The sequence below is a fragment of the Carcharodon carcharias genome (assembly GCF_017639515.1).
Source record: "Carcharodon carcharias isolate sCarCar2 chromosome 18 unlocalized genomic scaffold, sCarCar2.pri SUPER_18_unloc_1, whole genome shotgun sequence".
Classification (NCBI taxonomy): Eukaryota; Metazoa; Chordata; class Chondrichthyes; order Lamniformes; family Lamnidae; genus Carcharodon; species Carcharodon carcharias.
In genome coordinates this window covers 734,877-805,284 of record NW_024470559.1, presented here as the reverse complement: position 1 = coordinate 805,284, position 70,408 = coordinate 734,877, and positions in this window count along the sequence as shown.

The window sequence follows — 70,408 nt, the reverse complement described above, 5'->3', positions numbered from 1 at the left end:
CCTGAGGTTTTACGGGGAAAATTTATTCTGTTGCCAAACGTGATGACGCGAGTTTCAGTTCACCTGAAGCAGGAGCGTTCGGAACTCATTGCAGCTTTATTCCCAAACATGGAGCGAGTCACCCCAGAGAGAAGGACCGGGAAAGCACTCCGAATGTTGATGCTCAAACGGTGAATTGTTGATGTGTGATATCGAACTGTTATTTAACGATTATAAAAGTTCTGATGAAACGTCAAAAGCTTGAATGATTAATATATTTTCCTCCCCTCTGTTCATACCTGGTGGGTTCAGATTTACATGTTTTTTTTTTTAAATTACGATGGATCAACTGAGTCCGTGCTGGATAATTCTTGAATGATATTTCACAAATCCTGCAACGTTATTTTTTTTTTCTGACTGTCCACTAAGTTTCAGTTTATGAATTTGGGTCCCTGCTCCTTCTCAGTTTGCACAATCTCGCCAATTAAAACCAGAAGGAAACAAAACTCCAACATTTGTGGCCTCCATCACATTAAAACTCATTGTGAATCCAGCTGCCAAAGTGTTTCTCACTCACTGAAACTATTTTTAAAATTTGAAAATGAATTTCTCACTCGGGGTTATGTTATGGGTCAGCTCTCTCATTTTTTGCTTTTACCTCTTTCTCTTCCAGGTGATGCAATTCCACAGAAAGTAAAGCAGGCAACAAGGACGGGACACAGTATGATGTCCATTTTCATGGTCCCAGTTCGATTTGTAATTCACTGAATATAATCAACGTCTAAGGAGGTTTATGAGAGCGCACTGCTTAGTTGGGTTTGTGGCACAATAGTAGCGCATCTGGCTCTAGATTGGGAGGTAGCATTTTCAAATCACTTTGGGCTCAAGGCGTTTGCTACAGCTGAAATTCCTGGATTGTATGTCCAGACAAAACTAGTTCTGTGGGGAAATCCTCGAAATGTTAAAATTTTAAAAATTGCATATTTCGGACCTATTTGCAATGCCGGCCCTGTATTCATGTTTTCCGAGTTTTACTTCGGAGCAATGTTTCAGTGATCTGGTCTTTTCACTGATTCTGCAATTGTTCACCTTCCCAGCATGAGAAATAAACACACAAAGTGCTATTCATGGAGTTTAAACCCACTGCCGCCTGAGTCAATACAGCTTCTTAGTTCCTTTGGTTAACTGTGGTAATGTAAACTTTATACACTCAACTTTATTTTAGCAACACATCAGAAGATTCAGATTCATCCTGTTATAGCAGATTGACAGCGTACTCGTTGAAAAAAAATAACAGCAACAGTGAATTATTTCTGCTCACTGTCTACATTGATAACATTATTCAGTGAATGACAGAGCGGAAACAGCGACACCCAATCTCCACGTTGACTGTCTGGGTGAATGCCAGTTTTGGATTTGGGCAGAACAGATGGTATTTTGGAAATCTAATCACTGTTGCTGTGAAAGGAGCCGGTAAAATAGCCCGGGACTGCTTGAGAGCCGGTGGAAGCCAGGAGATATGACTGTTCCAGGGGAAGGGAATGAGACTGGAGAAAGGGAAAGTATTTGAGGGGAGTGGGGGTGGCAGGATGGTGGGTGGCTTTGGGGTGGTGGTGGATGGTGGGTAGGGAGTGAGGTGGGGGAGCGATGCAGCTGGGAGCCTGCGTGAGGATGAGGGAGAGAGCGACATTGAAGGAGATGGAAGGAGCTGGAGTGAGGATGGAAGGGGGAGGAAATTCTAATACGCCAGCACATTTTGAAACCACAGGGAGATCCAAAGCGTCACAACTAATAGAGAGTGTTTTGGGCAGGCGTTTGAGAAAGCTGTGGGCAGAGCTGCGTGGATGGTGCGGGCAGGGCTGTGTGGGTGTTGTGGGCAGGAGTTGATGGATGGTGTGGGAAGGGCTAGCTGTTTGGTACGGGCAGAGCTGGGAGGATGGTCTGTGTAGAGCTGGCTGGATTGTGTGGGCAGAGGTGGCTGGATTGTTGGTCAGGCATGGGGTGATGGTGTCTGCAGTACAGTGTCTATGGTGTATGCCGGGCTTGGGGGATGGTGTGGGCATGGCTGGTTTGGATGGTGTAGGCAGGACTGGGTGGATGGTGTGGACAGGATTGCGTGCGTGTTGTGGGCAGTGTTGTTTGGATGGTGTGGACATGGCAGCGTGGGTAATGTCTGCAAGGCTGTTTTGGAAGCATTTGCAGTGCTGAGTGGGTGCTTTGGGGCGGGCTGTCTCGGTGATTGGGGCAGGGCTGGGTGGATCGTGTGAGTAGGGTGGGTGGATGTTGTGTGCAGGGCTGGGTGGATAGTGTGGGCACAGCTCCGAGAGTGGTGTGGGCAGGGTTGGATGGGTGGTGTGGGCAAGGCAGGGTGGATGGTGTGGGCAGCTCGGTGTTTATCTGTGGGCAGAGCTGGTTTGATGGAGTGGGCAGGGCTGACCGGGTGGAATGAGAGGGGTTGGGTGTGTACTGTTGGCAGGGCTCCGGTGATGCTGCAGGCAGAGAGGATGATGTAAGCAGGGTTGGTTCGGTGGTGTGGGCAGGGCTGGGTCGATCATTTGGGCAGACCTCGGATGGTGGTGTGGGCAGAGCTGGGTGGGTTGTGTGGGCAGGGCTGGGTGGATGCTGTAGGCAGGGCTGGGTGGATGGTGAAAACAGTGCTGGATAGGTGTTGTGGCCAGGGCTGTTAAGATGGTGTGGACAGGGCTGGGTGAGTAGTGTAGGCAGCGCTGAGTGGATGGCGTGGGTAGGAGGGTGGATGTTGTGGGCATTGTTGGGTGGATAGTGTAGGCAGGGCTGGCTGCATGATCTGTGCAGATCAGGGTGAATGGTGTGGGCATGGTTTGGTGAATGGTGCGGGCAGGGCTGGGTCAATGGTGTTAGATTGTCAGGGTGAATCGTGTGGGCAGGGCAGTGTGGATGGTTTGGGAATGGCTGCGTTGATGATGTGGGCAGGGCTGGGTGGGTAGAATTAGAAGGGTTGGGTGGGTGGTGTGGGCAGGGCTCCGATGATGGTGTGGGCAGAGTGGCTGGTGTGGGCAGGGCTGTTTCGGTGGTGTGGGCAGGAATGGGTGTATGGTGTGTACATGGCTGGGTGTATGGTGTGTGCAGGGCTGGGTGTATGGTGTGTACAGGGCTGGGTTTATGGGGTGTACAGGGCTGGGTGTATGGTGTGTGTAGGGCTGGGTGTATGGTGTGTACAGGGCTGGGTGTATGGTGTGTGTAGGGCTGGGTGTATGGTGTGTACAGGGCTGGGTGTATGGTGTGTGTAGGGCTGGGTGTATGGTGTATACAGGGCTGGGTGTATGGTGGGTGTACAGGGCTGGGCGTATGGTGTGTGTAGGGCTGGGTGTATGGTGTGTACAGGGCTGGGTGTATGGGGTGTCCAGGGCTGGGTGTATGGTGTGTGTAGGGCTGGGTGTATGGTGTGTACAGGGCTGGGTGTATGGTGTGTGTAGGGCTGGGTGTATGGTGTGTACAGGGCTGGGTGTATGGTGTGTGTAGGGCTGGGTGGATGGTGTGTGTAGGGCTGGGTGGATGATGTGTACAGGGCTGGGTGTATGGTGTGTACAGGGCTGGGTGTATGCTGTGTACAGGGCTGGGTGTATGGTGTGTACAGGGCTGGGAGGATGGTGTGTGTAGGGCTGGGTGTATGGGGTGTACAGGGCTGGGTGTATGGTGTGTACAGGGCTGGGTGTATGGTGTGTACAGCGCTCGGTGTATGGTGTGAACAGGGCTGGGTGGATGGTGTGTACAGGGCTGGGTGTATGGTGTGTACAGGGCTGGGAGGATGATGTGTGTAGGGCTGGGTGTATGGGGTGTACAGGGCTGGGTGTATGGTGTGTACAGGGCTGGGTGTATGGTGTGTACAGGGCTCGGTGTATGGTGTGAACAGGACTGGGTGGATGGTGTGTGTAGGGCTTGGTGTATGGTGTGTACAGGGCTGGGTATATGGTGTGTACAGGGCTGGGGGTATGGTGTGTACAGGGCTGGGTGTATGGTGTGTACAGTGCTGGGTGTATGGTGTGGGCAGGGGTGGGTGTATGGTGTGTGTAGGGCTGGGTGTATGGGGTATACAGGGCTGGGTGTATGGTGTGTGTAGGGCTGGGTTTATGGTGTTTACAGGGCTGGGTGTATGATGTGTGTAGGGCTGGGTGCATGGTGTGTACAGGGATGGGATAATGGCGTCTGTAGGTCTGGGTGTATGGTGTGTACAGGGCTGGGTGCATGGTGTGTACAGTGCTGGGTGTATGGTGTGTACAGGGATGGGTGTATGGGGTGTAGAGGGCTGGGTGTATGGTGTGTGTAGGGCTGGGTGTATGGTGTGTACAGGGCTGGGTGTATGGTGTGTACAGGGCTGGTTGTATGGTGTGTGTAGGGCTGGATGTATGGTGTGTACAGGGCTGGGCGTATGGCGTGTACAAGGCTGGGTGTATGGTGTGTACAGGGATGGGTGTATGGTGTGTACAGGGCTGGGTGTATGGTGTGTACAGGGCTGGGTTTATGGTGTGTACAGGGATGGGTGTATGGTGTGTACAGTGCTGGGTGTATGGTGTGGGCATGCTGGGTGTATGGTGTGTACAGGGCTGGGTGGATGGTGTGTACAGAGCTGGGTGTATGGTGTGTGTAGGGCTGGGTGTATGGCGTGTTCAAAACTGGGTGTATGATGTGGGCAGGTCTGGGGTAAGGTGTGTACAGGGCTGGGTGTATGGTGTGTACAGGGCTGGTTGGATAATGTGTACAGGGCTGGGTGTAAGGTGTGTACAGGGCTGGGTTGATGATGTGGGCAGGGCTGGGTGTATGGTGTGTACAGGGCTTGGTGTACGGTGTGTACAGGGCTGGGTGTATGGTGTGTACAGGCTGTGTGTATGGTGTGTGTAGGGCTGTGTGTATGGTGTGTACAGGGCTGGGTGTATGGTGTGTGTAGGGCTGGGTGTATGGTGTGTGTAGGGCTGGGTGTATGGTTTGTGTAGGGTTGGGTGGATGATGTGGGCAGGGCTGGTTGTATGGTGTGTACAGGGCTGGGTGTATGGTGTGTACAGGGCTGGGTGTATGGTGTGTACAGGGCTGGGTGTATGGTGTGTACAGGGCTGGGTGTATGGTATGTACAGGGCTGAGTGGATATTGTGTGTAGGGCTGGGTGTATGGTGTGTACAGAGCTGGGTGTATGGGGTGTACAGGGCTGGGTGTATGGGTTGTACAGGGCTGGGTGTATAGTGTGTACAGGGCTGGGTGTATAGTGTGTACAGGGCTGGGTGTATGGTGTGTACAGGGCTGGGTGTATAGTGTGTACAGGGCTGGGTGTATGGTGTGTACAGGGCTGGGTGTATGGGGTGTACAGGTCTAGGTGTATGGTGTGTACAGTGCTGTGTGTATGGTGTGTACAGGGCTGGATGAATGTTGTGTGTAGGGCTGGCTGTATGGTGTGTACAAGGCTGGGTGTATGGTGTGTGTAGGGCTGGGTGTATGGTGTGTACAGGGCTGGGTGTATGGTGCGTACAGGGCTGGGTGTATGGTGTGTGTAGGTTTGGGTGTATGGTGTGTACAGGGCTGGGTGTATGGTGTGTACAGGGCTGGGTGTATGGTGTGTACAGGGCTGGGTGTATGGTGTGTACAGGGCTGGGTGTATGGTGTGTACAGGGCTGGCTGTATGGTGTGTACAGGGCTGGGTGTATGGTGTGTACAGGGCTTGTTGTATGGTGTGTGTAGGGCTGTGTCTATGGTGTGTACAGGGCTGGGTGTATGGCGTGTACAAGGCAGGGTGTATGGTGTGTACAGGGCTGGGTGTATGGTGTGTACAGGGCTCGGTGTATGGTGTGTACAGGGCTGGGTGTATGGTGTGTACAGGGATGGGTGTATGGTGTGTACAGGGCTGGGTGTATGGTGTGGGCAGGCTGGGTGTATGGTGTGTACAGGGCTGGGTGGATGGTGTGTACAGGGCTGGGTGTATGGTGTGTGTAGGGCTGGGTGTGTGGTGTGTGTAGGGCTGGGTGTATGATGTGGGCAGTTCTGGGTGTATGGTGTGTACAGGGCTGGGTGTATGGTGTGTACAGGGCTTGGTGTATGGTGTGTGTAGGGCTGGGTGTATGGTGTGTACAGGGCTGGGTGTATGGAGTGTACAGGGCTGTGTGGATGGTGTGTACAGGGCTGGGTGGATGATGTGTGTAGGGCTGTCAGTATGGTGTGGGCAGGGCTGGGTGTATGATGTGGGCAGGGCTGGGTGTATGGTATGTACAGGGCTGGGTGTATGGTGTGTACAGGGCTGGGTGTATGGTGTCTACAGGGCTGGGTGTATGGTGTGTTCAGGGCTGGGTGTATGGTGTGTACAGGGCTGGGTGTATGGTGTGTACAGGGCTGGGTGTATGGTTGTACAGGGCTGGGTGTATGGTGTGTTCGGGGCTGGGTGTATAGTGTGTACCGGGCTGGGTGTATGGTGTGTACAGGGCTGGGTTTATGGTGTGTACAGGGCTGGGTGTATGGTGTGTAAAGGGCTGGGTGTATGGTGCGTACAGGGCTGGGTGTATGGTGTGTACAGGGCTGGGTTTATTCTGTGTACAGGGCTGGGTGTATGGTGTGTACAGGGCTGTGTGTATGGTGTGTACAGGGCTGTGTGTATGGAGTGTACAGGGCTGGGTGGATGATGTGGGCAGGGCTGGGTGGATGATGTGGGCAGGGCTGGGTTTATGGTGTGTACAGGGCTGGGTGTATGGTGTGTACAGGGCTGGGTGTATGGTGTGTGTAGGGCTGGGTGTATGGTGTGTACAGGGCTGGGTGGATGATGTGGGCAGGGCTGGGTGGATGATGTGGGCAGGGCTGGGTTTATGGTGTGTACAGGGCTGGGTGTATGGTGTGTACAGGGCTGGGTGTATGGTGTGTACAGGGATGGGTGTATGGTGTGTACAGGGCTGGGTTTATGTTGTGTACAGGGCTGGGTGTATGGTGTGTACAGGGCTAGGTGTATGGTGTGTACAGGGCTGGGTGTTTGGTGTGTACACGGCTGGGTGTATGGTTTGTACAGGGCTGGGTGGATGGTGTGTACAGGGCTGGGTGTATGTTGTGTACAGGGCTGGGTGTATGGTGTGTACAGGGCTGGGTGTATGGTGTGTACACGAAGGTGTATGGTGTGTACAGGTCGGGGTGTATGTTGTGTACAGGGCTGGGGGTGTGGTGTGTACAGGGCTGGGTGTATGGTGTGAACAGGGCTGCGTGTATGGTGTGTACAGGGCAGGGTGTATGGTGTTTACAGGGCTGGGTGTATGGTGTGTACAGGGCTGGGTGTATGGTGTGTGTGGAGCTGGGTGTATGGTGTGCGTTGGGCTGGGTGTATGGTGTGTACAGGGCAGTGTGTATGGTTTGTTTAGGGCTGTGTGTATGGTGTGTACAGGGCTGGGTGTATGGTGTGTACAGGGCTGGGTGTATGTTGAGTAAAGGGCTGGGTGTATGGTGTGGGCAGGCTGGGTGTATGGTTTGTACAGGGCTGGGTGGATGGTGTGTACAGGCCTGGGTGTATGGTGTGTGTAGGGCTGGGTGTATGGCGTGTACAAAGCTGGGTGTATGATGTGGGCAGGTCTGGGGTAAGGTGTGTACAGGGCTGGGTGTATGGTGTGAACAGGTCTGGTTGGATAATGTGTACAGGGCTGGGTATATGGTGTGTACAGGGCTGGGTTGATGATGTGGGCAGGGCTGGGTGTATGGTGTGTACAGGGCTTGGTGTACGCTGTGTACAGGGCTGGGTGTATGGTGTGTAAAGGGCTGTGTGTATGGTGTGTGTAGGGCTGTGTGTATGGTGTGTACAGGGCTGGGTGTATGGTGTGTGTAGGGCTGGGTGTATGGCGTGTGTAGGGCTGGGTGTATGGTTTGTGTAGGGTTGGGTGGATGATGTGGGCAGGGCTGGGCGTATGGTGTGTACAGGGCTGGGTGTATGGTGTGTACAGGGCTGGGTGTATGGTGTGTACAGGGCTGGGTGTATGGTGTGTACAGGGCTGGGTGTATGGTGTGTACAGGACTGGATGGATAGTGTGTGTAGGGCTGGGTGTATGGTGTGTACAGAGCTGGGTGTATGGGGTGTACAGGGCTGGGTGTATGGGGTGTACAGGGCTTGTTGTATGGTGTGTGTAGGGCTGGGTGTATGGTGTGTACAGGGCTGGGTGTATGGCGTGTACAAGGCTGGGTGTATATTGTGTACAGGGCTGGGTGTATGGTGTGTACAGGGCTCGGTGTATGGTGTGTACAGGGCTGGGTGTATGGTGTGTACAGGGATGGGTGTATGGTGTGTACAGGGCTGGGTGTATGGTGTGGGCAGGCTGGGTGTATGGTGTGTACAGGGCTGGGTGGATGGTGTGTACAGGGCTGGGTGTATGGTGTGTGTAGGGCTGGGTGTATGGTGTGTGTAGGGCTGGGTGTATGATGTGGGCAGGTCTGGGTGTATGGTGTGTACAGGGCTGGGTGTATGGTGTGTACAGGGCTTGGTGTATGGTGTTTGTAGGGCTGGGTGTATGGTGTGTACAGGGCTGGGTGTATGGAGTGTACAGGGCTGTGTGGATGGTGTGTACAGCGCTGGGTGGATGATGTGTGTAGGGCTCTCAGTATGGTGTGGGCACGGCTGGGTGTATGAAGTAGGCAGGGCTGGGTGTATGGTATGTACAGGGCTGGGAGTATGGTGTGTACAGGGCTGGGTGTATGGTGTGTACAGGGCTGGGTGTATGGTGTGTTCAGGGCTGGGTTTATGGTGTGTACAGGGCTGGGTGTATGGTGTGTACAGGGCTGGGTGTATGGTTTGTACAGGGCTGGCTGTATGGTGTGTTCGGGGCTGGGTGTATAGTGTGTACAGGGCTGGGTGTATGGTGTGTACAGGGCTGGGTGTATGGTGTGTACAGGGCTGGGTGTATGGTGTGTAAAGGGCTGGGTGTATGGTGCGTACAGGGCTGGGTGTATGGTGTGTACAGGGCTGGGTGTATGGTGTGTACAGGGCTGGGTGTATGGTGTGTTCAGGGCTGTGTGTATGGTGTGTACTGGGTTGGGTGGATGATGTGGGCATGGCTGGGTGGATGATGTGGGCAGGGCTGGGTTTATGGTGTGTACAGGGCTGGGTGTATGGTGTGTACAGGGCTGGGTGTATGGAGTGTGTAGGGCTGGGTGTATGGTGTGTACAGGGCTGGGTGGATGATGTGGGCAGGGCTGGGTGGATGATGTGGGCAGGGCTGGGTTTATGGTGTGTACAGGGCTGGGTGTATGGTGTGTACAGGGCTGGGTGTATGGTGTGTACAGGGATGGGTGTATGGTGTGTACAGGGCTGGGTTTATGTGGTGTACAGGGCTGGGTGTATGGTGTGTACAGGGCTAGGTGTATGGTGTGTACAGGGCAGGGTGTTTGGTGTGTATACGGCTGGGTGTATGGTTTGTACAGGGCTGGGTGGATGGTGTGTACAGGGCTGGGTGTATGTTGTGTACAGGTCTGGGTGTATGGTGTGTACAGGGCTGGGTGTATGGTGTGTACACGAAGGTGTATGGTGTGTACAGGTCGGGGTGTATGTTGTGTACAGGGCTCTGTGTTTGGTGTGGTGGGCTGGGTGTATGTTGTGAACAGGGCTGGGTGTATGGTGTGTACAGGGCAGGGTGTATGGTGTGTACAGGGCTGGGTGTATGGTGTGTACAGGGCTGGGTGTATGGTGTGTGTGGAGCTGGGTGTATGGTGTGCGTTGGGCTGGGTGTATGGTGTGTACAGGGCAGTGTGTTTCGTTTGTTTAGGCTGGGTGTAGGGTGTGTACAGGGCTGGGTGTATGGTGTGTAGAGGGCTGGGTGTATGTTGTGTAAAGGGCTGGGTTTATGGTGTGTACAGGGCTGAGTGTATGGTGTGCGTAGGGCTGGGTGTATGGTGTCGGCAGTGCTGGGTGTATGGTGTGTACAGGGCTGGGTGTATGGTGTGTACAGGGCTGGGTGTATGTTGTGTACAGGGCAGGGTGTATGGTGTGTACAGGGCTGGGTGTATGGTGTGTACATGGCTGGGTGTATGGTGTGTACATGGCTGGGTGTATGGTGTGTACCAGGCTGGGTGTATGGTGTGTGCACGGCTGGGTGTATGGTGTGTACAGGGCTGGGTGGATGGTGTGTACAGGGCTGGGTGTTTGGTGTGAACAGGGCTGGGTGTATGGTGTGTACAGGGCTGGGTGGATGGTGTGTACAGGGCTGGGTGTATGGTGTGTACAGGGCTGGGTGTATGGTGTGTACAGGGCTGGGTGTATGGTGTGTTGTGCTGGGTGTATGGTGTGTACAGGGCTGGGTGTATGGTGTGTACAGGGCTGGGTGTATGGTGTGTACAGGGCTGGGTGTATGGTGTTTACTGGGCTGGGTGTATGATGTGTACAGGGCTGGGTGTTTGGTGTGTTTGGCTGGGTGTATGGTGTGTACAGGGCTGGGTGTATGGTGTGTACAGTGCTCGGTGTATGGTGTGTACAGGGCTGGGTGTATGGTGTGTACAGGGCTGGGTGTATCGTGTGTACAGGGCTGGGTGTATGGTTTGTACAGGGCTGGGTGTATGGTGTGTACAGGGCTGGGTGTATGGTGTGTAAAGGGCTGGGTGTATGGTGTGTGTAGATCTGGGTGTATGGTGTGTGTAGGGCTGGGTGTATGGTGTGTACAGTTCTGGGTGTATGGTGTGTACAGGGCTGAGTGTATGGGGTGCACAGGGCTGGGTGTATGGTGTGTACAGGGCTGGGTGTATGGTGTGTGTAGGGATTGGTCTATGGTGTGTACAGGGCTGTGTGTATGGTTTGTGTAGGGCTGGGTGTATGGTGTGTACAGGGCTGGGTGTATGGTGTGTGTAGTGCTGGGTGTATGGTGTGTACAGGGCTGGGTGTATGGTGTGTACAGGGCTGGGTGTATGGTGTGTACAGGGCTGGGTGTATGTTGTGTACAGGGCTGGGTGTATGGTGTGTACAGGGCTGGGTGTATGGTGTGCGCACGGCTGGGTGTATGGTGTGTTCAGGGCTGGGTGTATATTGTGTACAGGGCTGTGTGTATGGTGTGTGTAGGGCTGGGTGTATGGTGTGTACAGGGCTGGGTGTATGGAGTGTACAGGGCTCGGTGTATGGTGTGTACAGGGCTGGGTGTATGGTGTGTGTGGATCTGGGTGTATGGTGTGCGTTGGGCTGGGTGTATGGTGTGTACAGGGCAGTGTGTATGGTTTGTTTAGGGCTGGGTGTATGGTGTGTACAGGGCTGGGTTTATGGTGTGTACAGGGCTGTGTGTATGTTGTGTAAAGGGCTGGGTGTATGGTGTGTACAGGGCTGAGTGTATGGTGTGCGTAGGGCTGGGTGTATGGTGTCGGCAGTGCTGGGTGTATGGTGTGTACAGGGCTGGGTGTATTGTGTGTACAGGGCTTGGTGTATGGTGTGTACAGGGCTGGGTGTATGTTGTGTACAGGGCAGGGTGTATGGTGTGTACAGGGCTGGGTGTATGGTGTGTACAGGGCTGGGTGTATGGTGTGTACAGGGCTGGGTGTATGGTGTGTACCGGGCTGGGTGTATGGTGTGTACAGGGCTGGGTGTATGGTGTGTACAGGGCTGGGTGTTTGGTGTGTACAGGGCTGGGTGAATGGTGTGTACAGGGCTATGGTGTATGGTGTGTACAGGGCTGGGTGTATGGTGTGTACAGTGCTGGGTGTATGGTGTGTGTAGTGCTGGGTGTATGGTGTGTACAGGGCTGGGTGTATGGTGTGTACAGGGCTGGGTGTATGGTGTGTACAGGGCTGGGTGTATGGTTTGTACTGGGCTGGGTGTATGATGTGTACAGGGCTGGGTGTATGGTGTGTTTGGCTGGGTGTATGGTGTGTACAGGCCTGGGTGTATGGTGTGTACAGTGCTCGGTGTATGGTGTGTACAGGGCTGGGTGTATGGTGTGTACAGTGCTGGGTGTATCGTGTGCACAGGGCTGGGTGTATGGTTTGTACAGGGCTGGGTGTATGGTGTGTACAGGGCTGGGTGTATTGTGTGTAAGGGGCTGGGTGTATGGTGTGTGTAGAACTGGGTGTATGGTGTGTGTAGGGCTGGGTGTATGGTGTGTACAGTTCTGGGTGTATGGTGTGTACAGGGCTGGGTGTATGGGGTGCACAGGGCTGGGTGTATGGTGTGTACAGGGCTGGGTGTATGGTGTGTGTAGGGCTGGGTGTATGGTGTGTGCTGGGCTGTGTGCATGGTGTGTACAGGGCTTTGTGTATGCTGTGTACAGGAATGGGTTTATGGGGTGTACAGAGCTGGGTGTATGGTGTGTACAGGGCTGGGTGTATGGTTTGTGTAGGGCTTGGTCTATGGTGTGTACAGGGCTGTGTGTATGGTGTGTGTAGGGCTGGGTGTATGGTGTGTACAGGGCTGGGTGTATGGTGTGTGTAGTTCTGGGTGTATGGTGTGTACAGGGCTGGGTGTATGGTGTGTACAGGGCTGGGTGTATGGTGTGTACAGGGCTGGGTGTATGGTGTGTACAGGGTTGGGTGTATGGTGTGTACAGGGCTGGGTGTATGGTGTGTGCACGGCTGGGTGTATGGTGTGTTCAGGTCTGGGTGTATGGTGTGAACAGGGCTGTGTGTATGGTGTGTGTTGGGCTGGGTGTATGGTGTGTACAGGGCTGGGTGTATGGGGTGTACTGGGCTCGGTGTATGGTGTGTACAGGGCTGGGTGTATGGTGTGTACAGGGCTGGGTGGATGATGTGGGCAGGGCTGGGTGGATGATGTGGGCAGGGCTGGGTTTATGGTGTGTACAGGGCTGGGTTTATGGTGTGTACAGGGCTGGGTGTATGGTGTGTACAGGGCTGGGTGTATGGTGTGTACAGGGATGGGTGCATGGTGTGTACTGGGCTGGGTTTACGTTGTGTACAGGGCTGGGTGTATGGTGTGTACAGGGCTAGGTGTATGGTGTGTACAGGGCTGGGTGTTTGATGTGTACACGGCTGTGTGTATGGTTTGTACAGGGCTGGGTGGATGGTGTGTACAGGGCTGGGTGTATGTTGTGTACAGGGCTGGGTGTATGGTGTGTACAGGGCTGGGTGTATGGTGTGTACACGAAGGTGTATGGAGTGTACAGGGCGGGGTGTATGATGTGTACAGGGCTGGGTGTATGTTGTGTAAAGGGCTGGGTGTATGGTGTGTACAGGGCTGAGTGTATGGTGTGCGTAGGGCTGGGTGTATGGTGTCGGCAGTGCTGGGTGTATGGTGTGTACAGGGCTGGGTGTATTGTGTGTACAGGGCTTGGTGTATGGTGTGTACAGGGCTGGGTGTATGTTGTGTACAGGGCAGGGTGTATGGTGTGTACAGGGCTGGGTGTATGGTGTGTACAGGGCTGGGTGTATGGTGTGTACAGGGCTGGGTGTATGGTGTGTACCGGGCTGGGTGTATGGTGTGTACAGGGCTGGGTGTATGGTGTGTACAGGGCTGGGTGTTTGGTGTGTACAGGGCTGGGTGAATGGTGTGTACAGGGCTATGGTGTATGGTGTGTACAGGGCTGGGTGTATGGTGTGTACAGGGCTGGGTGTATGGTGTGTGTAGTGCTGGGTGTATGGTGTGTACAGGGCTGGGTGTATGGTGTGTACAGGGCTGGGTGTATGGTGTGTACAGGGCTGGGTGTATGGTTTGTACTGGGCTGGGTGTATGATGTGTACAGGGCTGGGTGTATGGTGTGTTTGGCTGGGTGTATGGTGTGTACAGGGCTGGGTGTATGGTGTGTACAGTGCTCGGTGTATGGTGTGTACAGGGCTGGGTGTATGGTGTGTACAGGGCTGGGTGTATCGTGTGTACAGGGCTGGGTGTATGGTTTGTACAGGGCTGGGTGTATGGTGTGTACAGGGCTGGGTGTATGGTGTGTCTAGGGCTGGGAGTATGGTGTGTGTAGATCTGGGTGTATGGTGTGTGTAGGGCTGGGTGTATGGTGTGTACAGTTCTGGGTGTATGGTGTGTACAGGGCTGGGTGTATGGGGTGCACAGGGCTGGGTGTATGGTGTGTACAGGGCTGGGTGTATGGTGTGTGTAGGGCTGGGTGTATGGTGTGTGCTGGGCTGTGTGCATGGTGTGTACAGGGCTTTGTGTATGCTGTGTACAGGAATGGGTTTATGGGGTGTACAGAGCTGGGTGTATGGTGTGTACAGGGCTGGGTGTATGGTTTGTGTAGGGCTTGGTCTATGGTGTGTACAGGGCTGTGTGTATGGTGTGTGTAGGGCTGGGTGTATGGTGTGTACAGGGCTGGGTGTATGGTGTGTGTAGTGCTGGGTGTATGGTGTGTACAGGGCTGGGTGTATGGTGTGTACAGGGCTGGGTGTATGGTGTGTACAGGGCTGGGTGTATGGTGTGTACAGGGTTGGGTGTATGGTGTGTACAGGGCTGGGTGTATGGTGTGTGCACGGCTGGGTGTATGGTGTGTTCAGGTCTGGGTGTATGGTGTGAACAGGGCTGTGTGTATGGTGTGTGTTGGGCTGGGTGTATGGTGTGTACAGGGCTGGGTGTATGGTGTGTACTGGGCTGGGTGTATGGTGTGTACAGGGCTGGGTGTATGGTGTGTACAGGGCTGGGTGGATGATGTGGGCAGGGCTGGGTGGATGATGTGGGCAGGGCTGGGTTTATGGTGTGTACAGGGCTGGGTGTATGGTGTGTACAGGGCTGGGTGTATGGTGTGTACAGGGCTGGGTGTATGGTGTGTACAGGGATGGGTGCATGGTGTGTACTGGGCTGGGTTTACGTTGTGTACAGGGCTGGGTGTATGGTGTGTACAGGGCTAGGTGTATGGTGTGTACAGGGCTGGGTGTTTGATGTGTACACGGCTGTGTGTATGGTTTGTACAGGGCTGGGTGGATGGTGTGTACAGGGCTGGGTGTATGTTGTGTACAGGGCTGGGTGTATGGTGTGTACAGGGCTGGGTGTATGGTGTGTACACGAAGGTGTATGGAGTGTACAGGGCGGGGTGTATGATGTGTACAGGGCTGGGTGTATGGTGTGTTTGGCTGGGTGTATGGTGTTTACAGGGCTGGGTGTATGGTTTGTACAGGGCAGGGTGTATGTTGTGTACAGGGCTGGGTGTATGGTGTGTACAGGGCTGGGTGTATGGTGTGTACAGGTCTGGGTGTATGGTGTGTACAGGGCTGGGTGTATGGTGTGTGTAGAGCTGGGTGTATGGTGTGTGTAGGGCTGGGTGTATGGTGTGTAGGGGGCGGTGTCTATGGTGTGTGTAGGGCTGGGTGTATGGTGTGTACAGGGCTGGGTGTATGTTGTGTACAGGGCTGGGTGTATGGTGTGTACAGGGCTGGGTGTATGGTGTGTACAGGGCTGGGTGTATGGTGTGTAGAGGGCTGGGTGTTTGGTGTGTACAGGGCTGGGTGTATGGTGTTTGTAGGGCTGGGTGTATGGTGTGTACAGGGCTGGGTTTATGCTGTGTACAGGGCTGGGTGTATGGTGTGTACAGGGCTGGGTGTATGATGTGTACAGGGCTGGGTGTATGGTGTGTAGGGCTGGGTGTATGGCGTGTACAGGCCTGGGTGTATGGTGTGTACAGGGCTGGGTGGATGGTGTGTACAGGGCTGGGTGTATGGTGTGTACAGGGCTGGGTGTATGGTGTGTGCAGGGCTGGGTGTATGGTGTGTACAGGGCTGGGTGTATGGTGTGTACAGGGCTGGGTGTATGGTGTGTGTAGAGCTGGGTGTATGGTGTGTGTAGCGCTGGGTGTATGGTGTGTACAGGGCTGGGTGTATGGTGTGTGTAGGGCTGGGTGTATGGTGTGTACAGGGCTGGGTGTATGGTGTGTACAGGGCTTGGTTTATGGTGTGTACAGGGCTGGGTGTATGGTCTGTACAGGGCTGGGTGTATGGTGTGTACAGGGCTGGGTGTTTGGTGTGTACAGGGCTGGGTGTATGCTGTGTGTAGGGCTGGGTGTATGGTGTGTACAGGGCTGGGTTTATGGTGTGTACAGGGCTGGGTGTATGGTGTGTACAGGGCTGGGTGTATGATGTGTACAGGGCTGGGTGTATGGTGTGTCGGGCTGGGTGTATGGTGTGTACAGGGCTGGGTGTATGGTGTGTACAGGGCTGGGTGTATGGTGTGTACTGGGCTGGGTGTATGGTGTGTACAGGGTTGGGTGTATGGAGTTTGCAGGGCTGTGTGTATGGTGTGTACAGGGCTGGGTGTATGGTGTGTACAGGGCTGGGTGTATATTGTGTACAGGGCTGGGTGTATGGTGTGTGTAGAGTTGGGTGTATGGTGTGTGTAGGGCTGGGTGTATGGTGTGTACAGGGCTGGGTGGATGGTGTGTACAGGGCTGGGTGTATGGTGTGTACATGGCTGGGTCTATGGTGTGTACAGGGCTGGGTGTATGGTGTGTACAGGTTTGGGTGTATGGTGTGTACAGGGCTGTGTGTATGTTGCTTACAGGGCTGGGTGTATGGTGTGTACAGGGCTGGGTGTATGCGGTGTACAGGTCTTGGTGTATGGTGTGTACATGGCTGGGTGTATGGTGTGTGTAGGGCTGTGTTTATGGTGTGTACAGGGCTGTGTGTATGGTGTGTACAGGGCTGGATGGATGATGTGGGCAGGGCTGGGTGGATGATGTGGGCAGGGCTGGGTTTATGGTGTGTACAGGGCTGGGTGTATGGTGTGTACAGGGCTGGGTGTATGGTGTGTGTAGGGCTGGGTGTATGGTGTGTACAGGGCTGGGTGTATGGTGTCTACAGGGCTGGGTGTATGGTGTGTTCATGGCTGGGTGTATGGTGTGTACAGGGCTGGGTGTATGGTGTGTACAGGGCTGGGTGTATGGTTGTACAGGGCTGGGTGTATGGTGTGTTCGGGGCTGGGTGTATAGTGTGTACCGGGCTGGGTGTATGGTGTGTACAGGGCTGGGTTTATGGTGTGTACAGGGCTGGGTGTATGGTGTGTAAAGGGCTGGGTGTATGGTGCGTACAGGGCTGGGTGTATGGTGTGTACAGGGCTGGGTTTATTCTGTGTACAGGGCTGGGTGTATGGTGTGTACAGGGCTGTGTGTATGGTGTGTACAGGGCTGGGTGGATGATGTGGGCAGGGCTGGGTGGATGATGTGGGCAGGGCTGGGTTTATGGTGTGTACAGGGCTGGGTGTATGGTGTGTACAGGGCTGGGTGTATGGTGTGTTTAGGGCTGGGTGTATGGTGTGTACATGGGCTGGGTGGATGATGTGGGCAGGGCTGGGTGGATGATGTGGGCAGGGCTGGGTTTATGGTGTGTACAGGGCTGGGTGTATGGTGTGTACAGGGCTGGGTGTATGGTGTGTACAGGGATGGGTGTATGGTGTGTACAGGGCTGGGTTTATGTTGTGTACAGGGCTGGGTGTATGGTGTGTACAGGGCTAGGTGTATGGTGTGTACAGGGCTGGGTGTTTGGTGTGTACACGGCTGGGTGTATGGTTTGTACAGGGCTGGGTGGATGGTGTGTACAGGGCTGGGTGTATGTTGTGTACAGGGCTGGGTGTATGGTGTGTACAGGGCTGGGTGTATGGTGTGTACACGAAGGTGTATGGTGTGTACAGGTCGGGGTGTATGTTGTGTACAGGGCTGGGTGTGTGGTGTGTACAGGGCTGGGTGTATGGTGTGAACAGGGCTGCGTGTATAGTGTGTACAGGGCAGGGTGTATGGTGTGTACAGGGCTGGGTGTATGGTGTGTACAGGGCTGGGTGTATGGTGTGTGTGGAGCTGGGTGTATGGTGTGCGTTGGGCTGGGTGTATGGTGTGTACAGGGCAGTGTGTATGGTTTGTTTAGGGCTGTGTGTATGGTGTGTACAGGGCTGGGTGTATGGTGTGTACAGGGCTGGGTGTATGTTGTGTAAAGGGCTGGGTGTATGGTGTGGGCAGGCTGGGTGTATGGTGTGTACAGGGCTGGGTGGATGGTGTGTACAGGGTTGGGTGTATGGTGTGTGTAGGGCTGGGTGTATGGCGTGTACAAGGCTGGGTGTATAATGTGGGCAGGTCTGGGTGTAAGGTGTGTAAAGGGCTGGGTGTATGGTGTGTACAGGGCTGGGTGGATGATGTGTACAGGGCTGGGTGTATGGTGTGTACAGGGCTGGGTGTATGGTGTGTACAGGGCTGGGTGTATGGTGTGTACAGGGCTGGGTGTATGGTGTGTACAGGGCAGGGTGTATGGTGTGTACAGGGCTAGGTGTATGGTGTGTACAGGGCTGTGTGTATGGGGTCTACAGGGCTGGGTGTATGGTGTGTGTAGGTCTGGGTGTATGGTGTGTGTAGGGCTGGGTGTATGGTGTGTACAGGGCTGGGTGTATGGTGTGGGCAGGGCTGGGTGTATGGTGTGTACAGGGCTGGGTGTATGGTGTGTACAGGGCTGGGTGTATGGTGTGTACAGAGCTGGGTGTATGGTGTGTACAGGGCTGGGTGTATGGTGTGTACAGGGCTGGGTGTATGGTGTGTACAGGGCTGGGTGTATGGTGTGTACAGGGCTGGGTGTATGGTGTGTACAGGGCTGGGTGTATGGTGTGTACAGGGCTGGGTGTATGGTGTGTACAGGGCTCGGTGTATGGTGTGTACAGGGCTGGGTGTATGGTGTGTACAGGGATGGGTGTATGGTGTGTACAGGGCTGGGTGTATGGTGTGGGCAGGCTGGGTGTATGGTGTGTACAGGGCTGGGTGTATGGTGTGTACAGGGCTGGGTGTATGGTGTGTGTAGGGCTGGGTGTATGGTGTGTGTAGGGCTGGGTGTATGATGTGGGCAGGTCTGGGTGTATGGTGTGTACAGGGCTGGGTGTATGGTGTGTACAGGGCTTGGTGTATGGTGTTTGTAGGGCTGGGTGTATGGTGTGTACAGGGCTGGGTGTATGGAGTGTACAGGGCTGTGTGGATGGTGTGTACAGCGCTGGGTGGATGATGTGTGTAGGGCTCTCAGTATGGTGTGGGCAGGGCTGGGTGTATGAAGTAGGCAGGGCTGGGTGTATGGTATGTACAGGGCTGGGTGTATGGTGTGTACAGGGCTGGGTGTATGGTGTGTACAGGGCTGGGTGTATGGTGTGTTCAGGGCTGGGTTTATGGTGTGTACAGGGCTGGGTGTATGGTGTGTACAGGGCTGGGTGTATGGTGTGTACAGGGCTGGCTGTATGGTGTGTTCGGGGCTGGGTGTATAGTGTGTACAGGGCTGGGTGTATGGTGTGTACAGGGCTGGGTGTATGGTGTGTACAGGGCTGGGTGTATGGTGTGTAAAGGGCTGGGTGTATGGTGCGTACAGGGCTGGGTGTATGGTGTGTACAGGGCTGGGTGTATGGTGTGTACAGGGCTGGGTGTATGGTGTGTTCAGGGCTGTGTGTATGGTGTGTACTGGGTTGGGTGGATGATGTGGGCATGGCTGGGTGGATGATATGGGCAGGGCTGGGTTTATGGTGTGTACAGGGCTGGGTGTATGGTGTGTACAGGGCTGGGTGTATGGAGTGTGTAGGGCTGGGTGTATGGTGTGTACAGGGCTGGGTGGATGATGTGGGCAGGGCTGGGTGGATGATGTGGGCAGGGCTGGGTTTATGGTGTGTACAGGGCTGGTTGTATGGTGTGTACAGGGCTGGGTGTATGGTATGTACAGGGATGGGTGTATGGTGTGTACAGGGCTGGGTTTATGTTGTGTACAGGGCTGGGTGTATGGTGTGTACAGGGCTAGGTGTATGGTGTGTACAGGGCTGGGTGTTTGGTGTGTATACGGCTGGGTGTATGGTTTGTACAGGATTGGGTTGATGGTGTGTACAGGGCTGGGTGTATGTTGTGTACAGGTCTGGGTGTATGGTGTGTACAGGGCTGGGTGTATGGTGTGTACACGAAGGTGTTTGGTGTGTACAGGTCGGGGTGTATGTTGTGTACAGGGCTCTGTGTTTGGTGTGGTGGGCTGGGTGTATGTTGTGAACAGGGCTGGGTGTATGGTGTGTACAGGGCAGGGTGTATGGTGTGTACAGGGCTGGGTGTATGGTGTGTACAGGGCTGGGTGTATGGTGTGTGTGGAGCTGGGTGTATGGTGTGCGTTGGGCTGGGTGTATGGTGTGTACAGGGCAGTGTGTATGGTTTGTTTAGGCTGGGTGTAGGGTGTGTACAGGGCTGGGTGTATGGTGTGTAGAGGGCTGGGTGTATGTTGTGTAAAGGGCTGGGTTTATGGTGTGTACAGGGCTGAGTGTATGGTGTGCGTAGGGCTGGGTGTATGGTGTCGGCAGTGCTGGGTGTATGGTGTGTACAGGGCTGGGTGTATGGTGTGTACAGGGCTGGGTGTATGTTGTGTACAGGGCAGGGTGTATGGTGTGTACAGGGCTGGGTGTATGGTGTGTACATGGCTGGGTGTATGGTGTGTACATGGCTGGGTGTATGGTGTGTACCAGGCTGGGTGTATGGTGTGTGCACGGCTGGGTGTATGGTGTGTACAGGGCTGGGTGTATGGTGTGTACAGGGCTGGGTGTTTGGTGTGCACAGGGCTGGGTGTATGGTGTGTACAGGGCTGGGTGGATGGTGTGTACAGGGCTGGGTGTATGGTGTGTACAGGGCTGGGTGTATGGTGTGTACAGGGCTGGGTGTATGGTGTGTTGTGCTGGGTGTATGGTGTGTACAGGGCTGGGTGTATGGTGTGTACAGGGCTGGGTGTATGGTGTGTACAGGGCTGGGTGGATGGTGTGTACAGGGCTGGGTGTATGGTGTGTACAGGGCTGGGTGTATGGTGTGTGCAGGGCTGGGTGTATGGTGTGTACAGGGCTGGGTGTATGGTGTGTACAGGGCTGGGTGTATGGTGTGTGTAGAGCTGGGTGTATGGTGTGTGTAGCGCTGGGTGTATGGTGTGTACAGGGCTGGGTGTATGGTGTGTGTAGGGCTGGGTGTATGGTGTGTACAGGGCTGGGTGTATGGTGTGTACAGGGCTTGGATTATGGTGTGTACAGGGCTGGGTGTATGGTCTGTACAGGGCTGGGTGTATGGTGTGTACAGGGCTGGGTGTTTGGTGTGTACAGGGCTGGGTGTATGGTGTGTGTAGGGCTGGGTGTATGGTGTGTACAGGGCTGGGTTTATGGTGTGTACAGGGCTGGGTGTATGGTGTGTACAGGGCTGGGTGTATGATGTGTACAGGGCTGGGTGTATGGTGTGTCGGGCTGGGTGTATGGTGTGTACAGGGCTGGGTGTATGGTGTGTACAGGGCCGGGTGTATGGTGTGTACTGGGCTGGGTGTATGGTGTGTACAGGGTTGGGTGTATGGAGTTTGCAGGGCTGTGTGTATGGTGTGTAGAGGGCTGGGTGTATGGTGTGTACAGGGCTGGGTGTATGTTGTGTACAGGGCTGGGTGTATGGTGTGTGTAGAGTTGGGTGTATGGTGTGTGTAGGGCTGGGTGTATGGTGTGTACAGGGCTGGGTGGATGGTGTGTACAGGGCTGGGTGTATGGTGTGTACATGGCTGGGTCTATGGTGTGTACAGGGCTGGGTGTATGGTGTGTACAGGGTTGGGTGTATGGTGTGTACAGGGCTGTGTGTATGTTGCTTACAGGGCTGGGTGTATGGTGTGTACAGGGCTGGGTGTATGCGGTGTACAGGTCTTGGTGTATGGTGTGTACATGGCTGGGTGCATGGTGTGTGTAGGGCTGTGTTTATGGTGTGCACAGGGCTGTGTGTATGGTGTGTACAGGGCTGGGTGGATGATGTGGGCAGGGCTGGGTGGATGATGTGGGCAGGGCTGGGTTTATGGTGTGTACAGGGCTGGGTGTATGGTGTGTACAGGGCTGGGTGTATGGTGTGTGTAGGGCTGGGTGTATGGTGTGTACAGGGCTGGGTGTATGGTGTCTACAGGGCTGGGTGTATGATGTGTTCATGGCTGGGTGTATGGTGTGTACAGGGCTGGGTGTATGGTGTGTACAGGGCTGGGTGTATGGTTGTACAGGGCTGGGTGTATGGTGTGTTCGGGGCTGGGTGTATAGTGTGTACCGGGCTGGGTGTATGGTGTGTACAGGGCTGGGTTTATGGTGTGTACAGGGCTGGGTGTATGGTGTGTAAAGGGCTGGGTGTATGGTGCGTACAGGGCTGGGTGTATGGTGTGTACAGGGCTGGGTTTATTCTGTGTACAGGGCTGGGTGTATGGTGTGTACAGGGCTGTGTGTATGGTGTGTACAGGGCTGGGTGGATGATGTGGGCAGGGCTGGGTGGATGATGTGGGCAGGGCTGGGTTTATGGTGTGTACAGGGCTGGGTGTATGGTGTGTACAGGGCTGGGTGTATGGTGTGTGTAGGGCTGGGTGTATGGTGTGTACATGGTCTGGGTGGATAATGTGGGCAGGGCTGGGTGGATGATGTGGGCAGGGCTGGGTTTATGGTGTGTACAGGGCTGGGTGTATGGTGTGTACAGGGCTGGGTGTATGGTGTGTACAGGGATGGGTGTATGGTGTGTACAGGGCTGGGTTTATGTTGTGTACAGGGCTGGGTGTATGGTGTGTACAGGGCTAGGTGTATGGTGTGTACAGGGCTGGGTGTTTGGTGTGTACACGGCTGGGTGTATGGTTTGTACAGGGCTGGGTGGATGGTGTGTACAGGGCTGGGTGTATGTTGTGTACAGGGCTGGGTGTATGGTGTGTACAGGGCTGGGTGTATGGTGTGTACACGAAGGTGTATGGTGTGTACAGGTCGGGGTGTATGTTGTGTACAGGGCTGGGTGTGTGGTGTGTACAGGGCTGGGTGTATGGTGTGAACAGGGCTGCGTGTATGGTGTGTACAGGGCAGGGTGTATGGTGTGTACAGGGCAGTGTGTATGGTGTGTACAGGGCTGGGTGTATGGTGTGTGTGGAGCTGGGTGTATGGTGTGCGTTGGGCTGGGTGTATGGTGTGTACAGGGCAGTGTGTATGGTTTGTTTATGGCTGTGTGTATGGTGTGTACAGGGCTGGGTGTATGGTGTGTACAGGGCTGGGTGTATGTTGTGTAAAGGGCTGGGTGTATGGTGTGGGCAGGCTGGGTGTATGGTGTGTACAGGGCTGGGTGGATGGTGTGTACAGGCCTGGGTGTATGGTGTGTGTAGGGCTGGGTGTATGGCGTGTACAAAGCTGGGTGTATGATGTGGGCAGGTCTGGGGTAAGGTGTGTACAGGGCTGGGTGTATGGTGTGTACAGGTCTGGTTGGATAATGTGTACAGGGCTGGGTATATGGTGTGTACAGGGCTGGGTTGATGATGTGGGCAGGGCTGGGTGTATGGTGTGTACAGGGCTTGGTGTACGCTGTGTACAGGGCTGGGTGTATGGTGTGTAGAGGGCTGTGTGTATGGTGTGTGTAGGGCTTTGTGTATGGTGTGTACAGGGCTGGGTGTATGGTGTGTGTAGGGCTGGGTGTATGGTGTGTGTAGGGCTGGGTGTATGGTTTGTGTAGGGTTGGGTGGATGATGTGGGCAGGGCTGGGTGTATGGTATGTACAGGACTGGATGGATAGTGTGTGTAGGGCTGGGTGTATGGTGTGTACAGAGCTGGGTGTATGGGGTGTACAGGGCTGGGTGTATGGGGTGTACAGGGCTTGTTGTATGGTGTGTGTAGGGCTGGGTGTATGGTGTGTACAGGGCTGGGTGTATGGCGTGTACAAGGCTGGGTGTATATTGTGTACAGGGCTGGGTGTATGGTGTGTACAGGGCTCGGTGTATGGTGTGTACAGGGCTGGGTGTATGGTGTGTACAGGGATGGGTGTATGGTGTGTACAGGGCTGGGTGTATGGTGTGGGCAGGCTGGGTGTATGGTGTGTACAGGGCTGGGTGGATGGTGTGTACAGGGCTGGGTGTATGGTGTGTGTAGGGCTGGGTGTATGGTGTGTGTAGGGCTGGGTGTATGATGTGGGCAGGTCTGGGTGTATGGTGTGTACAGGGCTGGGTGTATGGTGTGTACAGGGCTTGGTGTATGGTGTTTGTAGGGCTGGGTGTATGGTGTGTACAGGGCTGGGTGTATGGAGTGTACAGGGCTGTGTGGATGGTGTGTACAGCGCTGGGTGGATGATGTGTGTAGGGCTCTCAGTATGGTGTGGGCAGGGCTGGGTGTATGAAGTAGGCAGGGCTGGGTGTATGGTATGTACAGGGCTGGGTGTATGGTGTGTACAGGGCTGGGTGTATGGTGTGTTCAGGGCTGGGTTTATGGTGTGTACAGGGCTGGGTGTATGGTGTGTACAGGGCTGGGTGTATGGTGTGTACAGGGCTGGCTGTATGGTGTGTTCAAAGCTGGGTGTATAGTGTGTATAGGGCTGGATGTATGGTGTGTACAGGGCTGGGTGTATGGTGTGTACAGGGCTGGGTGTATGGTGTGTAAAGGGCTGGGTGTATGGTGCGTACAGGGCTGGGTGTATGGTGTGTACAGGGCTGGGTGTATGGTGTGTACAGGGCTGGGTGTATGGTGTGTTCAGGGCTGTGTGTATGGTGTGTACTGGGTTGGGTGGATGATGTGGGGATGGCTGGGTGGATGATGTGGGCAGGGCTGGGTTTATGGTGTGTACAGGGCTGGGTGTATGGTGTGTACAGGGCTGGGTGTATGGAGTGTGTTGGGCTGGGTGTATGGTGTGTACAGGGCTGGGTGGATGATGTGGGCAGGGCTGGGTGGATGATGTGGGCAGGGCTGGGTTTATGGTGTGTACAGGGCTGGGTGTATGGTGTGTACAGGGCTGGGTGTATGGTGTGTACAGGGATGGGTGTATGGTGTGTACAGGGCTGGGTTTATGTTGTGTACAGGGCTGGGTGTATGGTGTGTACAGGGCTAGGTGTATGGTGTGTACAGGGCTGGGTGTTTGGTGTGTATACGGCTGTGTGTATGGTTTGTACAGGAGTGGGTGGATGGTGTGTACAGGGCTGGGTGTATGTTGTGTACAGGTCTGGGTGTATGGTGTGTACAGGGCTGGGTGTATGGTGTGTACACGAAGGTGTATGGTGTGTACAGGTCGGGGTGTATGTTGTGTACAGGGCTCTGTGTTTGGTGTGGTGGGCTGGGTGTATGTTGTGAACAGGGCTGGGTGTATGGTGTGTACAGGGCAGGGTGTATGGTGTGTACAGGGCTGGGTGTATGGTGTGTACAGGGCTGGGTGTATGGTGTGTGTGGAGCTGGGTGTATGGTGTGCGTTGGGCTGGGTGTATGGTGTGTACAGGGCAGTGTGTATGGTTTGTTTAGGCTGGGTGTAGGGTGTGTACAGGGCTGGGTGTATGGTGTGTAGAGGGCTTGGTGTATGTTGTGTAAAGGGCTGGGTTTATGGTGTGTACAGGGCTGAGTGTATGGTGTGCGTAGGGCTGTTTGTATGGTGTCGGCAGTGCTGGGTGTATGGTGTGTAAAGGGCTGGGTGTATGGTGTGTACAGGGCTGGGTGTATGTTGTGTACAGGGCAGGGTGTATGGTGTGTACAGGGCTGGGTGTATGGTGTGTACATGGCTGGGTGTATGGTGTGTACATGGCTGGGTGTATGGTGTGTACCAGGCTGGGTGTATGGTGTGTGCACGGCTGGGTGTATGGTGTGTACAGGGCTGGGTGTAAGGTGTGTACAGGGCTGGGTGTTTGGTGTGCACAGGGCTGGGTGTATGGTGTGTACAGGGCTGGGTGGATGGTGTGTACAGGGCTGGGTGTATGGTGTGTACAGGGCTGGGTGTATGGTGTGTACAGGGCTGGGTGTATGGTGTGTTGTGCTGGGTGTATGGTGTGTACAGGGCTGGGTGTATGGTGTGTACAGGGCTGGGTGTATGGTGTGTACAGGGCTGGGTGTATGGTGTTTACTGGGCTGGGTGTATGATGTGTACAGGGCTGGGTGTATGGTGTGTTTGGCTGGGTGTATGGTGTGTACAGGGCTGGGTGTATGGTGTGTACAGTGCTCGGTGTATGGTGTGTACAGGGCTGGGTGTATGCTGTGTACAGGGCTGGGTGTATCGTGTGTACAGGGCTGGGTGTATGGTTTGTACAGGGCTGGGTGTATGGTGTGTACAGGGCTGGGAGTATGGCGTGTACAAGGCTGGGTGTATATTGTGTACAGGGCTGGGTGTATGGTGTGTACAGGGCTCGGTGTATGGTGTGTACAGGGCTGGGTGTATGGTGTGTACAGGGATGGGTGTATGGTGTTTACAGGGCTGGGTGTATGGTGTGGGCAGGCTGGGTGTATGGTGTGTACAGGGCTGGGTGGATGGTGTGTACAGGGCTGGGTGTATGGTGTGTGTAGGGCTGGGTGTATGGTGTGTGTAGGGCTGGGTGTATGATGTGGGCAGGTCTGGGTGTATGGTGTGTACAGGGCTGGGTGTATGGTGTGTACAGGGCTTGGTGTATGGTGTTTGTAGGGCTGGGTGTATGGTGTGTACAGGGCTGGGTGTATGGAGTGTACAGGGCTGTGTGGATGGTGTGTACAGCGCTGGGTGGATGATGTGTGTAGGGCTCTCAGTATGGTGTGGGCAGGGCTGGGTGTATGAAGTAGGCAGGGCTGGGTTTATGGTGTGTACAGGGCTGGGTGTATGGTGTGTACAGGGCTGGGTGTATGGTGTGTACAGGGATGGGTGTATGGTGTGTACAGGGCTGGGTTTATGTTGTGTACAGGGCTGGGTGTATGGTGTGTACAGGGCTAGGTGTATGGTGTGTACAGGGCTGGGTGTTTGGTGTGTACACGGCTGGGTGTATGGTTTGTACAGGGCTGGGTGGATGGTGTGTACAGGGCTGGGTGTATGTTGTGTACAGGGCTGGGTGTATGGTGTGTACAGGGCTGGGTGTATGGTGTGTACACGAAGGTGTATGGTGTGTACAGGTCGGGGTGTATGTTGTGTACAGGGCTCTGTGTTTGGTGTGGTGGGCTGGGTGTATGGTGTGAACAGGGCTGCGTGTATGGTGTGTACAGGGCAGGGTGTATGGTGTGTACAGGGCTGGGTGTATGGTGTGTACAGGGCTGGGTGTATGGTGTGTGTGGAGCTGGGTGTATGGTGTGCGTTGGGCTGGGTGTATGGTGTGTACAGGGCAGTGTGTATGGTTTGTTTAGGGCTGTGTGTATGGTGTGTACAGGGCTGGGTGTATGGTGTGTACAGGGCTGGGTGTATGGTGTGTACAGGGCTGGGTGTATGGTGTGTACAGGGCTGGGTGTATGGTGTGTACAGGGCTGGGTGTATGGTGTGTACAGGGCTGGGTGTATGGTGTGTACAGGGCTGGGTGTATGGTGTGTACAGGGCTGGGTGTATGGTGTGTACAGGGCTGGGTGTATGGTGTGTACAGGGCTGGGTGTATGGTGTGTACAGGGCTGGGTGTATGGTGTGTACAGGGCTGGGTGTATGGTGTGTACAGGGCTGGGTGTATGGTGTGTACAGGGCTGGGTGTATGGTGTGTACAGGGCTGGGTGTATGGTGTGTACAGGGCTGGGTGTATGGTGTGTACAGGGCTGGGTGTATGGTGTGTACAGGGCTGGGTGTATGGTGTGTACAGGGCTGGGTGTATGGTGTGTACAGGGCTGGGTGTATGGTGTGTACAGGGCTGGGTGTATGGTGTGTACAGGGCTGGGTGTATGGTGTGTACAGGGCTGGGTGTATGGTGTGTACAGGGCTGGGTGTATGGTGTGTACAGGGCTGGGTGTATGGTGTGTACAGGGCTGGGTGTATGGTGTGTACAGGGCTGGGTGTATGGTGTGTACAGGGCTGGGTGTATGGTGTGTACAGGGCTGGGTGTATGGTGTGTACAGGGCTGGGTGTATGGTGTGTACAGGGCTGGGTGTATGGTGTGTACAGGGCTGGGTGTATGGTGTGTACAGGGCTGGGTGTATGGTGTGTACAGGGCTGGGTGTATGGTGTGTACAGGGCTGGGTGTATGGTGTGTACAGGGCTGGGTGTATGGTGTGTACAGGGCTGGGTGTATGGTGTGTACAGGGCTGGGTGTATGGTGTGTACAGGGCTGGGTGTATGGTGTGTACAGGGCTGGGTGTATGGTGTGTACAGGGCTGGGTGTATGGTGTGTACAGGGCTGGGTGTATGGTGTGTACAGGGCTGGGTGTATGGTGTGTACAGGGCTGGGTGTATGGTGTGTACAGGGCTGGGTGTATGGTGTGTACAGGGCTGGGTGTATGGTGTGTACAGGGCTGGGTGTATGGTGTGTACAGGGCTGGGTGTATGGTGTGTACAGGGCTGGGTGTATGGTGTGTACAGGGCTGGGTGTATGGTGTGTACAGGGCTGGGTGTATGGTGTGTACAGGGCTGGGTGTATGGTGTGTACAGGGCTGGGTGTATGGTGTGTACAGGGCTGGGTGTATGGTGTGTACAGGGCTGGGTGTATGGTGTGTACAGGGCTGGGTGTATGGTGTGTACAGGGCTGGGTGTATGGTGTGTACAGGGCTGGGTGTATGGTGTGTACAGGGCTGGGTGTATGGTGTGTGTAGGGCTGGGTGTATGGTGTGTACAGGGCTGGGTGTATGGTGTGTACAGGGCTGGGTGTATGGTGTGTACAGGGCTGGGTGTATGGTGTGTACAGGGCTGGGTGTATGGTGTGTACAGGGCTGGGTGTATGGTGTGTACAGGGCTGGGTGTATGGTGTGTACAGGGCTGGTGTATGGTGTGTACAGGGCTGGGTGTATGGTGTGTACAGGGCTGGGTGTATGGTGTGTACAGGGCTGGGTGTATGGTGTGTACAGGGCTGGGTGTATGGTGTGTACAGGGCTGGGTGTATGGTGTGTACAGGGCTGGGTGTATGGTGTGTACAGGGCTGGGTGTATGGTGTGTACAGGGCTGGGTGTATGGTGTGTACAGGGCTGGGTGTATGGTGTGTACAGGGCTGGGTGTATGGTGTGTACAGGGCTGGGTGTATGGTGTGTACAGGGCTGGGTGTATGGTGTGTACAGGGCTGGGTGTATGGTGTGTACAGGGCTGGGTGTATGGTGTGTACAGGGCTGGGTGTATGGTGTGTACAGGGCTGGGTGTATGGTGTGTACAGGGCTGGGTGTATGGTGTGTACAGGGCTGGGTGTATGGTGTGTACAGGGCTGGGTGTATGGTGTGTACAGGGCTGGGTGTATGGTGTGTACAGGGCTGGGTGTATGGTGTGTACAGGGCTGGGTGTATGGTGTGTACAGGGCTGGGTGTATGGTGTGTACAGGGCTGGGTGTATGGTGTGTACAGGGCTGGGTGTATGGTGTGTACAGGGCTGGGTGTATGGTGTGTACAGGGCTGGGTGTATGGTGTGTACAGGGCTGGGTGTATGGTGTGTACAGGGCTGGGTGTATGGTGTGTACAGGGCTGGGTGTATGGTGTGTACAGGGCTGGGTGTATGGTGTGTACAGGGCTGGGTGTATGGTGTGTACAGGGCTGGGTGTATGGTGTGTACAGGGCTGGGTGTATGGTGTGTACAGGGCTGGGTGTATGGTGTGTACAGGGCTGGGTGTATGGTGTGTACAGGGCTGGGTGTATGGTGTGTACAGGGCTGGGTGTATGGTGTGTACAGGGCTGGGTGTATGGTGTGTACAGGGCTGGGTGTATGGTGTGTACAGGGCTGGGTGTATGGTGTGTACAGGGCTGGGTGTATGGTGTGTACAGGGCTGGGTGTATGGTGTGTACAGGGCTGGGTGTATGGTGTGTACAGGGCTGGGTGTATGGTGTGTACAGGGCTGGGTGTATGGTGTGTACAGGGCTGGGTGTATGGTGTGTACAGGGCTGGGTGTATGGTGTGTACAGGGCTGGGTGTATGGTGTGTACAGGGCTGGGTGTATGGTGTGTACAGGGCTGGGTGTATGGTGTGTACAGGGCTGGGTGTATGGTGTGTACAGGGCTGGGTGTATGGTGTGTACAGGGCTGGGTGTATGGTGTGTACAGGGCTGGGTGTATGGTGTGTACAGGGCTGGGTGTATGGTGTGTACAGGGCTGGGTGTATGGTGTGTACAGGGCTGGGTGTATGGTGTGTACAGGGCTGGGTGTATGGTGTGTACAGGGCTGGGTGTATGGTGTGTACAGGGCTGGGTGTATGGTGTGTACAGGGCTGGGTGTATGGTGTGTACAGGGCTGGGTGTATGGTGTGTACAGGGCTGGGTGTATGGTGTGTACAGGGCTGGGTGTATGGTGTGTACAGGGCTGGGTGTATGGTGTGTACAGGGCTGGGTGTATGGTGTGTACAGGGCTGGGTGTATGGTGTGTACAGGGCTGGGTGTATGGTGTGTACAGGGCTGGGTGTATGGTGTGTACAGGGCTGGGTGTATGGTGTGTACAGGGCTGGGTGTATGGTGTGTACAGGGCTGGGTGTATGGTGTGTACAGGGCTGGGTGTATGGTGTGTACAGGGCTGGGTGTATGGTGTGTACAGGGCTGGGTGTATGGTGTGTACAGGGCTGGGTGTATGGTGTGTACAGGGCTGGGTGTATGGTGTGTACAGGGCTGGGTGTATGGTGTGTACAGGGCTGGGTGTATGGTGTGTACAGGGCTGGGTGTATGGTGTGTACAGGGCTGGGTGTATGGTGTGTACAGGGCTGGGTGTATGGTGTGTACAGGGCTGGGTGTATGGTGTGTACAGGGCTGGGTGTATGGTGTGTACAGGGCTGGGTGTATGGTGTGTACAGGGCTGGGTGTATGGTGTGTACAGGGCTGGGTGTATGGTGTGTACAGGGCTGGGTGTATGGTGTGTACAGGGCTGGGTGTATGGTGTGTACAGGGCTGGGTGTATGGTGTGTACAGGGCTGGGTGTATGGTGTGTACAGGGCTGGGTGTATGGTGTGTACAGGGCTGGGTGTATGGTGTGTACAGGGCTGGGTGTATGGTGTGTACAGGGCTGGGTGTATGGTGTGTACAGGGCTGGGTGTATGGTGTGTACAGGGCTGGGTGTATGGTGTGTACAGGGCTGGGTGTATGGTGTGTACAGGGCTGGGTGTATGGTGTGTACAGGGCTGGGTGTATGGTGTGTACAGGGCTGGGTGTATGGTGTGTACAGGGCTGGGTGTATGGTGTGTACAGGGCTGGGTGTATGGTGTGTACAGGGCTGGGTGTATGGTGTGTACAGGGCTGGGTGTATGGTGTGTACAGGGCTGGGTGTATGGTGTGTACAGGGCTGGGTGTATGGTGTGTACAGGGCTGGGTGTATGGTGTGTACAGGGCTGGGTGTATGGTGTGTACAGGGCTGGGTGTATGGTGTGTACAGGGCTGGGTGTATGGTGTGTACAGGGCTGGGTGTATGGTGTGTACAGGGCTGGGTGTATGGTGTGTACAGGGCTGGGTGTATGGTGTGTACAGGGCTGGGTGTATGGTGTGTACAGGGCTGGGTGTATGGTGTGTACAGGGCTGGGTGTATGGTGTGTACAGGGCTGGGTGTATGGTGTGTACAGGGCTGGGTGTATGGTGTGTACAGGGCTGGGTGTATGGTGTGTACAGGGCTGGGTGTATGGTGTGTACAGGGCTGGGTGTATGGTGTGTACAGGGCTGGGTGTATGGTGTGTACAGGGCTGGGTGTATGGTGTGTACAGGGCTGGGTGTATGGTGTGTACAGGGCTGGGTGTATGGTGTGTACAGGGCTGGGTGTATGGTGTGTACAGGGCTGGGTGTATGGTGTGTACAGGGCTGGGTGTATGGTGTGTACAGGGCTGGGTGTATGGTGTGTACAGGGCTGGGTGTATGGTGTGTACAGGGCTGGGTGTATGGTGTGTACAGGGCTGGGTGTATGGTGTGTACAGGGCTGGGTGTATGGTGTGTACAGGGCTGGGTGTATGGAGTGTACAGGGCCTGGTGTATGGTGAGTGCAGGGCTGGGTGGATGGTGTGTACAGGGCTCGGTGTATGGTGTGTAAGGGCTGGTGTATGGTGTGTACAGGGCTGGGTGTATGGTGTGTACAGGGCTGGGTGTATGGTGTGTACAGGCTGGGTGATGATGTGTGTCAGGGCTGGGTGTATGGTGTGTACAGGGCTGGGTGTATGGTGTGTACAGGGCTGGGTGTATGGTGTGTACAGGGCTGGGTGTATGGTGTGTACAGGGCTGGGTGTATGGTGTGTACAGGGCTGGGTGTATGGTGTGTACAGGGCTGGTGTATGGTGTGTACAGGGCTGGGTGTATGGTGTGTACAGGGCTGGGTGTATGGTGTGTACAGGGCTGGGTGTATGGTGTGTACAGGGCTGGGTGTATGGTGTGTACAGGGCTGGGTGTATGGTGTGTACAGGGCTGGGTGTATGGTGTGTACAGGGCTGGGTGTATGGTGTGTACAGGGCTGGGTGTATGGTGTGTACAGGGCTGGGTGTATGGTGTGTACAGGGCTGGGTGTATGGTGTGTACAGGGCTGGGTGTATGGTGTGTACAGGGCTGGGTGTATGGTGTGTACAGGGCTGGGTGTATGGTGTGTACAGGGCTGGGTGTATGGTGTGTACAGGGCTGGGTGTATGGTGTGTACAGGGCTGGGTGTATGGTGTGTACAGGGCTGGGTGTATGGTGTGTACAGGGCTGGGTGTATGGTGTGTACAGGGCTGGGTGTATGGTGTGTACAGGGCTGGGTGTATGGTGTGTACAGGGCTGGGTGTATGGTGTGTACAGGGCTGGGTGTATGGTGTGTACAGGGCTGGGTGTATGGTGTGTACAGGGCTGGGTGTATGGTGTGTACAGGGCTGGGTGTATGGTGTGTACAGGGCTGGGTGTATGGTGTGTACAGGGCTGGGTGTATGGTGTGTACAGGGCTGGGTGTATGGTGTGTACAGGGCTGGTGTATGGTGTGTACAGGGCTGGGTGTATGGTGTGTACAGGGCTGGGTGTATGGTGTGTACAGGGCTGGGTGTATGGTGTGTACAGGGCTGGGTGTATGGTGTGTACAGGGCTGGGTGTATGGTGTGTACAGGGCTGGGTGTATGGTGTGTACAGGGCTGGGTGTATGGTGTGTACAGGGCTGGGTGTATGGTGTGTACAGGGCTGGGTGTATGGTGTGTACAGGGCTGGTGTATGGTGTGTACAGGGCTGGGTGTATGGTGTGTACAGGGCTGGGTGTATGGTGTGTTCAGGGCTGGGTGTATGGTGTGTACAGGGCTGGGTGTATGGTGTGTACAGGGCTGGGTGTATGGTGTGTACAGGGCTGGGTGTATGGTGTGTACAGGGCTGGGTGTATAGTGTGTACAGGGCTGGGTGTATGGTGTGTACAGGGCTGGGTGTATGGTGTGTACAGGGCTGGGTGTATGGTGTGTACAGGGCTGGGTGTATGGTGTGTACAGGGCTGGGTGTATGGTGTGTACAGGGCTGGGTGTATGGTGTGTACAGGGCTGGGTGTATGGTGTGTACAGGGCTGGGTGTATGGTGTGTACAGGGCTGGGTGTATGGTGTGTACAGGGCTGGGTGTATGGTGTGTACAGGGCTGGGTGTATGGTGTGTACAGGGCTGGGTGTATGGTGTGTACAGGGCTGGGTGTATGGTGTGTACAGGGCTGGGTGTATGGTGTGTACAGGGCTGGGTGTATGGTGTGTACAGGGCTGGGTGTATGGTGTGTACAGGGCTGGGTGTATGGTGTGTACAGGGCTGGGTGTATGGTGTGTACAGGGCTGGGTGTATGGTGTGTACAGGGCTGGGTGTATGGTGTGTACAGGGCTGGGTGTATGGTGTGTACAGGGCTGGGTGTATGGTGTGTACAGGGCTGGGTGTATGGTGTGTACAGGGCTGGGTGTATGGTGTGTACAGGGCTGGGTGTATGGTGTGTACAGGGCTGGGTGTATGGTGTGTACAGGGCTGGGTGTATGGTGTGTACAGGGCTGGGTGTATGGTGTGTACAGGGCTGGGTGTATGGTGTGTACAGGGCTGGGTGTATGGTGTGTACAGGGCTGGGTGTATGGTGTGTACAGGGCTGGGTGTATGGTGTGTACAGGGCTGGGTGTATGGTGTGTACAGGGCTGGGTGTATGGTGTGTACAGGGCTGGGTGTATGGTGTGTACAGGGCTGGGTGTATGGTGTGTACAGGGCTGGGTGTATGGTGTGTACAGGGCTGGGTGTATGGTGTGTACAGGGCTGGGTGTATGGTGTGTACAGGGCTGGGTGTATGGTGTGTACAGGGCTGGGTGTATGGTGTGTACAGGGCTGGGTGTATGGTGTGTACAGGGCTGGGTGTATGGTGTGTACAGGGCTGGGTGTATGGTGTGTACAGGGCTGGGTGTATGGTGTGTGTAGGGCTGGGTGTATGGTGTGTACAGGGCTGGGTGTATGGTGTGTACAGGGCTGGGTGTATGGTGTGTACAGGGCTGGGTGTATGGTGTGTACAGGGCTGGGTGTATGGTGTGTACAGGGCTGGGTGTATGGTGTGTACAGGGCTGGGTGTATGGTGTGTACAGGGCTGGGTGTATGGTGTGTACAGGGCTGGGTGTATGGTGTGTACAGGGCTGGGTGTATGGTGTGTACAGGGCTGGGTGTATGGTGTGTACAGGGCTGGGTGTATGGTGTGTACAGGGCTGGGTGTATGGTGTGTACAGGGCTGGGTGTATGGTGTGTACAGGGCTGGGTGTATGGTGTGTACAGGGCTGGGTGTATGGTGTGTACAGGGCTGGGTGTATGGTGTGTACAGGGCTGGGTGTATGGTGTGTACAGGGCTGGGTGTATGGTGTGTACAGGGCTGGGTGTATGGTGTGTACAGGGCTGGGTGTATGGTGTGTACAGGGCTGGGTGTATGGTGTGTACAGGGCTGGGTGTATGGTGTGTACAGGGCTGGGTGTATGGTGTGTACAGGGCTGGGTGTATGGTGTGTACAGGGCTGGGTGTATGGTGTGTACAGGGCTGGGTGTATGGTGTGTACAGGGCTGGGTGTATGGTGTGTACAGGGCTGGGTGTATGGTGTGTACAGGGCTGGGTGTATGGTGTGTACAGGGCTGGGTGTATGGTGTGTACAGGGCTGGGTGTATGGTGTGTACAGGGCTGGGTGTATGGTGTGTACAGGGCTGGGTGTATGGTGTGTACAGGGCTGGGTGTATGGTGTGTACAGGGCTGGGTGTATGGTGTGTACAGGGCTGGGTGTATGGTGTGTACAGGGCTGGGTGTATGGTGTGTACAGGGCTGGGTGTATGGTGTGTACAGGGCTGGGTGTATGGTGTGTACAGGGCTGGGTGTATGGTGTGTACAGGGCTGGGTGTATGGTGTGTACAGGGCTGGGTGTATGGTGTGTACAGGGCTGGGTGTATGGTGTGTACAGGGCTGGGTGTATGGTGTGTACAGGGCTGGGTGTATGGTGTGTACAGGGCTGGGTGTATGGTGTGTACAGGGCTGGGTGTATGGTGTGTACAGGGCTGGGTGTATGGTGTGTACAGGGCTGGGTGTATGGTGTGTACAGGGCTGGGTGTATGGTGTGTACAGGGCTGGGTGTATGGTGTGTACAGGGCTGGGTGTATGGTGTGTACAGGGCTGGGTGTATGGTGTGTACAGGGCTGGGTGTATGGTGTGTACAGGGCTGGGTGTATGGTGTGTACAGGGCTGGGTGTATGGTGTGTACAGGGCTGGGTGTATGGTGTGTACAGGGCTGGGTGTATGGTGTGTACAGGGCTGGGTGTATGGTGTGTACAGGGCTGGGTGTATGGTGTGTACAGGGCTGGGTGTATGGTGTGTACAGGGCTGGGTGTATGGTGTGTACAGGGCTGGGTGTATGGTGTGTACAGGGCTGGGTGTATGGTGTGTACAGGGCTGGGTGTATGGTGTGTACAGGGCTGGGTGTATGGTGTGTACAGGGCTGGGTGTATGGTGTGTACAGGGCTGGGTGTATGGTGTGTACAGGGCTGGGTGTATGGTGTGTACAGGGCTGGGTGTATGGTGTGTACAGCGACTGAGGTGTATCGTGTGTACAGAGCTGGGTGTATGGTTTGTACAGGGCTGGTGTATATTTTGTGTACAGGGCTAGGTGTATGGTGTGTACAGGGCTGTGTGTATGGGGTGTGTAGGCTGGGTGTATGGTGGTACAGGGCTGGGTGTATGGTGTGTACAGTATGTGTGGTGTAGGTGTGTACAGGGCTGGGTGTAATGGTGTGTACAGGGCTGGGTGTATGTAGTGTACAGGGCTGGGTGTATGCTGTGTGTAAGGGCTGGGTGTATGGTGTGTGCAGCGGCTGGTGTATGGTGTGATGAACGGCTGGGTGTATGGTGTGTACAGGGCTGGGTGTATGGTGTGTACAGGGCTGGGTGTATGGTGTGTACAGGGCTGGGTGTATGGTGTGTACAGGGCTGGGTGTATGGTGTGTACAGGGCTGGGTGTATGGTGTGTACAGGGCTGGGTGTATGGTGTGTACAGGGCTGGGTGTATGGTGTGTACAGGGCTGGGTGTATGATGTGTACAGGGCTGGGTGTATGGTGTGTACAGGGCTGGGTGTATGGTGTGTACAGGGCTGGGTGTATGTTGTGTACAGGGCTGGGTGTATGGTGTGTACTGGGCTGGGTGTATGGTGTGTACAGGGCTGGGTGTATGGTGTGTACAGGGCTGGGTGTATGGTGTGTACAGGGCTGGGTGTATGGTGTGTACAGGGCTGGGTGTATGGTGTGTACAGGGCTGGGTGTATGGTGTGTACAGGGCTGGGTGTATGTTGTGTACAGGGCTGGGTGTATGGTGTGTACAGGGCTGGGTGTATGGTGTGTACAGGGCTGGGTGTATGATGTGTACAGGGCTGGGTGTATGGTGTGGAGGGCTGGGTGTATGGTGTGTACAGGGCTGGGTGTATGGTGTGTACAGGGCAGGGTGTATGTTGTGTACAGGGCTGGGTGTATGGTGTGTACAGGGCTGGGTGTATGGTGTGTACAGGTCTGGGTGTATGGTGTGTACAGGGCTGGGTGTATGGTGTGTACAGGGCTGGGTGTATGGTGTGTGTAGGGCTGGGTGTATGGTGTGTAAGGGGCTGGTGTCTATGTGTGTGTAGGGCTGGGTGTATGGTGTGTACAGGGCTGGGTGTATGTTGTGTACAGGGCTGGGTGTATGGTGTGTACAGGGCTGGGTGTATGGTGTGTACAGGGCTGGGTGTATGGTGTGTAGAGGGCTGGGTGTTTGGTGTGTACAGGGCTGGGTGTATGGTCTGTACAGGGCTGGGTGTATGGTGTGTACAGGGCTGGGTGTATGGTGTGTACAGGGCTGGGTGTATGGTGTGTACAGGGCTGGGTGTATGATGTGTACAGGGCTGGGTGTATGGTGTGTAGGGCTGGGTGTATGGCGTGTACAGGCCTGGGTGTATGGTGTGTACAGGGCTGGGTGGATGGTGTGTACAGGGCTGGGTGTATGGTGTGTACAGGGCTGGGTGTATGGTGTGTGCAGGGCTGGGTGTATGGTGTGTACAGGGCTGGGTGTATGGTGTGTACAGGGCTGGGTGTATGGTGTGTAGTAGGCTGGGTGTATGGTGTGTGTACGGCTGGGTGTATGGTGTGTACAGGGCTGGGTGTATGGTGTGTGTAGGGCTGGGTGTATGGTGTGTACAGGGCTGGGTGTATGGTGTGTACAGGGCTTGGTTTATGGTGTGTACAGGGCTGGGTGTATGGTCTGTACAGGGTTGGATGTATGGTGTGTACAGGGCTGGGTGTTTGGTGTGTACAGGGCTGGGTGTATGGTGTGTGTAGGGCTGGGTGTATGGTGTGTACAGGGCTGGGTGTATGGTGTGTACAGGGCTGGGTGTATGGTGTGTACAGGGCTGGGTGTATGGTGTGTACAGGGCTGGGTGTATGGTTTGTTTAGGGCTGGGTGTATGGTGTGTACAGGGCTGGGTGTATGGTGTGTACAGGGCTGGGTGTATGGTGTGTACAGGGCTGGGTGTATGGTGTGTACAGGGCTGGGTGTATGGAGTGTGTAGGGCTGGGTGTATGGTGTGTACAGGGCTGGGTGTATGGTGTGTACAGGGCTGGGTGTATGGTGTGTACAGGGCTGGGTGTATGGTGTGTACAGGCTGGGTGTATGGTGTGTACAGGGCTGGGTGTATGGTGTGTACAGGGCTGGGTGGATGGTGTGTACAGGGCTGGGTGTATGGTGTGTACAGGGCTGGGTGTATGGTGTGTACAGGGCTGGGTGTATGGTGTGTACAGGGCTGGGTGTATGGTGTGTACAGGGCTGGGTGTATGGTTTTTACAGGGCTGGGTGTATGGTGTGTACAGGGCTGGGTGTATGGTGTGTACAGGGCTGGGTGTATGGTGTGTACAGGGCTGGGTGTATGGTGTGTGTAGGGCTGGGTGTATGGTGTGTACAGGGCTGGGTGTATGGTGTGTACAGGGCTGGGTGTATGGTGTGTTCAGGGCTGGGTGTATGGTGTGTACAGGGCTGGGTGTATGGTGTGTACAGGGCTGGGTGTATGGTGTGTACAGGGCTGGGTGTATGGTGTGTACAGGGCTGGGTGTATGGTGTGTACAGGGCTGGGTGTATGGTGTGTACAGGGCTGGGTGTATGGTGTGTACAGGGCTGGGTGTATGGTGTGTACAGGGCTGGGTGTATGGTGTGTACAGGGCTGGGTGTATGATGTGTACAGGTCTGGGTGTATGGTGTGTACAGGGCTGGGTGTATGGTGTGTACAGGGCTGGGTGTATGGTGTGTACAGGGCTGGGTGTATGGTGTGTACAGGGCTGGGTGTATGGTGTGTACAGGGCTGGGTGTATGGTGTGTACAGGGCTGGGTGTATGATGTGGGCAGGGCTGGGTGGATGATGTGGGCAGTGCTGGGTTTATGGTGTGTACAGGGCTGGGTGTATGGTGTGTACAGGGCTGGGTGTATGGTGTGTGTAGGGCTGGGTGTATGGTGTGTACAGGGCTGGGTGGATGATGTGGGCAGGGCTGGGTGGATGATGTGGGCAGGGCTGGGTTTATGGTGTGTACAGGGCTGGGTGTATGGTGTGTACAGGGCTGGGTGTATGGTGTGTACAGGGATGGGTGTATGGTGTGTACAGGGCTGGGTTTATGTTGTGTACAGGGCTGGGTGTATGGTGTGTACAGGGCTAGGTGTATGGTGTGTACAGGGCTGGGTGTTTGGTGTGTACACGGCTGGGTGTATGGTTTGTACAGGGCTGGGTGGATGGTGTGTACAGGGCTGGCTGTATGTTGTGTACAGGGCTGGGTGTATGGTGTGTAGGGCTGGGTGTATGGTGTGTACAGTTCTGTGTGTATGGTGTGTACAGGGCTGGGTGTATGGTGTGTACAGGGCTGGGTGTATGGTGTGTACAGGGCTGGGTGTATGGTGTGTACAGGGCTGGGTGTATGGTGTGTCAGGGCTGGGTGTATGGTGTGTACAGGGCTGGGTGTATGGTGTGTACAGGGCTGGGTGTATGGTGTGTACAGGGCTGGGTGTATGGTGTGTACAGGGCTGGGTGTATGGTGTGTGCAGGGCTGGGTGTATGGTGTGTACAGGGCTGGGTGTATGGTGTGTACAGGGCTGGGTGTATGGTGTGTACAGGGCTGGGTGTATGGTGTGTACAGGGCTGGGTGTATGGTGTGTACAGGGCTGGGTGTATGGTGTGTACAGGGCTGGGTGTATGGTGTGTACAGGGCTGGGTGTATGGTGTGTACAGGGCTGGGTGTATGGTGTGTACAGGGCTGGGTGTATGGTGTGTACAGGGCTGGGTGTATGGTGTGTACAGGGCTGGGTGTATGGTGTGTACAGGGCTGGGTGTATGGTGTGTACAGGGCTGGGTGTATGGTGTGTACAGGGCTGGGTGTATGGTGTGTACAGGGCTGGGTGTATGGTGTGTACAGGGCTGGGTGTATGGTGTGTACAGGGCTGGGTGTATGGTGTGTACAGGGCTGGGTGTATGGTGTGTACAGGGCTGGGTGTATGGTGTGTACAGGGCTGGGTGTATGGTGTGTACAGGGCTGGGTGTATGGTGTGTACAGGGCTGGGTGTATGGTGTGTACAGGGCTGGGTGTATGGTGTGTACAGGGCTGGGTGTATGGTGTGTACAGGGCTGGGTGTATGGTGTGTACAGGGCTGGGTGTATGGTGTGTACAGGGCTGGGTGTATGGTGTGTACAGGGCTGGGTGTATGGTGTGTACAGGGCTGGGTGTATGGTGTGTACAGGGCTGGGTGTATGGTGTGTACAGGGCTGGGTGTATGGTGTGTACAGGGCTGGGTGTATGGTGTGTACAGGGCTGGGTGTATGGTGTGTACAGGGCTGGGTGTATGGTGTGTACAGGGCTGGGTGTATGGTGTGTACAGGGCTGGGTGTATGGTGTGTACAGGGCTGGGTGTTTGGTGTGTACAGGGCTGGGTGTATGGTGTGTACAGGGCTGGGTGTATGGTGTGTACAGGGCTGGGTGTATGGTGTGTACAGGGCTGGGTGTATGGTGTGTTTGGCTGGGTGTATGGTGTGTACAGGGCTGGGTGTATGGTGTGTACAGTGCTGGGTGTATGGTGTGTACAGGGCTGGGTGTATGGTGTGTACAGGGCTGGGTGTATGGTGTGTACAGGGCTGGGTGTATGGTGTGTACAGGGCTGGGTGTATGGTGTGTACAGGGCTGGGTGTATGGTGTGTACAGGGCTGGGTGTATGGTGTGTACAGGGCTGGGTGTATGGTGTGTACAGGGCTGGGTGTATGGTGTGTACAGGGCTGGGTGTATGGTGTGTACAGGGCTGGGTGTATGGTGTGTACAGGGCTGGGTGTATGGTGTGAACAGGGCTGGGTGTATGGTGTGTGTAGGGCTGGGTGTATGGTGTGTGCTGGGCTGGTGCATGGTGTGTACAGGGCTTTGTGTATGCTGTGTACAGGGAATGGGTTTATGGGGTGTACAGAGCTGGGTGTATGGTGTGTACAGGGCTGGGTGTATGGTTTGTGTAGGGCTTGGTCTATGGTGTGTACAGGGCTGTGTGTATGGTGTGTGTATGGCTGGGTGTATGGTGTGTACAGGGCTGGGTGTATGGTGTGTGTAGTGCTGGGTGTATGGTGTGTACAGGGCTGGGTGTATGGTGTGTACAGGGCTGGGTGTATGGTGTGTACAGGGCTGGGTGTATGGTGTGTACAGGGTTGGGTGTATGGTGTGTACAGGGCTGGGTGTATGGTGTGTGCACGGATGGGTGTATGGTGTGTTCAGGGCTGGGTGTATGGTTTGTACAGGGCTGGGTGTATGGTGTGTGTAGGGCTGGGTGTATGGTGTGTACAGGGCTGGGTGTATGGTGTGTACAGGGCTGGGTGTATGGTGTAGGCAGGGCTGGGTGTATGGTGTGTACAGGGCTGGGTGGATGATTTCGGCAGGGCTGGGATAATGGTGTGTACAGGGCTCGGTGTAGGGTCTGTACAGGTCTGGGTCTATGGTGTGTACAGGGCTGGGTGTCTGGTGTGTACAGGCTGGGTGTATGGTGTGTACAGGGCTGGGTGTATGGGGTGTACAGGGTTGGGTGTATGGTGTGTACAGGGCTTGGTGTATGGTGTGTACAGGGCTGGGTGTATGGTGTGTACAGGGCTGGGTGTATGGTGTGTACAGGGCTGGGTGTATGGTGTGTACAGGGCTGGGTGTATGGTGTGTACAGGGCTGGGTGTATGGTGTGTACAGGGCTGGGTGTATGGTGTGTACAGGGCTGGGGGTATGGTGTGTACAGGGCTGGGTGTATGGTGTGTACAGGGCTGGGTGTATGGTGTGTACAGGGCTGGGTGTATGGTGTGTACAGGGCTGGGTGTATGGTGTGTACAGGGCTGGGTGTATGGTGTGTACAGGGCTGGGTGTATGGTGTGTACAGGGCTGGGTGTATGGTGTGTACAGGGCTGGGTGTATGGTGTGTACAGGGCTGGGTGTATGGTGTGGAGGGCTGGGTGTATGGTGTGTACAGGGCTGGGTGTATGGTGTGTACAGGGCTGGGTGTATGGTGTGTACAGGGCTGGGTGTATGGTGTGTACAGGGCTGGGTGTATGGTTTGTGTACAGGGCTGGGTGTATGGTGTGTACAGGGCTGGGTGTATGGTGTGTACAGGGCTGGGTGTATGGTGTGACAGGGCTGGGTGTATGGTGTGTAGAGGGCTGGGTGTATGGTGTGTACAGGGCTGGGTGTATGGTGTGTACAGGGCTGGGTGTATGGTGTGTACAGGGCTGGGTGTATGGTGTGTACAGGCTGGGTGTATGGTGTGTACAGGGCTGGTGTATGGTGTGTACAGGGCTGGGTGTATGGTGTGTACAGGGCTGGGTGTATGGTGTGTACAGGGCTGGGTGTATGGTGTGTACAGGGCTGGGTGTATGGTGTGTACAGGGCTGGGTGTATGGTGTGTACAGGGCTGGGTGTATGGTGTGTACAGGGCTGGGTGTATGGTGTGTACAGGGCTGGGTGTATGGTGTGTACAGGGCTGGGTGTATGGCGTGTACAGGGCTGGGTGTATGGTGTGTAGAGGGCTGGGTGTATGGTGTGTGTAGGGCTGGGTGTATGGTGTGTACAGGGCTGGGTGTATGGTTTGTACAGCGCTGGGGTGTATGGTGTGTACAGGGCTGGGTGTATGGTGTGTACAGGGCTGGGTGTATGGTGTGTACAGGGCTGGGTGTATGGTGTGTAGGGCTGGGTGTATGGTGTGTACAGGGCTGGGTGTATGGTGTGTACAGGGCTGGGTGTATGGTGTGTGTAGGTCTCTGTGTATGGTGTGTACAGGGCTGGGTGTATGGTGTGTACAGGGCTGGGTGTATGGTGTGTACAGGGCTGGGTGTATGGTGTGTACAGGGCTGGGTGTATGGTGTGTACAGGGCTGGGTGTATGGTGTGTACAGGGCTGGGTGTATGGTGTGTACAGGGCTGGGTGTATGGTGTGTACAGGGCTGGGTGTATGGTGTGTACAGGGCTGGGTGTATGGTGTGTACAGGGCTGGGTGTATGGTGTGTACAGGGCTGGGTGGATGATGTGTACAGGGCAGGGTGTATGGTGTGTACAGGGCTGGGTTGATGATGTGGGCAGGGCTGCGTGTATGGTGTGTACAGGGCTGGGTGTATGGTGTGTACAGGCTGGGTGTATGGCGTGTACAGGGCTGGGTGTATGGTGTGTACCGGGCTGGGTCTATGGTGTGTACAGGGCTGGGTGTATGGTGTGTACAGGGCTGGGTGTATGGTGTGTACAGGGCTGGGTGTATGGTGTGTACAGGGCTGGGTGTATGGTGTGTACAGGGCTGGGTGTATGGTGTGTACAGGGCTGGGTGTATGGTGTGTACAGGGCTGGGTGTATGGTGTGTACAGGGCTGGGTGTATGGTGTGTACAGGGCTGGGTGTATGGTGTGTACAGGGCTGGGTGTATGGTGTGTAGGGCTGGGTGTATGGTGTGTACAGGGCTGGGTGTATGGTGTGTACAGGGCTGGGTGGATGGTGTGTACAGGGCTGGGTGTATGGTGTGTACAGGGCTGGGTGTATGGTGTGTACAGGGCTGGGTGTATGGTTTGTACAGGGCTGGGTGTATGGTGTGTACAGGGCTGGGTGTATGGTGTGTACAGGGCTGGGTGTATGGTGTGTACAGGGCTGGGTGTATGGTGTGTACAGGGCTGGGTGTATGGTGTGTACAGGGCAGGGTGTATGGTGTGTACAGGGCTGGGTGTATGGTGTGTACAGGGCTGGGTGTATGGTGTGTACAGGGCTGGGTGTATGGTGTGTACAGGGCTGGGTGTATGGTGTGTACAGGGCTGGGTGTATGGTGTGTACAGGGCTGGGTGTATGGTGTGTACAGGGCTGGGTGTATGGTGTGTACAGGGCTGGGTGTATGGTGCGTACAGGGCTGGGTGTATGGTGTGTACAGGGCTGGGTGTATGGTGTGTACAGGGCTGGGTGTATGGTGTGTACAGGGCTGGGTGTATGGTGTGTACAGGGCTGGGTGTATGGTGTGAGCAGGGCTGGGTGTATGGTGTGTACAGGGCTGGGTGTATGGTGTGTACAGGGCTGGGTGTATGGTGTGTACAGGGCTGGGTGTATGGTGTGTACAGGGCTGGGTGTATGGTGTGTACAGGGCTGGGTGTATGGTGTGTACAGGGCTGGGTGTATGGTGTGTACAGGGCTGGGTGTATGGTGTGTACAGGGCTGGGTGTATGGTGTGTGTACAGGGCTGGGTGTATGGTGTGTACAGGGCTGGGTGTATGGTGTGTACAGGGCTGGGTGTATGGTGTGTACAGGGCTGGGTGTATGGTGTGTACAGGGCTGGGTGTATGGTGTGTACAGGGCTGGGTGTATGGTGTGTACAGGGCTGGGTGTATGGTGTGTCAAGGGCTGGGTGTATGGTGTGTACAGGGCTGGGTGTATGGTGTGTACAGGGCTGGGTGTATGGTGTGTACAGGGCTGGGTGTATGGTGGTGTAAGGGCTGGGTGTATGGTGTGTACAGGGCTGGGTGTATGGTGTGTACAGGGCTGGGTGTATGTGTGTACAGGGCTGGGTGTATGGTGTGTACAGGGCTGGGTGTATGGTGTGTACAGGGCTGGGTGTATGGTGTGTACAGGGCTGGGTGTATGGTGTGTACAGGGCTGGGTGTATGGTGTGTACAGGGCTGGGTGTATGGTGTGTACAGGGCTGGGTGAATGGTGTGTACAGGGCTGGGTGTATGGTGTGTACAGGGCTGGGTGTATGGTGTGTACAGGGCTGGGTGTATGGTGTGTACAGGGCTGGGTGTATGGTGTGTACAGGGCTGGGTGTATGGTGTGTACAGGGCTGGGTGTATGGTGTGTACAGGGCTGGGTGTATGGTGTGTACACGAAGGTGTATGGTGTGTACAGGGCGGGGTGTATGATGTGTACAGGGCTGGGTGTATGGTTTGTACAGGGCTGGGTGTATGGTGTGTACAGGGCTGGGTGTATGGTGTGTACAGGTCTGGGTGTATGGTGTGTACAGGGCTGGGTGTATGGTGTGTGTAGGGCTGGGTGCATGGTGTGTACACGAAGGTGTATGGTGTGTACAGGTCGGGGTGTATGTTGTGTACAGGGCTGGGTGTGTGGTGTGTACAGGGCTGGGTGTCTGGTGTGTGTGGAGCTGGGTGTATGGTGTGCGTTGGGCTGGGTGTATGGTGTGTACAGGGCAGTGTGTATGGTTTGTTTAGGGCTGGGTGTATGGTGTGTACAGGGCTGGGTGTATGGTGTGTACAGGGCTGGGTGTATGTTGTGTAAAGGGCTGGGTGTATGGTGTGGGCAGGCTGGGTGTATGGTGTGTACAGGGCTGGGTGGATGGTGTGTACAGGGCTGGCTCTATGTTGTGTACAGGGCTGGGTGTATGGTGTGTACAGGGCTGGGTGTATGGTGTGTGCAGGGTTGGGTGTATGGTGTGTACAAGGGGCTGGGTGTATGGTGTGTACAGGTTGGGTGTATGGTGTGTAGAGGGCTGGGTGTATGGTTGTGTACAGGGCTGGGTGTATGTGTGTGCAGGGCTGGTGTATGGTGTGTACAGGGCTGGGTGGTATGTGTAGAGGGCTGGGTGTATGGTGTGTACAGGGCTGGGTGTATGGTTTGTACTGGGCTGGTGTATGGTGTGTACAGGGCTGGGTGTATGGTGTGTACAGGGCTGGGTGTATGGTGTGTTAAGGGCTCGGGTGTATGGTGTGTACAGGCTGGGTGTATGGTGTGTACAGGCTGGGTGGTGGTGTGTACAGGGCTGGGTGTATGTTGTGACAGGGCTGGGGTGTATGGGGTGTACAGGGCTGGGTGTATGGTGTGTACAGGGCAGGGTGTATGGTGTGTACAGGGCTGGGTGTATGGTGTGTACAGGGCTGGGTGTATGGTGTGTACAGGGCTGGGTGTATGGTGTGTACAGGGCTGGGTGTATGGTGTGTACAGGGCTGGGTGTATGGTGTGTACAGGGCTGGGTGTATGGTGTGTACAGGGCTGGGTGTATGGTGTGTACAGGGCTGGGTGTATGGTGTGTACAGGGCTGGGTGTATGGTGTGTACAGGGCTGGGTGTATGGTGTGTACAGGGCTGGGTGTATGGTGTGTACAGGGCTGGGTGTATGGTGTGTAAGGGCTGGGTGTATGGTGTGTACAGCGCTGGGTGTATGCTGTTTACAGGGCTGGGTGTATGGTGTGTATAGGGCTGGGTGGATCGTGTGTACAGGGCTGGGTGTATGGTGTGTACAGGGCTGGGTGTATGGTGTGTACAGGGCTGGTGTATGGTGTGTACAGGGCTGGGTGTATGGTGTGTACAGGGCTGGGTGTATGGTGTGTACAGGGCTGGGTGTATGGTGTGTACAGGGCTGGGTGTATGGTGTGTACAGGGCTGGGTGTATGGTGTGTACAGGGCTGGGTGTATGGTGTGTACAGGGCTGGGTGTATGGTGTGTACAGGGCTGGGTGTATGGTGTGTACAGGGCTGGGTGTATGGTGTGTACAGGGCTGGGTGTATGGTGTGTACAGGGCTGGGTGTATGGTGTGTACAGGGCTGGGTGTATGGTGTGTACAGGGCTGGGTGTATGGTGTGTACAGGGCTGGGTGTATGGTGTGTACAGGGCTGGGTGTATGGTGTGTACAGGGCTGGGTGTATGGTGTGTACAGGGCTGGGTGTATGGTGTTTACAGGGCTGGGTGTATGGTGTGTACAGGGCTGGGTGTATGGTGTGTACAGGGCTGGGTGTATGGTGTGTACAGGCTGGGTGTATGGTGTGTACAGGGCTGGGTGTATGGTGTGTACAGGGCTGGGTGTATGGTGTGTACAGGGCTGGGTGTATGGTGTGTACAGGGCTGGGTGTATGGTGTGTACAGGGCTGGGTGTTTGGTGTGTACAGGGCTGGGTGTATGGTGTGTACAGGGCTGGGTGTATGGTGTGTACAGGGCTGGGTGTATGGTGTGTACAGGGCTGAGTGTATGGTGTGTACAGGGCTGGGTGTATGGTGTGTACAGGGCTGGGTGTATGGTGTGTACAGGGCTGGGTGTATGGTGTGTACAGGGCTGGGTGCATGGTGTGGTACAGGGCTGGGTGTATGGTGTGTACAGGGCTGGTGTATGGTGTGTACAGGGCTGGGTGTATGGTGTGTACAGGGCTGGGTTTATGGTGTGTACAGGGCTGGGTGTATGGTGTGTACAGGGCTGGGTGTATGGTGTGTACAGGGCTGGGTGTATGGTGTGTACAGGGCTGGGTGTATGTGTGTACAGGGCTGGGTGTATGGTGTGTACAGGGCTGGGTGTATGGTGTGTACAGGGCTGGGTGTATGGTGTGTACAGGGCTGGGTGTATGGTGTGTACAGGGCTGGGTGTATGGTGTGTACAGGGCTGGGTGTATGGTGTACAGGGCTGGGTGTATGGTGTGTACAGGGCTGGGTGTATGGGGTGTACAGGGCTGGGTGTATGGTGTGTTTAGGGCTGGGTGTATGGTGTGTACATGGCTGGGTGTATGGTGTGTACAGGCCTGTGTGTATGGGGTGTACAGGGCTGGGTGTATGGTGTGTACAGAGCAGGGTGTATGGTGTGTACAGGGCTGGGTGTATGGTGTGTACAGGGCTGGGTGTATGGTGTGTGTAGGGCTGGGTGTATGGTGTGTACAGGGCTGGGTGTATGGTGTGTACAGGGCTGGGTGTATGGTGTGTACAGGGCTGGGTGTATGGTGTGTACAGGGCTGGGTGTATGGTGTGTACAGGGCTGGGTGTATGGTGTGTACAGGGCTGGGTGTATGGTGTGTACAGGGCTGGGTGTATGGTGTGTACAGGGCTGGGTGTATGGTGTGTGCAGGGCTGGGTGTATGGTGTGTACAGGGCTGGGTGTATGTTGTTTACAGGGCTGGGTGTATGGTGTGTAGAGCTGGGTGTATGTGTGTGTACCGGGCTGGGTGTATGGTGTGTACCGGGCTGGGTGTATGGTGTGTAGGGCTGGGTGTATGGTGTGTACAGGGCTGGTTGTATGGTGTGTACAGGGCTGGGTGTATGGTGTGTACAGGGCTGGGTGTATGGTGCGTACAGGCTGGGTGTATGGTGTGTACGAGGGCTGGGTGTTTGGTGTGTACAGGGCTGGTGTATGGTGTGTGTAGGGCTGGGTGTATGGTGTGTACAGGGCTGGGGTGTATGGTGTGTACAGGCTGGGTGTATGGTGTGTACAGGGCTGGGTGTATGATGTGTACAGGGCTGGGTGTATGGTGTGTCGGGCTGGGTGTATGGTGTGTACAGGGCTGGGTGTATGGTGTGTATAGGGCTGGGTGTATGGTGTGTACTGGGCTGGGTTTATGGTGTGTACAGGGCTGGGTGTATGGTGTGTACAGGGCTGGGTGTATGGTGTGTACAGGGCTGGGTGTATGGTGTGTACAGGGCTGGGTGTATGGTGTGTACATGGCTGGGTGTATGGTGTGTACAGGGCTGGGTGTATGGTGTGTGTAGGGCTGGGTGTATGGTGTGTACAGGGCTGGGTGGATGGTGTGTACAGGGCTGGGTGTATGGGGTGTACAGGGCTGGGTGTATGGTGTGTACAGGGCTGGGTGTATGGTGTGTACAGTGATGGGTGTATGGTGTGTACAGGGCTGTGTGTATGGTGCTTACAGGGCTGGGTGTATGGTGTGTACAGGGCTGGGTGTATGGGGTGTACAGTTCTTGGTGTATGGTGTGTACAAGGCTGGGTGTATGGTGTGTACAGGGCTGGGTGTATGGTGTGTACAGGGCTGTGTGTATGGTGTGTACAGGGCTGGGTGGATGGTGTGGGCAGGGCTGGGTGGATGATGTGGGCAGGGCTGGGTGTATGGTGTGTACAGGGGTGGGTGTATGGTGTGTACAGGGCTGGGTGTATGGTGTGTGTAGGGCTGGGTGTATGGTGTGTACAGGGCTGGGTGGATGATGTGGGCAGGGCTGGGTGGATGATGTGGGCAGGGCTGGGTTTATGGTGTGTACAGGGCTGGGTTTATGGTGTGTACAGGTCTGGGTGTATGGTGTGTACAGGGATGGGTGTATGGTGTGTACAGGGCTGGGTTTATGTTGTGTACAGGGCTGGGTGTATGGTATGTACAGGGCTAGGTGTATGGTGTGTACAGGGCTGGGTGTTTGGTGTGTACACGGCTGGGTGTATGGTTTGTACAGGGCTGGGTGGATGGTGTGTACAGGGCTTGCTGTATGTTGTGTACAGGGCTGGGTGTATGGTGTGTACAGGACTGGGTGTATGGTGTGTACACGAAGGTGTATGGTGTGTACAGGTCGGGGTGTATGTTGTGTACAGGGCTGGGTGTATGGTGTGTACAGGGCTGGGTGTATGGTGTGTGTAGGGCTGGGTGTATGGTGTGTACAGGGCTGGGTGGATGATGTGGGCAGGGCTGGGGGGATGATGTGGGCAGGGCTGGGTTTATGGTGTGTACAGGGCTGGGTGTATGGTGTGTACAGGGCTGTGTGTATGGTGTGTACAGGGATGGGTGTATGGTGTGTACAGGGCTGGGTTTATGTTGTGTACAGGGCTGGGTGTATGGTATGTACAGGGCTAGGTGTATGGTGTGTACATGGCTGGGTGTTTGGTGTGTACACGGCTGGGTGTATGGTTTGTACAGGGCTGGGTGGATGGTGTGTACAGGGCTGGCTCTATGTTGTGTACAGGGCTGGGTGTATGGTGTGTACAGGGCTGGGTGTATGGTGTGTGCAGGGTTGGGTGTATGGTGTGTACAGGGCTGGGTGTATGGTGTGTGCACGGCTGGGTGTATGGTGTGTTCAGGGCTGGGTGTATGGTGTGTACACGAAGGTGTATGGTGTGTACAGGGCTGGGTGTATGGTGTGTACAGGGCTGGGTGTATGGTGTGTACAGTGCTGGGGTGTATGGTTGACAGGGCTGGGTGTATGGTGTGTACAGGGCTGGGTGTATGGTGTGTCTAGGGCTGGGTGTATGGTGTGTGTCAGTCTGGGTGGTATGGTGTGTGTAGGGCAGGGTGGATGGTGTGTGTAAGTCTGTGTGTATGGATGTGTACAGGGGCTGAGGTGTATGGTGGTGCAGGGCTGGTGTATGGGTGGTGTACGGGCTGGGTGATGGAGTGTGTACAGGGCTGGGGTGTATGGTGTGAGCATGCTGGTGTGTGATGGTGTGTCCAAGGGCTTTGTGGTATGTGTGTAGAGGGCTGGGTTTATGGGGTGTCTGTAGCTGGGTGTGTGGTGGGTACGGGCTGGGTTATGGTTGTGTAGGGCATTGGTCTATGGTGTGTACAGGGCTGAGTGTTATGACAGGGCTGTGTAGGGGGACTGGGCTGGGGTATGGTGTGTACAGGGCTGGGTGTATGGTGTGTACAGGGCTGGGTGTTTGGTGTGTACAGGGCTGGGTGTATGGTGTGTACAGGGGTGGGTGTTGGGTGTGTACAGGGCTGGGTGTATGGTGAGTACAGGGCTGGGTGTATGGTGTGTACAGGGCTGGTTGTATGGTGTGTGTAGTGCTGGGTGTATGGTGTGTACAGGGCTGGGTGTATGGTGTGTACAGGGCAGGGGTGTATGGTGTGTACAGGGCTGGGTGTATGTGGTGTACTGGGCTGGGTGTATGGTGTGTACAGGCCTGGGTGAATGGTGTGTTCTGGGCTGGGTGTATGGTGTGTTCGAGGCTGGGTGTATGGGTGTGTACAGTGCCTCGGTGTATGGTGGTGTACAGGGCAGGGTTTTATGGTGTGTACAGGGCTGGGTGTATCGTGTGTACAGGGCTGGGTGTATGGTGCGGTACCAGGCATGGTGTATGGTGTGTACAGGGCTGGGTGTATGGTGTGTACAGGGCTGGGTGTATGGTGTGTACAGGGCTGGGTGTATGGTGTGTACAGGGCTGGGTGTATGGTGTGTACAGGGCTGGGTGTATGGTGTGTACAGGGCTGGGTGTATGGTGTGTGTAGGGCTGGGTGTATGGTGTGTACAGGGCTGGGTGTATGGTGTGTACAGGGCTGGGTGTATGGTGTGTACAGGGCTGGGTGTATGGTGTGTACAGGGCTGGGTGTATGGTGTGTACAGGGCTGGGTGTATGGTGTGGATAGGGCTGGGTGTATGGGGTGTACAGGGCTGGGTGTATGGTGTGTACAGGGCTGGGTGTATGGTGTGTACAGGGCTGGTGTATGGTGTGTACAGGCTGGGTGTATGGTGGGACAGGGCTGGGTGTATGGGTGTCGCAGGCTGGGTGTATGGTGTGTACAGGGCTGGGTGTATGGTGTGTACAGGGCTGGTGTATGGTGTGTACAGGGCTGGGTGTATGGTGTGTACAGGGCTGGGTGGATGGTGGGTGGCAGGGCTGGTTGATATGTGGGACAGGGCTGGGTGTATGGTGTGTACAGGGCTGGGTGTATGGTGTGTACAGGGCTGGGTGTATGGTGTGTACAGGGCTTGGGTGTATGGTGTGTACAGGGCTGGTGTATGGTGTGTACAGGGCTGGGTTTATGGTGTGTACAGGGCTGGTGTATGGTGTGTCAGGCTGGGTGTATGGTGTGTACAGGGCTGGGTGTCTGGTGTGTACAGGCTGGGTGTATTTTGTGTACAGGGCTGGTGTATGGTGTGGTACAGGGCTGGGTGTATGGTGTGTAAGGGCTGGGTGTATGGTGTGTACAGGGCGGGTGTATGGTGTGTACAGGGCTGGGTGTATGGTGTGTACAGGGCTGGGTGTATGTGTGGTACAGGGCTGGGTGTATGGTGTGTACAGGGCTGGGTGTATGGTGTGTACAGGGCTGGGTGTATGGTGTGTACAGGGCTGGGTGTATGGTGTGTACAGGGCTGGGTGTATGGTGTGTACAGGGCTGGGTGTATGGTGTGTACAGGGCTGGGTGTATGGTGTGGGCAGCGCTGGGTGTATGGTGTGTACAGGGCTGGGTGTATGGTGTGTACAGGGCTGGGTGTATGGTGTGTACAGGGCTGGGTGTATTGTGTGTACAGGGCTTGGTGTATGGTGTGTACAGGGCTGGGTGTATGGTGTGTACAGGGCTGGGTGTATGGTGTGTACAGGGCTGGGTGTATGGTGTGTACAGGGCTGGGTGTATGGTGTGTACAGGGCTGGGTGTATGGTGTGTACAGGGCTGGGTGTATGGTGTGTACAGGGCTGGGTGTATGGTGTGTACAGGGCTGGGTGTATGGTGTGTGTAGGGCTGGGTGTATGGTGTGTACAGGGCTGGGTGTATGGTGTGTACAGGGCTGGGTGTATGGTGTGTACAGGGCTGGGTGTATGGTGTGTACAGGGCTGGGTGTATGGTGTGTACAGGGCTGGGTGTATGGTGTGTACAGGGCTGGGTGTATGGTGTGTACAGGGCTTGGTGTATGGTGTGTACAGGGCTGGGTGTATGGTGTGTGTAGGGCTGGGTGTATGGTGTGTACAGGGCTGGGTGTATGGTGTGTGTAGGGCTGGGTGTATGGTGTGTACAGGGCTGGGTGTATGGTGTGTACAGGGCTGGGTGTATGGTGTGTACAGGGCTGGGTGTATGGTGTGTACAGGGCTGGGTGTATGGTGTGTACAGGGCTGGTTGAATGGTGTGTACAGGGCTGGGTGTATGGTGTGGGCAGGGCTGGGTGGAGGGTGTGTACAGGGTTGCGTGGATGATGTGTGCAGGGCTGGGTGTATGTTGTGTACAGGGCTGGGTGTATGGTGTGTACAGGGCTGGGTGTATGGTGTGTTTAGGGCTGGGTGTATGGTGTGTACAGGGCTGGGTGTATGGTGTGTGCAGGGCTGGGTGTATGGTGTGTCAGGGCTGGGTGTATGGTGTGTCAGGGCTGGGTGTATGGTGTGTACAGGGGCTGGGTGTATGGTGTGTACAGGGCTGGTGTATGGTGTGTACAGGGCTGGGTGTATGGTGTGTACAGGGCTGGGTGTATGGTGTGTGCAGGGCTGGGTGTATGGGGTGTACAGGGCTGGGTGTATGGTGTGTACAGTGCTGGGTGTATGGTGTGTACAGGGCTGGGTGTATGGTGTGGGTAGGGGTTGGTTGTATGGTGTGTACAGGGCTGGGTGTATGGTGTGTACAGGGCTGGGTGTATGGTGTGTACATGGCTGGGTGTATGGTGTGGGCAGGGCTGGGTGTATGGTGTGTACAGGGCTGGGTGTATGGTGTGTACAGGGCTGGGTGTATGGTGTGTACAGGGCTGGGTGTATGGTGTGTACAGGGCTGGGTGTATGGTGTGTACAGGGCTGGGTGTATGGTGTGTACAGGGCTGGGTGTATGGTGTGTACAGGGCTGGGTGTATGGTGTGTACAGGGCTGGGTGTATGGTGTGTACAGGGCTGGGTGTATGGTGTGTACAGGGCTGGGTGTATGGTGTGTACAGGGCTGGGTGTATGGTGTGTACAGGGCTGGGTGTATGGTGTGTACAGGGCTGGGTGTATGGTGTGTACAGGGCTGGGTGTATGGTGTGTACAGGGCTGGGTGTATGGTGTGTACAGGGCTGGGTGGATGGTGTGTACAGGGCTGGGTGTATGGTGTGTACAGGGCTGGGTGTATGGTGTGTACAGGGCTGGGTGTATGGTGTGTGTAAGGCTGGGTGTATGGTGTGTACAGGGCTGGGTGTATGGTGTGTACAGGGCTGGGTGTATGGTGTGTACAGGGCTGGGTGTATGGTGTGTGTACAGGGCTGGGTGTATGGTGTGTACAGGGCTGGGTGTATGGTGTGTACAGGGCTTGGTGTATGGTGTGTACAGGGCTGGGTGTATGGTGTGTACAGGGCTGGGTGTATGGTGTGTACAGGGCTGGGTGTATGGTGTGTACAGGGCTGGGTGTATGTGTGTTCGCAGCTGGGTGTATAGTGTGTACAGGGCTGGGTGTATGATGTGTACAGGGCTGGGTGTATGGTGTGTACAGGGCTGAGTGTATGGTGTGTACAGGGCTGGGTGTATGGTGTGTACAGGGCTGGGTGTATGGTGTGTACAGGGCTGGGTGTATGGTGTGTACAGGGCTGGGTGTATGGTGTGTACAGGGCTGGGTGTATGGTGTGTAGAGGGCTGGGTGTATGGTGTGTACAGGGCTGGGTGTATGGTGTGGACAGGGCTGGGTGTATGGTGTGTACAGGGCTGGGTGTATGGTGTGTACAGGGCTGGGTGTATGGTGTGTACAGGGCTGGGTGTATGGGGTGTACAGGGCTGGGTGTATGGTGTGTACAGGGCTGGGTGTATGGTGTGTACAGGGCTGGGTGTATGGTGTGTACAGGGCTGGGTGTATGGTGTGTACAGGGCTGGGTGTATGGTGTGTACAGGGCTGGGTGTATGGTGTGTACAGGGCTGGGTGTATGGTGTGTACAGGGCTGGGTGTATGGTGTGTACAGGGCTGGGTGTATGGTGTGTACAGGGCTGGGTGTATGGTGTGTACAGGGCTGGGTGTATGGTGTGTACAGGGCTGGGTGTATGGTGTGTACAGGGCTGGGTGTATGGTGTGTACAGGGCTGGGTGTATGGTGTGTACAGGGCTGGGTGTATGGTGTGTACAGGGCTGGGTGTATGGTGTGTTCAGGGCTGGGTGTATGGTGTGTACAGGGCTGGGTGTATGGTGTGTACAGGGCTGGGTGTATGGTGTGTACAGGGCTGGGTGTATGTTGTGTACAGGGCTGGGTGTATGGTGTGTACAGGGCTGGGTGTATGGTGTGTACAGGGCTGGGTGTATGGTGTGTACAGGGCTGGGTGTATGGTGTGTACAGGGCTGGGTGTATGGTGTGTACAGGGCTGGGTGTATGGTGTGTACAGGGCTGGGTGTATGGTGTGTACAGGGCTGGGTGTATGGTGTGTACAGGGCTGGTGTATGGTGTGTACAGGGCTGGTGTATGGTGTGTACAGGGCTGGGTGTATGGTGTGGACAGGGCTGGTGGATGGTGTGTGGTGGGCTGGGTGTATGGTGTGTACAAGGCTGGGTGTATGGTGTGTACAGGGCTGGGTGTATGGTGTGTACAGGGCTGGGTGTATGGTGTGTACAGGGCTGGGTGTATGGTGTGTGTAGGGCTGGGTGAATGGTGTGGGCAGGGCTGGGTGTATGGTGTGGGCAGCGCTGGGTGGATGATTTCGGCAGGGCTGGGTGTATGGTGTGTACAGGGCTGGGTGTATGGTGTGTACAGGGCTGGGTGTATGGTGTGTACAGGGCTGGGTGTATGGTGTGTACAGGGCTGGGTGTATGGTGTGTACAGGGCTGGGTGTATGGTGTGTACAGTTTTGGGTGTATGGTGTGTACCGGGCTGGGTGTATGGGGTGTACAGGGCTGGGTGGATGGTGTGTCGCGGGCTGGGTGTATGGTGTGTACAGGGCTGGGTGCATGGTGTGTACAGGGCTGGGTGTATGGTGTGTACAGGGCTGGGTGTATGGTGTGTACAGGGCTGGGTGTATGGTGTGTACAGGGCTGGGTGTATGGTGTGTACAGGGCTGGGTGTATGGTGTGTACAGGGCTGGGTGTATGGTGTGTACAGGGCTGGGTGTATGGTGTGTACAGGGCTGGGTGTATGGTGTGTACAGGGCTGGGTGTATGGTGTGTACAGGGCTGGTGTGTATGGTGTGTAGGGCTGGGTGTATGGTTGTGTACAGGGCTGGGTGTATGGTGTGTACAGGGCTGGTGTATGGTGTGTACAGGGCTGGGTGTATGGTGGGTACAGGGCTGGGTGTATGTGTGTGTACTGGGCTGGGTGGTATGGTGTGTACAGGGCTGGGTGTATGGTGTGTACAGGGCTGGGTGTATGGTGTGTACAGGGCTGGGTGTATGGTGTGTACAGGGCTGGGTGTATGGTGTGTACAGGGCTGGGTGTATGGTGTGTACAGGGCTGGGTGTATGGTGTGTACAGGGCTGGGTGTATGGTGTGTACAGGGCTGGGTGTATGGTGTGTGCAGGGCTGGGTGTATGGTGTGTACAGGGCTGGGTGTATGGTGTGTACAGGGCTGGGTGTTTGGTGTGTACAGGGCTGGGTGTATGGTGTGTACAGGGCTGGTGTATGGTGTGTACAGGGCTGGGTGTATGGTGTGTACAGGGCTGGGTGTATGGTGTGTACAGGGCTGGGTGTATGGTGTGTACCGGGCTGGGTGTATGGTGTGTACAGGGCTGGGTGTATGGTGTGTACAGGGCTGGTGTATGGTGTGTACAGGGCTGGGTGTATGGTGTGTACAGGGCTGGGTGTATGGTGTGTACAGGGCTGGGTGTATGGTGTGCGTAGGGCTGGGTGTATGGTGTGTACAGGGCTGGGTGTATGGTGTGTACAGGGCTGGGTGTATAGTGTGTACAGGGCTGGGTGTATGGTGTGTACAGGGCTGGGTGTATGGTGTGTACAGGGCTGGGTGTATGGTGTGTACAGGGCTGGGTGTATGGTGTGTACAGGGCTGGGTGTATGTGTGTACAGGCTTGGTGTATGTGTGTACAGGGCGTGGGTTTATGAAGTGTACAGGGCTGGGTGTATGGTGTGCACAGGGGCTGGGTGTATGGTGTGGTGCAGGGCTGGGTGTATGGTGTGTACAGGCTGGTTTATGGTGTTGTACAGGGCTGGGTGTAGTGGTGTGTACAGGGGCTTGGTGTATGGTGTGTACAGGGCTGGGTGTATGGTGTGTACAGGGCTGGGTGTATGTGTGTACAGGGCTGGGTGTATGGTGTGTACAGGGATGGGTGTATGGTGTGTACAGGGCTGGGTGTTATGTGTGTACAGGGCTGGGTGTATGGTGTGTACAGGGCTGGGTGTATGGTGTGTACAGGGCTGGGTGTATGGTGTGTACAGGGCTGGGTGTATGGTGTGTACAGGGCTGGGTGTATGGTGTGTACAGGGCTGGGTGTATGGTGTGTACAGGGCTGGGTGTATGGTGTGTACAGGGCTGGGTGTATGGTGTGTACAAGGGCTGGGTGTATGGTGTGTACAGGGCTGGGTGTATGGTGTGTACAGGGCTGGGTGTATGGTGTGTACAGGGCTGGGTGTATGGTGTGTACAGGGCTGGGTGTATGGTGTGTCAGGGCTGGGTGTATGGTGTGTACAGGTCGGGAGTGTATGGTGTGTACAGGGCTGGGTGTATGGTGTGTACAGGGCTGGGTGTATTGTGTGTACAGGGCTGGGTGTATGGTGTGTACAGGGCTGGGTGTATGGGGTGTACAGGACTGGGTGTATGGTGTGGATAGGGCTGGGTGTATGGGGTGTACAGGGCTGGGTGTATGGTGTGTACAGGGCTGGGTGTATGGTGTGTACAGGGCTGGGTGTATGGTGTGTACAGGGCTGGGTGGATGGTGTGTACAGGGCTGGGTGTATGGTGTGTACAGGGTTGGGTGTATGGTGTGTACAGGGCTGGGTGTATGGGGTGTACAGGGCTGGGTGTATGGTGTGTACAGGGCTGGGTGTATGGTGTGTACAGGGCTGGGTGTATGGTGTGTACAGGGCTGGGTGTATGGTGTGTACAGGGCTGGGTGTATGGTGTGTACAGGGCTGGGTGTATGGTGTGTACAGGGCTGGGTGTATGGTGTGTACAGGGCTGGGTGTATGGTGTGTACAGGCTGGTGTATGCTGTGTACAGGGCTGGGTGTATGGTGTGTGAATGGCTGGGTGTATGGTGTGTACAGGGCTGGGTGTATGGTGTGTACAGGGCTGGGTGTATGGTGTCTCAGGGCTGGGTGTATGGTGTGTACAGGGCTGGGTGTATGTGTGTACAGGGCTGGGTGTATGGTGTGTACAGGCTGGGTGTATGGTGTGTACAGGGCTGGGTGTATGGTGTGTACAGGCTGGGTGTATGGTGTGTACAAGGCTGGGTGTATGGTGTGTACAGGGCTGGGTGTATGGTGTGTACAGGGCTGGGTGTATGATGTGTACAGGGCTGGGTGTATGGTGTGTACGGGCTGGGTGTATGGTGTGTACAGGGCTTTGGTGTATGGGTGTGTACAGGGCTGGGTGTATGTTGTGTACAGGCTGGGTGTAATGGTGTGTACAGGGCTGGGTGTATGGTGTGTACCGGGCTGGGTGTATGGTGTGTACAGGGCTGGGTGTATGGTGTGTACAGGGCTGGGTGTATGGTGTGTACAGGTCTGGGTGTATGGTGTGTACAGGGCTGGGTGTATGGTGTGTTCGCGGCTGGGTGTATAGTGTGTACAGGGCTGGGTGTATGGTGTGTACAGGGCTGGGTGTATGGTGTGTACAGGGCTGGGTGTATGGTGTGTACAGGGCTGGGTGTATGGTGCGTACAGGGCTGGGTGCATGGTGTGTACAGGGCTGGGTGTATGGTGTGTACAGGGCTGGGTGTATGGCATGTACAGGGCTGTGTGTATGGTGTGTACAGGGCTGGCTGGATGATGTGGGCAGTGCTGGGTGGATGATGTGGGCAGGGCTGGCTTTATGGTGTGTACAGGGCTGGGTGTATGGTGTGTGTAGGGCTGGGTGTATGGTGTGTACAGGGCTGGGTGTATGGTGCGTACAGGGCTGGGTGTATGGTGTGTACAGGGCTGGGTGTATGGTGTGTACAGGGCTGGGTGTATGGTGTGTACAGGGCTGGGTGTATGGTGTGTACAGGGCTGGTGTATGGTGTGTACAGGCTGGGTGTATGGTGTGTACAGGGCTGGGTGTATGTGTGTACAGGGCTGGGTGTATGTGTGTGCTAGGGCTGGGTGTATGTGTGTACAGGGCTGGGTTTATGGTGTGTACAGGGCTGGTGTAATGGTGTGTACAGGGCTGGATGTATGGTGTATACAGGGCTGGGTGGATGGTGTACAGGGCTGGGTGTATGGTGTGTACAGGGCTGGGTGTATGGTGTGTACAGGGCTGGGTGTATGGTGTGTACACGGCTGGGTGTATGGTGTGTACAGGGCTGGGTGTATGTTGTGTACAGGGCTGGGTGTGTGGTGTGGTGGGCTGGGTGTATGTTGTGAACAGGGCTGGGTGTATGGTGTGTACAGGGCTGGGTGTATGGTGTGTACAGGGCTGGGTGTATGGTGTGGCCAGGGCTGGGTGTATGGTGTGTTCAGGGCTGGGTGTATGGTGTGTACAGGGCTGGGTGTAGGTGTGTACAGGGCTGGGTGTATGGTGTGTACAGGGCTGGGTGTATGGTGTGTACAGGGCTGGGTGTATGGTGTGTACAGGGGCTGGGTGTATGGTGTGTACAGGGCTGGGTGTATGGTGTGGTACAGGGCTGGGTGTATGGTGTGTACAGGGCTGGTGTATGGTGGTACAGGGCTGGGTGTATGGTGTGTACAGGGCTGGGTGTATGGTGTGTACAGTTCTGTGTGTATGGTGTGTACAGGGCTGGGTGTATGGGGTGCACAGGGCTGGGTGTATGGTGTGTACAGGCTGGGTGTATGATGGGTACAGGGCTGGGTGTATGGTGTGTAGTGCTGGGTGTATGGTGTGTACAGGGCTGGGTGTATGGTGTGTACAGGGCTGGGTGTATGGTGTGTACCGGGCTGGGTGTATGGTGTGTACAGGGCTGGGTGTATGGTGTGTACAGGGCTGGGTGTATGGTGTGTACAGGGCTGGGTGTATGGTGTGTACAGGGCTGGGTGTATGGTGTGTACAGGGCTGGGTGTATGGTGTGTACAGGGCTGGGTGTATGGTGTGTACAGGGCTGGGTGTATGGTGTGTACAGGGCTGGGTGTATGGTGTGTACAGGGCTGGGTGTATGGTGTGTACAGGCTGGGTGGATAGTGTGTGTAGGGCTGGGTGTATGGTGTGTACAGGGCTGGGTGTATGGGGTGTACAGGGCTGGGTGTACGGGGTGTACAGGGCTGGTTGTATAGTGTGTACAGGGCTGGGTGTATGGTGTGTACAGGGCTGGGTGTATGGTGTGTACAGGGCTGGGTGTATGGTGTGTACAGGGCTGGGTGTATGGTGTGTACAGGGCTGGGTGTATGGTGTGTATGGCTGGGTGTATGGTGTGTACAGGGCTGGGTGTAAGGTGTGTACAGGGCTGGGTGTATGGTGTTTACAGGGCTGGGTGTATGGTGTGTACAGGGCTGGTGTAATGGTGTGATTAGGGCTGGGTGTATGGTTTGTACAGGGCTGGGTGTATGGTGTGTACAGGGCTGGGTGTATGGTGTGTACAGGGCTGGGTGTATGGTGTGCACAGGGCTGGTGTATGGTGTGTACAGGCTGGTGTATGGGGTGTACAGGGGCTGGGTGTATGAGGTGTACAGGCTGGGGTGTATGGTGTGTGTAGGGCTGTGTGTATGGTGTGTACAGGGCTGGGTGAATTTTATGTACAGGGCTGTGTGTATGGTGTGTACAGGGCTGGGTGTATGGTGTGTGTACAGGGCTGGTTGTATGATGTGGGTCAGGGCTGGTGTATGGTGTAGCAGGGCTGGGGTGTATGATGTGTACAGGGCTGGGTGTATGATGTTACAGGGCTGGGTGTATGGTGTGTACAGGGCTGGGTGTATGGTGTGGGCAGGGCTGGGTGTATGGTTTTCTACAGGGCTGGGTGTATGGTGTGTACAGGGCTGGGTGTATGGTGTCGTACAGGGCTGGGTGTATGGTGTGTACAGGGGCTGGGTGTATGGTGTGTACAGGGCTGGGTGGAATGGTGTGTACATGGCTGGGTGTATGGTGTGTACAGGGCTGGGTGTATGGTGTGTACAGGGCTGGGTGTATGGTGTGTACAGGGCTGGGTGTATGGTGTGTACAGGGCTGGGTGTATGGTGTGTACAGGGCTAGTGTATGACGTGTACAGGGCTGGGTGTATGGTGTGTGTAGGGCTGGGTGGATGGTGTGTACAGGGCTGGGTGTATGGTTGTGTACAGGGCTGGTGTATGGTGTGTACAGGGCTGGGTGTATGGTGTGTACTGGGCTGGGTGTATGGTGTGTACAGGGCTGGGTGTATGGTGTGTACAGGCTGGGTGTATGGTGTGTACAGGGCTGGGTGTATGGTGTGTACAGGGCTGGGTGTATGGTGTGTACAGGGCTGGGTGTATGGTGTGTACAGGGCTGGGTGTATGGTGTGTACAGGGCTGGGTGTATGGTGTGTACAGGGCTGGGTGTATGGTGTGTACAGGGCTGGGTGTATGGTGTGTACAGGGCTGGGTGTATGGTGTGTACAGGGCTGGGTGTATGGTGTGTACAGGGCTGGGTGTATGGTGTGTACAGGGCTGGGTGTATGGTGTGTACAGGGCTGGGTGTATGTGTGTACAGGGCATGTGTGTATGGTGTGGTACAGGGCTGGGTGTATGGTGTGTAAATGTGCTGGGTGTATGGTGTGGTACAGGCTGGGGTATGGTGTGTACAGGGCTGGGTGTATGGTGTGTAGGGCTGGGTGTATGGTGTGTACAGGGGCAGGTGTATGGTGTGTACAGGGCTGGGTGTATGGGTGTGTACAGGGCTGGGTGTATGGTGTGTACAGGCTGGGTGTATGATGTGTACAGGGCTGGGTGTATGTTGTGACAGGGCTGGGTTATGGTGTGTACAGGGCTGGGTGTATGGTGTGTACAGGGCTGGGTGTATGGTGTGTACAGGGCTGGGTGTATGGTGTGTACAGGGCTGGGTGTATGGTGTGTACAGGGCTGGGTGTATGGTGTGTACAGGGCTGTGTGTATGGTGTGTACAGGGCTGGGTGTATGGTGTGTACAGGGCTGGGTGTATGGTGTGTGTAGGTCTGGGTGTATGGTGTGTACAGGGCTGGGTGTATGGTGTGTACAGGGCTGGGTGTATGGTGTGTACAGGGCTGGGTGTATGGTGTGTACTGGGCCGGTTTTTTGTGTGTACAGGGCTGGGTGTATGGTGTTTCAGGCTGGGTGTATGGTGTGTACAGGGCTGGGTGTATGGTGTGTACAGGGCTGGCGGTGTATGGTGTGTACAGGGCTGGGTGTATGGTTGTGTACAGGGCTGGGTGTATGTGTGTACAGGGCTGGGTGTATGGTGTGTACAGGGCTGGGTGTATGGTGTGTACAGGGCTGGTGTATGGTGTGTACAGGGCTGGGTGTATGGTGTGTGTACAGGGCTGGGTGTATGGTGTGTACAGGGCTGGGGTATGGTGTGTACAGGGCTGGGTGTATGGTGTGTACAGGGTTGGGTGTATGGTGTGTACAGGGCTGGGTGTATGTTGTGTACAGGGCTGGGTGTATGGTGTGTACAGGGCTGGGTGTATGGTGTGTACAGGGCTGGGTGTATGGTGTGTACAGGGCTGGGTGTATGGTGTGTACAGGGCTGGGTGTATGGTGTGTACAGGGCTGGGTGTATGGTGTGTACAGGGCTGGGTGTATGGTGTGTACAGGGCTGGGTGGTATGGTGTGTACAGGCTGGTGTGTATGGTGTGTACAGGGGCTGGGTGTATGGTGTGTACAGGGCTGGGTGTATGGTGTGTACAGGGGCTGGGTGTATGGTGTGTACAGGGCTGGTGTATGGTGTGTACAGGGCTGGGTGTATGGTGTGTACAGGGCTGGGATTTATGGTGTGTACAGGGCTGGGTGTATGGCGTGTACAGGACTGGGTGTATGGTGTGGATAGGGCTGGGTGTATGTGGTGTACAGGGCTGGGTGTATGGTGTCTACAGGGCTGGGTGTATGGCGTGTACAGGGCCTGGTGTATGGTGTGTACAGGGCTGAGGGTATGGTGTGTACAGGGCTGGGTGTATGGTGTATACAGGGTTCGGTTTCTGGTGTGTACAGGGCTGGGTGTATGGTGTGTACAGGGCTGGGTGATGGTGTGTACAGGGCTGGGTGTATGGTGAGTACAGGTGCTGGAGTGTATGGTGTGTACAGGGCTGGGTGTATGGTGTGTACAGGGCTGGGTGTATGGGTGTACAGGGCTGGGTGTATGGTGTGTTACAGGCTGGGTGTATGGTGTGTCAGGGCTGGTGGATGTGTGTACAGGGCTGGCTGTATGGTGTGTACAGGCTGGGTGTATGGGGTGTACAGGGCTGGGTGTATGGTGTTGACAGGGCTGGGTGTATGGTGTGTACAGGGCTGGGTGTATGGTGTGTACAGGGCTGGGTGTATGGTGTGTACAGGGCTGGGTGTATGGTGTGTACAGGGCTGGGTGTATGGTGTGTACAGGGCTGGGTGTATGGTGTGTACAGGGCTGGGTGTATGGTGTGTACAGGGCTGGGTGTATGGTGTCTGCAGGGCTAGGTGTATGGTGTGTACAGGGCTGGGTGTATGGTGTGTACAGGCCTGGGTTTAGGTTTGTACAGGGCTTGGTGTATGGTGTTTACAGGGCTGGGTGTATGGTGTGTGTAGAGGCTGGGTGTATGTGTGTACAGGGCTGGGTGTATGGTGTGTACAGGGCTGGTGTATGGTGTGTACAGGGCTGGGGTGTATGGTGTGTACAGGCTGGGTGTATGGTGTGTACAGGGCTGGGTGTATGGTGTGTAAAGGGCGGGTGTATGGTGTGTACAGGGCTGGGTGTATGGTGTGTGTAGGGCTGTGTGTATGGTGTGTACAGGGCTGGGTGTATGGTGTGTGTGGAGCTGGGTGCATGGTGTGTGTTGGGCTGGGTTTATGGTGTGTACAGGGCTGTGTTTATGGTTTGTTTAGGGCTGGGTGTATGGTGTGTACAGGGCTGGGTGTAATGTGTGTACAGGGCTGGGTGTATGTTGTGTACAGGGCAGGGTGTATGGTGTGTACAGGGCTGTGTGTATGGTGTGTGTAGGGCTGGGTGTATGGTGTTTACAGGGCTGGGTGTATGGTGTGTGTAGTGCTGGTTGTATGGTGTGTACAGGGCTGGGTGTATGGTGTGTACAGGGCTGGCTGTATGGTGTGCTCAGGGCTGGGTTTGTGGTGTGTACAGGGCTGTGTGTATGGTGTGTGTAGGGAATGTGTATGGTGTGTACAGGGCTGGGTGTATGGTGTGTACAGGGCTGGGTGTATGGTGTGTACAGGGCTGTGTGTATGGTGTGTACAGGGCTGGGTGTATGTGTGTACAGGCTGGGTGTATGGTGTGTACAGGCTGGGTGTATGGTCTGTACAGGTCTGGGTCTATGGTGTGTACAGGGCTGGGTGTCTGGTGTGTACAGGCTGGGTGTATTTTGTGTACAGGGCTGGGTGTATGGGGTGTACAGGGTTGGGTGTATGGTGTGTACAGGGCTGGGTGTATGGTGTGTACAGGGCTGGGTTAATATGTGCACAGGGCTGGGTGTATGGTGTGTACAGGGCTGGGGGTATGGTGTGTACAGGGCTGGGTGTATGGTGTGTAGGGCTGGGTGTATGGTGTTTAAAGGGCTGTCTGTATGGTGTGTGTAGGGCTGGGTGTATGGTGTGTACAGGGCTGGGTGTATGGTGTGTACAGGGCTGTGTGTATGGAGTGTGTAGGGCTGGGTGTATGGTGTGTACAGGGCTGGGTGTATGGTGTGTAGAGGGCTGGGTGTATGGTGTGTACAGGGCTGGGTGTATGGTGTGTGTAGGGCTGTGTGTATGGTGTGTACAGGGCTGGGTGAATGGTATGTACAGGGCTGGGTGTATGGTGTGTACAGGGCTGGGTGTATGGTGTGTGTACAGGGCTGGGTGTATGGTGTGTACAGGGCTGGGTGTATGGGGTGTACAGGGCTGGGTGTATGGTGTGTACAGGGCTGGGTGGATGGTGTGTACAGGGCTGGGTGTATGGTGTGTGTACGGCTGGGTGTATGGTGTGTACAGGGCTGGGTGTATGGTGTGTACAGGGCTGGGTGTATGGTGTGTACAGGGCTGGGTGTATGGTGTGTACAGGGCTGGGTGTATGGTGTGTACAGGGCTGGGTGTATGTGTGTACAGGGCTGGGTGTATGGTGTGTACAGGGCTGGGTGTATGGTGTGTACAGGGCTGGTGTATGGTGTGTACAGGGCTGGGTGTATGGTGTGTACAGGGCTGGTGTATGGTGTGTACAGGGCTGGGTGTATGGTGTGTACAGGGCTGGGTGTATGGTGTGTACAGGGCTGGGTGTATGGTGTGTACAGGGCTGGGTGATGTGTGTACAGGGCTGGTGTATGGTGTGTACAGGGCTGGGTGTATGGTGTGTACAGGCTGGGTGTATGGTGTGTCAGGGCTGGGTGTATGGGTTGTACAGGGCTGGGGTGTATGGTGTGTACAGGGCTGGGTGTATGGTGTGTACAGGGCTGGGTGGATGGTGTGTACAGGGCTGGGTGGATGATGTGTACAGGGCTGGGTGGATGATGTGGGCAGGGCTGGGAGTATGGTGTGTACAGGGCTGGGTGTATGGTGTGTACAGGGCAGGGTGTATGGTGTGTACAGGGCTGGGTGTATGGTGTGTACAGGGCTGGGTGGATGGTGTGTCAGGGCTGGGTGTATGGTTGTGGAACAGGGCTGGGTTTATGGTGTGTACAGGGCTGGGTGTATGGTGTGTACAGGGCTGGGTGTATGGTGTGTACAGGGCTGGGTGTTTGGTGTGTACAGGGCTGGGTGTATGGTGTGTACAGGGCTGGGTGTATGGTGTGTACAGGGCTGGGTGTATGGTGTGTACAGGGCTGGGTGTATGGTGTGTACAGGGCTGGGTGTATTTTGTGTACAGGGCTGGGTGTATGGTGTGTACAGGGCTGGTTGTATGATGTGTACAGTGCTGGGTGTATGGTGTGTACAGGGCTGCGTGGATGCTGTGTACAGGGCTGGGTGTATGGTGTGTACAGGGCTGGGTGTATGGTGTGTACAGGGCTGGGTCTATGGTGTGTACAGGGCTGGGTGTCTGGTGTGTACAGGCTGGATGTATGGTGTGTACAAGGCTGGGTGTATGGGGTGTACAGGGTTGGGTGTATGGTGTGTACAGGGCTGGGTGTATGGTGTGTACAGGGCTGGGTGTATGGTGTGTACAGGGCTGGGTGTATGGTGTGTACAGGGCTGGGTGTATGGTGTGTACAGGGCTGGGTGTATGGTGTGTACAGGGCTGGGTGTATGGTGTGTACAGGGCTGGGTGTATGGTGTGTACAGGGCTGGGTGTATGGTGTGTACAGGGCTGGGTGTATGGTGTGTACAGGGCTGGGTGTATGTGTGTACAGGGCTGGGTGTATGGTGTGTACAGGGCTGGGTGTATGGGGTGTAGAGGGCTGGGTGTATGGTGTGTACAGGGCTGGGTGTATGGTGTGTGTTGGGCTGGGTGGATGGTGTGTACAGGGCTGGGTGTATGGTGTATACAGGGTTCGGTTTCTGGTGTGTACAGGGCTGGGTGTATGGTGTGTACAGGGCTGGGTGATGGTGTGTACAGGGCTGGGTGTATGGTGTGTACAGGGCTGGGTGTATGGTGTGTACAGGGCTGGGTGTATGGTGTGTACAGGGCTGGGTGTATGACTTGTACAGGGCTGGGTGTATGGTGTGTACAGGGCTGGGTGTATGGTGTGTACAGGGCTTGGTGTATGGTGTGTACAGGGCTGGGTGTATTTTGTGTAGGGCTGGGTGTATGGTGTGTACAGTTCTGTGTGTATGGTGTGTACAGGGCTGGGTGTATGGGGTGCACAGGGCTGGGTGTATGGTGTGTACAGGCTGGGTGTATGGTGTGTACAGGGCTGGGTGTATGGTGTGTACCGGGCTGGGTCTATGGTGTGTACAGGGCTGGGTGTATGGTGTGTTAGGGCTGGGTGTATGGTGTGTACAGGGCTGGGTGTATGGTGTGTACAGGGCTGGGTGTATGGTGTGTACAGGGCTGGGTGTATGGTGTAGACAGGGCTGGGTGTATGGGGTGTACAGGGCTGGGTGTATGGTGTGTACAGGGCTGGGTGTACGGTGTGTACAGGGCTGGTGTATGGTGTGTACAGGGCTGGGTGTATGGTGTGTACAGGGCTGGGTGTATGGTGTGTTTAGGGATGGGTGTATGGTGTGTACATGGCTGGGTGTATGGTGTGTACAGGCCTGTGTGTATGGGGTGTACAGGGCTGGGTGTATGGTGTGTACAGGGCAGGGTGTATGGTGTGTACAGGGCTAGGTGTATGGTGTGTACAGGGCTGGGTGTATGGGGTGTACAGGGCTGGGTGTATGGTGTGTACAGGCTGGGTGTATGGTGTGTACAGGGCGGGTGTATGGTGTGTACAGGGCTGGGTGTATGGAGTGTACAGGGCTGGGTTTAAGGTGTGTACAGGGCTGGGTGTATGGTGTGTACAGGGCTGGGTGCATGGTGTGTACAGGGCTGGGTGTATGGTGTGTACAGGGCTGGGTGTAAGGTGTTGTAAGGGCTGGTGTATGGTGTGTACAGGGCTGGGTGTATGGTGTGTCAGGGCTGGTGTATGGTGTGTACAGGGCTGGGTGTATGGTGTGTACAGGGCTGGGTGTATGGTGTGTACAGGGCTGGGTGTATGGTGTGTACAGGGCTGGGTGTATGGTGTGTACAGGGCTGGGTGTATGGTGTGTATAGGGCTGGGTGTATGGTGTGTAACGGGTTGGGTGTATGGTGTGTACAGGGCTGGGTGTATGGTGTGTACAAGGCTGGGGTATGGTGTGTACAGGGCTGGGTGTATGGTGTGTACAGGGCTGGGTGTATGGTGTGTACAGGGCTGGGTGTATGGTGTGTACAGGGCTGGGTGTATGGTGTGTACAGGGCTGGGTGTATGGTGTGTACAGGGCTGGGTGTATGGTGTGTACAGGGCTGGGTGTATGGTGTGTACAGGGCTGGTGTATGGTGTGTACAGGGCTGGGTGTATGGTGTGTACAGGGCTGGGTGTATGGTGTGTACAGGGCTGGGTGTATGGTGTGTACAGGGCTGGGTGTATGGTGTGTACAGGGCTGGGTGTATGGTGTGTAGCAGGGCTGGGTGTATGGTGTGTACAGGGCTGGGTGTATGGTGTGTACAGGGCTGGGTGTATGGTGTGTACAGGGCTGGGTGTATGGTGTGTACAGGGCTGGGTGTATGGTGTGTACAGGGCTGGGTGTATGGTGTGTACAGGGCTGGTGTATGGTGTGTACAGGGCTGGGTGTATGGTGTGTACAGGGCTGGGTGTATGGTGTGTACAGGGCTGGGTGTATGGTGTGTACAGGGCTGGGTGTATGGTGTGTACAGGGCTGGGTGTATGGTGTGTACAGGGCTGGGTGTATGGTGTGTACAGGGCTGGGTGTATGGTGTGTACAGGGCTGGGTGTATGGTGTGTACAGGGCTGGGTGTATGGTGTGTACAGGGCTGGGTGTATGGTGTGTACAGGGCTGGGTGTATGGTGTGTACAGGGCTGGGTGTATGGTGTGTACAGGGCTGGGTGTATGGTGTGTACAGGGCTGGGTGTATGGTGTGTACAGGGCTGGGTGTATGGTGTGTACAGGGCTGGGTGTATGGTGTGTACAGGGCTGGGTGTATGGTGTGTACAGGGCTGGGTGTATGGTGTGTACAGGGCTGGGTGTATGGTGTGTACAGGGCTGGGTGTATGGTGTGTACAGGGCTGGGTGTATGGTGTGTACAGGGCTGGGTGTATGGTGTGTACAGGGCTGGGTGTATGGTGTGTACAGGGCTGGGTGTATGGTGTGTACAGGGCTGGGTGTATGGTGTGTACAGGGCTGGGTGTATGGTGTGTACAGGGCTGGGTGTATGGTGTGTACAGGGCTGGGTGTATGGTGTGTACAGTGCTGGGTGTATGGTGTGTACAGGGCTGGGTGTATGGTGTGTACAGGGCTGGGTGTATGGTGTGTACAGGGCTGGGTGTATGGTGTGTACAGGGCTGGGTGTATGGTGTGTACAGTTCTGTGTGTATGGTGTGTACAGGGCTGGGTGTATGGGGTGCACAGGGCTGGGTGTATGGTGTGTACAGGCTGGGTGTATGGCGTGTACAGGGCTGGGTGTATGGTGTGTACCGGGCTGGGTCTATGGTGTGTACAGGGCTGGGTGTATGGTGTGTACAGGGCTGGGTGTATGGTGTGTACAGGGCTGGGTGTATGGGGTGCACAGGGCTGGGTGTATGGTGTGTACAGGGCTGGGTGTATGGTGTGTACAGGGCTGGGTGTATGGTGTGTACAGGGCTGGGTGTATGGTGTGTACAGGGCTGGGTGTATGGTGTGTACAGGGCTGGGTGTATGGTGTGTACAGGGCTGGGTGTATGGTGTGTACAGGGCTGGGTGTATGGTGTGTACAGGGCTGGGTGTATGGTGTGTACAGGGCTGGGTGTATGGTGTGTACAGGGCTGGGTGGATGATGTGTACAGGGCTGGGTGGAGGGTGTGTACAGGGTTGGGTGGATGATGTGTACAGGGCTGGGTGTATGGTGTTTACAGGGCTGGGTGTATGGTGTGTACAGGGCTGGGTGTATGGTGTGTACAGGGCTGGGTGTCTGGTGTGTACAGGCTGGGTGTATGGTGTGTACAAGGCTGGGTGTATGGGGTGTACAGGGTTGGGTGTATGGTGTGTACAGGGCTTGGTGTATGGTGTGTACAGGGCTGGGTGTATGGTGTGTACAGGGCTGGGTGTATGGTGTGTACAGGGCTGGGTGGATGGTGTGGGCAGGGCTGGTGTATGGTGTGTACAGGGCTGGGTGTATGGTGTGTACAGGGCTGGGTGTATGGTGTGTACAGGGCTGGGTGTATGGTGTGTACAGGGCTGGGTGTATGGTGTGTACAGGGCTGGGTGTATGGTGTGTACAGGGCTGGGTGTATGGTGTGTACAGGGCTGGGTGTATGGTGTGTACAGGGCTGGGTGTATGGTGTGTACAGGGCTGGGTGTATGGTGTGTACAGGGCTGGGTGTATGGTGTGTACAGGGCTGGGTGTATGGTGTGTACAGGGCTGGGTGTATGGTGTGTACAGGGCTGGGTGTATGGTGTGTACAGGGCTGGGTGTATGGTGTGTACAGGGCTGGGTGTATGGTGTGTACAGGGCTGGGTGTATGGTGTGTACAGGGCTGGGTGTATGGTGTGTACAGGGCTGGGTGTATGGTGTGTACAGGGCTGGGTGTATGGTGTGTACAGGGCTGGGTGTATGGTGTGTACAGGGCTGGGTGTATGGTGTGTACAGGGCTGTGTGTATGGTGTGTGTACGGCTCTGTTTATGGTGTGTACAGGGCTGGGTGTATGGTGTGTACAGGGCTGGGTGTATGGGATGTTCAGGGCTGGGTGTATGGTGTGTAGGGCTGGGTGTATGGTGTCGGCAGGGCTGGGTGTATGGTGTGTACAGGGCTGGGTGTATGGTGTGTACAGGGCTGGGTGTATGGTGTGTACAGGGCTGGGTGTATGGTGTGGGCAGGGCTGGGTGTATGGTGTGTACAGGGCTGGGTGTATGGTGTGTACAGGGCTGGGTGTATGGTGTGTACAGGGCTGGGTGTATGGTGTGTACAGGGCTGGGTGTATGGTGTGTACAGGGCTGGGTGTATGGTGTGTACAGGGCTGGGTGTATGGTGTGTACAGGGCTGGGTGTATGGTGTGTACAGGGCTGGGTGGATGATGTGTACAGGGCTGGGTGTATGGTGTGTACAGGGCTGGGTGGATGGTGTGTACAGGGCTGGGTGTATGGTGTGTACAGGGCTGGGTGTATGGTGTGTACAGGGCTGGGTGTATGGTGTGTAAAGGCTGGGTGTATGGTGTGTACAGGGCTGGGTGTATGGTGTCTTTAGGCCTGGGTGTATGGTGTGTACAGGGCTGGGTGTATGGTGTGTACAGAGCTGTGTTTATGGTGTGTACAGAGCTTGGTGTATGGTGTGTACAGGGCTGGGTGTATGGTGTGTACAGGGCTGGGTGTATGGTGTGTACAGGGCTGGGTGTATGGTGTGTACAGGGCTGGGTGTATGGTGTGTACAGGGCTGGGTGTATGGTGTGTACAGGGCTGGGTGTATGGTGTGTACAGGGCTGGGTGTATGGTGTGTACAGGGCTGGGTGTATGGTGTGTACAGGGCTGGGTGTATGGTGTGTACAGGGCTGGGTGTATGGTGTGTACAGGGCTGGGTGTATGGTGTGTACAGGGCTGGGTGTATGGTGTGTACAGGGCTGGGTGTATGGTGTGTACAGGGCTGGGTGTATGGTGTGTA